At 54.6% G+C, this 68442-nt stretch overlaps 3 protein-coding genes, 2 long non-coding RNA genes and 2 other non-coding genes across 12 annotated transcripts in view; 3 read left to right on the plus strand and 4 right to left on the minus strand.

Moving 5' to 3' along the window:
• Positions 1-19106: 19106 nt before the first annotated feature.
• LOC125168215 (uncharacterized) lies at positions 19107-20186 on the minus strand. The gene is made up of 2 exons (XR_007153046.1): positions 19856-20186; positions 19107-19622 (listed from the first exon to the last, which is right to left on the minus strand). It is a non-coding gene; the product is annotated as an uncharacterized LOC125168215 (long non-coding RNA).
• A 261-nt stretch (positions 20187-20447) lies between these two features.
• On the minus strand, positions 20448-38256 carry LOC125168214 (uncharacterized). Of its 4 annotated transcripts, XM_047863147.1 has the most exons (13): positions 37070-38253; positions 35279-35588; positions 32600-33161; positions 31996-32116; positions 29725-29817; positions 28720-28820; positions 26945-27037; positions 26472-26604; positions 24832-24945; positions 24412-24567; positions 23854-23978; positions 23189-23283; positions 20448-21115 (listed from the first exon to the last, which is right to left on the minus strand). In XM_047863147.1, exons 2-12 carry the CDS (start codon positions 35505-35507, stop codon positions 23208-23210), a joined length of 1803 nt encoding a protein of 600 aa, XP_047719103.1. In that variant the 5' UTR covers positions 35508-35588; positions 37070-38253; the 3' UTR covers positions 20448-21115; positions 23189-23207. The 4 variants fall into 4 exon arrangements, 3 of the variants coding, with proteins under 3 accessions (XP_047719103.1, XP_047719104.1, XP_047719105.1); XR_007153045.1 differs by lacking the exon at positions 23854-23978 and having other exon boundaries at positions 37070-38254; XM_047863148.1 differs by lacking the exon at positions 29725-29817.
• On the minus strand, positions 36409-36513 carry LOC125169172 (U6 spliceosomal RNA). Its single transcript, XR_007153503.1, has one exon. It is a non-coding gene; the product is annotated as a U6 spliceosomal RNA (small nuclear RNA).
• A 15167-nt stretch (positions 38257-53423) lies between the features above and the next one.
• On the plus strand, positions 53424-53726 carry LOC125168998 (thioredoxin-like). 2 transcript variants are annotated; one of them, XM_047864563.1, is made up of 2 exons: positions 53424-53573; positions 53622-53726. In XM_047864563.1, the coding sequence occupies exons 1-2, from the start codon at positions 53424-53426 to the stop codon at positions 53724-53726; spliced, it is 255 nt and encodes an 84-aa protein (XP_047720519.1). The 2 variants fall into 2 exon arrangements, with proteins under 2 accessions (XP_047720519.1, XP_047720518.1); XM_047864562.1 differs by having other exon boundaries at positions 53424-53726.
• A 2958-nt stretch (positions 53727-56684) lies between these two features.
• On the minus strand, positions 56685-65091 carry LOC125167958 (uncharacterized). Its single transcript, XR_007153006.1, has 4 exons — positions 63998-65091; positions 59815-61424; positions 59002-59130; positions 56685-58705 (listed from the first exon to the last, which is right to left on the minus strand). It is a non-coding gene; the product is annotated as an uncharacterized LOC125167958 (long non-coding RNA).
• A 69-nt stretch (positions 65092-65160) lies between these two features.
• Positions 65161-68442, plus strand: part of EIF5 (eukaryotic translation initiation factor 5) — an 8182-nt gene continuing 4900 nt past the window's right edge. Inside the window, exons 1-6 of one of the 2 annotated variants that reach the window (XM_047862899.1) lie at positions 65161-65291; positions 65426-65636; positions 66520-66799; positions 66904-66985; positions 67258-67430; positions 67741-67852. In XM_047862899.1, coding sequence (XP_047718855.1) covers positions 66728-66799; positions 66904-66985; positions 67258-67430; positions 67741-67852 — 439 coding nt within the window. In that variant the 5' untranslated portion in view covers positions 65161-65291; positions 65426-65636; positions 66520-66727. Of the gene's footprint in view, positions 65292-65425; positions 65637-65986; positions 66132-66519; positions 66800-66903; positions 66986-67257; positions 67431-67740; positions 67853-68442 lie in introns of those variants that run through there. The other variant, XM_047862901.1, reaches the window with a different exon arrangement.
• Positions 68190-68313, plus strand: LOC125169335 (small nucleolar RNA SNORA28). The gene has a single exon (XR_007153643.1). It is a non-coding gene; the product is annotated as a small nucleolar RNA SNORA28 (small nucleolar RNA).

Here is a 68442-nt window from a genome sequence, read left to right on the forward strand (position 1 = left end):
TTCCGGGGCTGTCCGCAAAGTCCCTCCCTTTTCCAGGTTGCACATGTGCCAGCACCTGGGCTCCAGCAGCCCCTCGGACAGCCCCCAGGAGACGGCAGGGGGCGTGGCGGGCAGTGGAGGCCGGGGGCAGCCACGACGACGGCCAAAACGGTGGACTCCCAGCCTACGAGACCAGGGCGTAAAAGGTAGCTGACTCCATTCTAACAGTTTGAAAATGCCTCATTCCGGGGGGCCGGGGGGACATACTATCTGCAAACAGTGGTGAGTACACAGTCCGCTTCCTTTTCTTGTTGCTTTAGCCAGACTCCAAAATATCGATGTTGAACCACAGAGCTCCGACTGACAGAAATGCCTTTACGACATACCATTGAAGGATGTATCCTTGGGGCGCCTGGGTGGCTCAGTCGTGAGTTCGAGCCCCGCGTCGGGCTCTGTGCTGACAGCTCGGAGCCTGGAGCCTGCTTCGAATTCTGGGTCTCTCCCTCTCTCTGCCCCTCTCCGGCTCATGCTCTGTCTCTCTCTCTCTCTCTGTCAAAAATAAAGAAACATTAAAAAAAATATATGATGTATCCTTTTGTCCTGTAATGGGTATCCTTCATCATAAAAGGAAAGTTCAGTCTATTTATACCTTAGAACTTGTATTGAGATTTGTCATTGTTGTTGTTCCCTGATCAATGTATAGCTTTTTCTCCTTTAATTCTGTTAGTTTTATGACCCAGAGTTGACGGATTTCCCATCGCCGAATCGTTCTGCTTCTCGCTTCATCGCTCACCCCTCTTCTCCCTGCTTCCTCCAGACACAACAGCCTCCCTCCCACCACTCCTTCAGCGTGCCAGTCTGCGTTTCATCCCAGAATCTTATGTTTGCTGTTCCTTCCCCCCGGAATGCTGTTCCCTCAGATGTCTGCATGGCCCACTCCCTCATTTTACTTAGGTGTTTTGCTCAAATGTCACTTGCTTCTGGGAATACACAGAACGCACATTGGTACCAGTCATATTCATCGGTACCAGCCCTCCGTACCTCGGAGTGTGACCTCATTGGGAAACAGGGCCGTTGCAGGTGTGATCGGCTGAGGTCTCGCTGGACCACGGACAGCCCCTAATCCAATATAACCAGCGTCCTTCTGAAAGGGGCAACTTGGACACAGACGTGCACACAGGGAGATGCCACCGAAGATGAGGTGAGAGGTCGGGCTGGTGTTCTAGAAGCCAAAGAGGCTTGTAAATCATCGGAAGCTAAGGAAGAGGGGCCTGGAACAGATTCTCCACCCGCAGCCCACGGAAGGAACCACCCTGCCGACAGCTTGATCTGGGACTTCTGGCCTGGAGACTGGTGACACAGCAGGTTCCTGTCCAAAAGCCCTCAGGCAGTGCCACCTACCGCAGATCGTCACTTACTATCCTGCCGCCCCGGTCCACTTGGGCTGATAGAACGGTAGCAGATTGGGGGACGTAGCAAACATTTCTGACTCCGTTCTGAGGCTGGGAAGGCCAAGGCCAAGGCACTGGCAGATTCAGTGAGATTCCGTTTTCTGGTTCGCGGACAACTGTTATTTCACTGTGTCCTCACGGTGGGGGGCAAGGGAGCTTTCCGGGGTCTTTGTCACCTTATCATTCCCCGAAGGGCCCACCTAACGCCAGACTTTGGGGGTTAGTTTTCCACATACGAATGGAGGGGCCCCCATTACGCTCTTCGAATTCCTTCGCTTGTTGTGTCCCTCCCACGACCTAGCCCCCCGACACCGCTCACTGCTAGCCCCCTGGCACAGATATCAGTGCCTCCCATGTGGTTGGCACAATCCACGACTACGGTTCTGCTGTGACACAGGCTTTGGAAATGAGTTTTTCCAGCACGACTGAAGAATGCGGGAGCCAGGCCCGCATAGCGTGAATTTTGCATTTTGTGCGATTTTCTTTGCGAGGTAAACATGGAAAACGGCACCGGCTGGACAGAGGTATGTGGGAATACACAGAACACACGGACGCTCCCCTCACGCGTCCCCCAGATGCCTCGTGACTGCCGTGCCGTGAGCGCACCGCCCCCGCCGGGTGTTCCAGCTGTCCCGTCTCCCGGCCCGCAAGCTGCACCCTCCCCGTGTCCACTGCTCTTTGGGCCTTTGAGACAAAGGGCCATATTATTGTATTAATGTATTTAAAATAACAACTTAACGTATTCCACTGTGCTATCCTTTTTATTAGGTTCCTATCTGTTTGTTTGTTTCTTTTAACAATGTTTGGGGTTTTTTTAACGTTTATTTATTTTTGAGACAGAGAGAGAGACAGAGCATGAATGGGGGAGGGTCAGAGAGAGAGGGAGACACAGAATTCAAAACAGGCTCCAGGCTCTGAGCAGTCAGCACAGAGCCCGACTCGGGGCTCGAACTCACGGACCTCGAGATCATGACCTGAGCCGAAGTCGGACGCTTAACCGACTGAGCCACCCAGGCACCCCGGTTCCTATCTGTTTTTAATGTGTTGCTGATGAAATATTTTGAGTGTCCTGACCCGACTCTGCTTTCCCCTGGAGTGCGTGATTTTTACTGTGCGAGTTTGCATGGCACCCTGAATTTTATGAAACCATATGATGCATCCCAGCAAAACGGACCCCATTTGTTGAATAACTGAATAAATTCTTGCCTTTCTGAATTAGACCCTAATTATCCTGCTATATGACTTTTTCGCTACACAATTGCTCCTTGAGGCTGGCTGTGTCCAAAAGGCTGGGGAGCATGGCGGAGAATAATACGGGGCTTAATGTAGGGATGTGAAGGACCCCAGTCAATGACACTTTCATTATTCCTGCCCAAGACCCAGACACCTGAGAGAGAAGTCCAAGGGACTCAAGAAAACATAAATAAAATTATTACCTTATCACAGATGAGGTCTGAGTTGGAGCGGATGGCTTCGGAGGGCTGCGCTATGGACTGTCCTAATCCTACAGCCCACATTTGGACTCACCTGCCCAGTGGTAGGCAAACCAGTCAATCCATCATCTGTCTCCAGTGGGAGCCGAGGCCCCGACGTTTATGGGAGGGGCCTGCAGGAGCAAACTTCACACCATGTGCCCGTTGCGCCCCTTCCCCCGGTCTCCTGGCCTGTCTCCTGATCTCAGCCTATCATGCTAAGGAGTCTTAAACCCTCTGAGCCTTAGGCCCCGAGCCCACAGAGACTCTCTGACCTCCAGGTCTCTTCTCAGTTGGGAGGAACTGGGATCTTAGTACCTCCAGGCAGAGAGGAGAAACAGCATTCCTGGGGACAAAGCAGCGGCCGCGGCATCTGCAGAGAACAGCTGTGCAAACCTCCCCGGGTGGGGGACACACACGGAGCCCCCTGAGAGCTGCTGGATATATCGCAAACGCGCGTGGACAGCCTCCGCCAGCGAGTGCGAGAGCGTGGATGCACACGCATGTGCTCAGCCCGAAGCCCCGCGGTTCCTCCCTCTCTGCCCATAGAGTAGGGGAGATAACTGGGAACAACCTTCGAGACTAGAAATTCTGAATGAACTGTTACAAAACGCTTTCTTGCATAGCTGCGATGTTGGAAAAAGGGAAATGGCCCAAACAGAGAAGCCGCTGAAAACCAAAGTGGTAGCGGTAAGCAGCCGCCCTGGGGAATTCACAACCTCCGTCATCAAGGGTTTGGGGCGTCATGGAGACAGATGGCAAGATTTTCAGGCTATATAAGCTTCCCAGTTAGGAGCAGGACCCCCACACGAGCTGCACATCCTAGAAGGCCCATATCCTCAGTGAACGAGTGATTTTGAACGTTTTCCAACCATCCACAAAAGCAGAGGAGGAAAATTGTCCTGTCCGGTATTCTCTTTTTTCTTAATTTTTTAATGTTTTTCTTTATTTTCTTTATTTTTTTTTAATTTTTTTTTCAACGTTTATTTATTTTTGGGACAGAGAGAGACAGAGCATGAACGGGGGAGGGGCAGAGAGAGAGGGAGACACAGAATCGGAAACAGGCTCCAGGCTCTGAGCCATCAGCCCAGAGCCTGACGCGGGGCTCGAACTCACGGACCGCGAGATCGTGACCTGGCTGAAGTCGGAGGCTTAACCGACCGGGCCACCCAGGCGCCCCTGTTTTTCTTTATTTTTGAGAGAAAGAGAGACAGAGAGCTGGTAGGGGCAGGGCAGAGAGAGGGGGAGACCCAGAACCCGAAGCAGGCTCCAGCCTCTGAGCTGGCAGCACAGAGCCCCACACGGGGCTCCGACTCGTGACGTGAAAGATGATGACCCCAGCTGAAATCAGACGCTCAACAGACTGAGCCGCCCAGGCGCCTCTTCCCGTCCAGTATTCTTTCGAGGACAAAGTAAAAGATTTTCCCTAAGATTTGTAACAAGGGTCTGGTCCTCACAGAGGTTTGGGTTTAAACTGAACCTCCCTTAGAAGTCCTGGAAACAGCAAGCTGAACAATGAACATCAAGTGAGCCCAGGCGGGTAGGTCCTTAAGGACGCCAGCAGCAGTCAGTGCCGGCTTCTCTGGAGGGATGCTCCTTTACGGGGCTTCCTGTCATCCTCTCAGATGAGCCTCGTGGTCCAAAGAGGTGCTCAACAGACTAGGGCCAGGCCACCACAAGCAGAGCCACAGGCATTCTATTTCCAGGCAGTCGGATTAGTAGATGAAAGACATGAGAGAGGGGCACCTGGGTGGCTCAGTCGGTTGACCGGCCAACTTCGGCTCAGGTCACGATCTTGCAGTTCACGAGTTCGAGCCCCATATCGGGCTCTGTGCTGACCGCTTGGAGCCTGCTTGGGATTCTGTGTCTCCCTCTCTCTCTGCCCCTAACGCACTCGCATCCTGTCTCTGCCTCTCTCAAAAATAAATGAACGTTAAAGAAATTTTTTTAATAAAATAAAAAGACATAGAGAAATGACATTACACACAAAAGATGAAGGATGTGGAAAGCACACATGATACTAAATACAAATACTGGCTTTTGCAGAGTCCTGGAGTCACCAGGGTCAGGGCGACAGACTGGTGGGGATTTCAGTCTGTATTTAGATTTCGGTCTGTCCTGCTGGCCACGCAGGGGGTGAGGCCACTGGAGAAGGTCCCCCCCATGACAAGCTGCCCCACAGACATCAGGCACAGGACCACACCTGGACACTCCCCACACGTGTCCCCCAAGGCCATCTCCCTGACTTCCGCCTCTGTGACAAGAGGCCCAGAGAAGGGCTGTCCCTCCAGGGAGCCCCCTGGCACCAGGGGTGTTTCCTGTGGCATTTCTTCCTGATGCTGGGCTCTCCGTCCAGGGTCACTGCCTGGGAGCCGGGCATTGGTGACAAGGTCAGGTGGAGAAGCGGTCACCCTTGCTTCCTACCGGGAGCATCTCAAGGGGTCCAACACCCAGTGTCTGACCACGTGTGCGCTTCCGGAACGACCAGTGGGGGAGAAGCAAAGAGGCGGCCGGATGGCCCCGGGGCTCCTCTCCGCACACCCGCTGGGCGAAACGTCTCATTCGGTTCGGTTCGGTTCGCTTCGTGGCCGCGGTGACCCCCTCCGCCAGCTGCTCACCGAGGGGCAGGGGGCCTTCGCCGTGGAGCCCGTGGGCCCTGCTTCGAAAGGGGGGGAGCCTGCGAGGAGCGCCCCCTCGGGGCCAGGCCGCCCACGGGGCACTCGGCCCTCCGGCCGCTCCCGGACGTGCAGGCTGGAGTGGGGAGGGGACCAGAGTCGCGGCCCCCTCCCCGCCCCCGGACACCGTGCTCCCCAGGCCGACCCTCCGCCTCCCGGCTCCTCCTGCGCCGCCACGCTTCCCGCGCCCCAGCCGCGCAGGGCTGAGGACCCCGGGACGGATCGGCCTCGCCAGGCCCGGGGACCCAGGGCGGGGCGCAGCCGGGGCGGAGGCGGCCCCGGGTCTCCGGATCAGCGCCCCCGTCGTCCGGCCCGGTGGCGCGTGTCCCCGCCCGGCCCCGGAAGGGTGGCGCCGCCACGTCCCCCGCGGGTCCCGCCCCCGTCCCGGCGCGGCGGCCGGAGGTGGCGCGGCCGGCGGGTCGCTGAGCGCGCCCCTGCGCCCCCGGGGCCCCGGGTCCCCATGTCCCGGGTCCCCCGTGTTCCCGTGTCCCCGCGTCCCCGCGTCCCCGCATCCCCGCTGGGGCGTCCCGGGACCGGCCTCGATGGCCTCGGGGCAGAGCACCGCCAGCCCAGAGGCTTCCAGATCCGGGACCGCGAGCAGGGCGCCGGCCCAGGTGCCCCCTGCGCTGTCGCAGCTGCCCAAGCTCGCCAGGACGGCTGCGCGCAGGACCTTCTCCAGAACCGGGTCCTTACCTGTGTCCTGGCTTGTGTCGGTCACGCACGCTCAGCGTCCCCACTGCGCCCAAGGCCTTCACGGAAAGATTTCACGCAGAACACGTGGGGATCTGAAAGGAGGGTGCCTGTGAAGCCTATGGAGGGCGCCCCTGGGGCCCCCGACCTGACTTGTTATGGGAGGCGGGAGGCGGGGCTGAAGGACCACGATCACGTGTCCCCACGTTCCCCCAGGAGGGGACACCGCTGTTCCCTCACATGCGCGGTGCCATGGGCTTTGTCTGGAGGTTTGGGAATCTCAGATTGTAGGCACTTGGACCCAATAGTTGGGCCGCCGACCCCTTGAGTTGTGCCTGGAGCTCAACCTCCTTTACAGCGTAAATTCCGACCCGGAGACTTGACTTTCTGCGTTTGTACCCAGACGTTTGACCTGAGCCCAGCCCGGGCGAGGGAGTTGCGTGGTATTTCCGCACAGGAAAATGGAGGGCAAACGGTTTTCATTTTCTGTTCCGAATATTTGTCCTTGTGGGAATTATTCCAGCGCGTCTCCCCGTTTCCTCGCAACGCTGCCCTTGCCTCCTGGCTCTTTCCCGGGAAGCACATTCCCAGGGGACACAGAGTCAGGTGGGGGCAGTTTCTGCAACGCGCCCTTTGACGAGGGTTGGCTTTGTCTTCTCCAGGGGAGCATTTCTCTGGAAGGAAACCCTTCGCCGCTGTGATGCCGCCCAGGCGTGGAAACCAAATGAAACCATATAAAGAGCAGATCGGCCTACTGTCTGGTGGCGGGAGAGAATTTCTGGGAAAAACTTCCAATACATTGAAAGTCTTGCTGACTTTGGGTTGGGGTTTTCTTGGGCCTGTTTTACCCGCGGAAAGCCCTTCCCCGCAGGTCACTACTTACAGCGACTCGGGTGGCTGTCGCTCAAGGGCGGTCGTTGGAAAACGCCTCCGGTGCATAACCGAAACAACTCACCAGGGGAGAGTTGAACGTTCATCGCTACGTCACTTTGTTAAAGGCACATGCGAGTAACGGTTGTCAACGTGTGGCCGGTTCTGTCCTCATAGGACGGTCGCCCCCCTCCTAACGTGGAAACAAACTCAATCCCCACAGGTAAGCACATCAGGAACCTTGTTACTGACGCCCTAGGAGACCTCAGTTCCCAGCACAGGCGGGGGCTGGCCCTGGCCTTCAGGCCCTTCCCTCTCTCTTCACAGGACAGGGGACCAAGAGTCCCTCCCTGGCCCCCGATAAGCCCCGAACCTCCCATTTTCAGGGAGCTCCCTGGACAGTGTCACCCCCACCCTGAGGCAGATCCCATCCCCCTTACTGGAGAGAAAGTCTTAATCACCTGTAGGGGCACAGGCTGAGCTGACCATAGTTCTCCTGGTGGGCAGTGGGGCCTCGGTGGGGAATCTCCTTCTGGAAGCCTCGGTCCGCCCCGACAGCAGAGCCCAGCCTGTGTCTGCGGTGGGCAGGGCACAGCACAGGGCTAGGTCCCCAGGCACAGATGACAAACAGTCCTGGCCCCATCCGTGCCCGGGCCTCGGCCGAGGACACAGCTGGACTCTGAGCCGCATGGGAGGCCTCAGGCAGGACCCCTCCATGCCCCAGTGTGCCATTGGGCAGGTAAAACATGGGTCCCTCCCTGCCTGCAGGATGTGGGGCCAGAGCACGGGTACTGGGGAGTCTGCGGTCCTGGGGCCACGGTCAGAAAGGGTCCCTGCCCAGGCACCCCCTCCAGCTTGACCACCGGGTCCCGGTCCAGAATGGCTCCGGCCTAGGGACACAGGCCCTGCAGGGTCCTCTGCCCTTCTCTGCAGCCATGGGCTGGGGCCCTGGACACAGGACCAGGTCTCTCTGTCTCCACCTGCTGGGCTGCTACTGCCTCTGCCTTGCCTCCCCGTCAGCCTGGAGATCTTGGGGCAAGTCTCCTGTGAGCCAGCTCTTTGTCCCCAGGTGAGCACAGACCAGGCAAAGCTGGCTGGTGCTGGGGAGAGCCTCCCTCCCTGGCCTCTGCCCAAACCCCACCCCACCCCCACCCAGGGCCCCTCAGGCAGTCCTCAGCTTCCCCCACCTTCCAAGGGAGGCCCTTCTGTCTGTGGCACACAAGTGAGGGGGTGTCTTCAAGAAATGTCCCAGGAAATGCAGGGATTCCTTGGCCATTCCCGATCCACTCTGGTGCTGGAACCGGGCCGGCCTTGCTCAGGGTCAGGGCTGCCTGGGCAGTGCACTTGGAGCCTGCTCCCACTAGCCTCCTGGGGCCGGCGGGGGGCGGGGGGGGTGGAGACCCAAAATTCAAGGACAGATGAAGCGGGGAGCCTGCCAGGGAGCCTCAGACTGCGTCCCATGTCTCTCGTGCCCCCTCCTGTGCCTGGGACCCCTGCACCCCTGCCTCCGCTCCGAACCCCTCCAGACCCCTTTCCTCTTGGGAGGTTTTCCACCTGGGAATCATGACATATCACTACTCCCTTTGTCCTTTGATAAACTTTTGTCATCGGGACCTGAGGGAAGGCCCTTCTGTGTCCAACGCCCCTTCCCCTTTCTGCCCACGGCCCCTGCCAGGCACCACCCTCAGCAGCCCCACTCGGCCCAGCATCTGTCCCAGGAACCAACCCAGCCCCTGACACACCCCCTGGGGCCCTGGCCCCAGCCTCCCACAGGCCTGGGAGGGGCCCACTCCGTGGTCTTCAGGCCCTTGGCTCCTGGGTCTCCCAGACTCTGTTCAAGCCTCACGGAAGCCTCTACCCTCCCCTGCGCCTGAGCCCCTCCCCACGGCTGCTCACAGGGAAGTCAGAAACCAGCTCAAGCCCAGCGAAAAGGACAACGCAGCAGAGTGGGGTGTGAGGGGTGCGGGGAAAGCAGGGCCGAGGGGGTGCTGTGCGGTGAGCGCCGCGTGAAAACACGGGAGCCAGGCCGCCGGCGGACCTGACTTCAGGAGCGAGAAGTACAGCCCAGGTTCAGGGTCAGGAGAAGGGAGGAGGTCCACACGGAGGATGGAAAAATAGGGGAAAACCGGGACGTGGAACCTACAGTTGGCTCCTTGAAAGAGCAGCACACTTGACAGACGCTTGACTAGATGCACTCAGAAAAACGGACTCAAATTAGAAAAGGAGGCATGGGAGTGGGGGCATCAGCACCGACCCCACAGAAACAAGGGGCCGTGGGAGGTCCGGGAGGAGCACGCGTAGGCCGACGAGGACGACCCTCGCGGGAAGGACAGAAGGCGCAGCCGGTGCAGGAAGCCGTCCTGAGAGGTTTTCTTAGAGTTTCCACCAGTGGGAGCAGTTACACCACCGATGGGACGTGAAGGGAGAGAGAGGTGACAGGATGCTGGCAACTGGAGCCGGCACCCGGTCCCAGCGAGGTGACGGCCTGGGAGCCGCGCAGGGTGTCTCTGGACTAGACGGAGCACGTGTGTTCCTGACAGCGAGGCTCCCGAGCCACAGCAAGGCTCTCAGAGCAGGCAAGTGTCACGTGGACTCGGGGCCACGTGGAGGACCTCAGCCCCACTCCCCTCCCCCAGAAGGCAGGCCCTCAGGGCTGGGGTCTCTGTTCAGGAGGCCTCTGGGGAGGGTCTCGTCTGCCCCACCCCCCTACCCCGGCTTGGCCCAGCCAGCACTCCACAGCGGGCCCCTGGCGTCCATGCAGCCTGGAAGGGTGTACTCCAGGCGGGGTTCGGAAGGTGCTAAGAGCTGGGGGGGTGGGGGGGGGGGTGGGCCTGCTGCTGAGCCCCCGGGTGTCAGCACCACTGCCCACTGGGGTGTGCACTAGGGAAGTCTGGGACGAAGAGCCCCAACTGCTGCCACACCCCTGCCTGCCTTGATGTGGCTTCTGCAGGGAAGGGTGGGGCCGCCGGGGCCGCAGCCTCAGAGCCCTGCACGCAGGAAGGAGCAGCACCCAACCGGGGAGGGACCCAGAATGGCCCAGCGAGAGGCAGACGTGCTGAGCACCAGGAACAGGGGAGGCTGTGGGGGTGCTTGTTCAGCTGTAGAGAGGCCAGTGCGGGTGGGAGGGAGAGGCAAACCGAAGGCTTCCTGGAGGAAGTGGTGTCATCCCAGCCAGGCCTGAGGGGCCGAGGCAGCCAGAGTGGCAGGGACGCGTCCAAGAGGGAAGGAGCCACGGGCAGGTTCCGGGACCCACAGAGCTGCTTTGCTCTGAAGAGAGGGGCCACGGGCTGGCCAGGACACCAGGCCACGTGGGTGGGCAGTCAGGGAGAACCAGGAATGGACAGGCGAGAGGCGAGGCCTGAACTAGGGCAGGGCCCCAGAGGTGGTGGGGGAGAGGGGTTGGGGAGGGGGGAGCAAACAGCCCGGAGGTGGTGGTGGCCAGCTGGGACAGTGACCAGCACCCAGTCTCGGGAGCCACCTTCCCTCTGCAGGCCCCGGTCCCAGAGTCTGGCCAGGAGCCACCCCCACAGTATGTTTAGACCAAACTCCCAGCCCAACAGGGACTCCCCAGCACGAGAGTGAGAAGGGGGACAGGCCAGGTCACTTCCCGAGTCTCCCAGGCCAAGCCTGCCTGGGTCCAGGCAAGTGGCTTCTGTGCCCCCGGACCTAGGCAGTGGGCCAACAGGGAGGGGGGAGGCCGTCCAGTGTTGGCATAGCAGGTGTTCCTTCTGAGCCCTCCAAACACCCAAGAAAAGCAGGTCCAGGGTGGATGTGGTGGAGGTGGGGAACTGAGGTGGCAGCAATGTCCTAGGATGGGACGGACAGGACACCAGTGTCCCCATCTGGGCCTCAGTGTCCCCGTCTCGGGTCAGGAAGGGCCATGTGGCCCTTGGGTGGAGCCTGAGTGGACCTGCTGGGCGAGCTCTGTCACCAACCCATTCTCCTCCCTATGTGAAGGGAGTCCTCCCCTGGGGTGGTCCACAACCTCCGGGACCCATGTCTGAATGCCTCGTGGGGCCCCATAGCTCATCCGCCATGGTGGCTGGACCCCAGTCCTGCCTCCATGAAAGTACCTGGGCCCTCAGCGGGGCACAGCCCTGGTCTCTCACTCCTCCTCACAGGCCAGGCCTGGGCAAAGGTGTTCAAAGGCTGGACCCCAGGATACTCCCCAGAAGATTCTAGGTGGAACCCTAGTCTCCAAACTCTGGAGGGGTCACGGGCATCCCCACACCCTCCTGTCCCCAGCACCTGGCAGGAGATGCTAGATCAGGCCCCAAGGTCAGGTCTCAGTTGCCAGAGTCAGGGGTACCCCAGGGACTGAGCAAGTCACTGAGGTAGGGAAACCATACCACCTACCCCCAGGTCACCCCCACTATGCCTCACCACCCCACCAGTCAGAACCTACAACCCCTACCTCAGGCTCGCCTGAAGGATCCAGAAGCCCTGGAAGGAGGGTCTGGGGCCTCCAGGGAGGCAGGAGAGGCTCAGGTGAGTGCTTGGAGTAGCCATCAGAGGCCAAGTACCCAAAGTTTTGGGAGGAAGGGACAGGCTGGGCCTACAGGAAGGGAAGGCGAGGCTGGGACTTCTGCAGGACGCAGGGGTGGGGGACGGCTCGGCCCCACGGGCCCCTGGGACACAGGACCTAGGAGTGCTGCCTTCAGTGAACTACAGGCCGAGAGCCCAGGATGGTCCTGGCCCAGTAGGTGCTGCTTGTGTTTCTTCCTGGAGCAGTCAGGGTGGAGAGGGCTGGAGACCCTGCTCGGGGAGGGTGGAGGCCTCTTCAAGCTTGAGGGGAGTGTCGCAGAGTAAAACCCTACCCCGCAGAGAGGACATGGGACAGGTCATGGAGCAGGGGTGGGTGAGACAGGGGCACCAGGGCACAGGCAGGTCAGCAAGGGGAGGCAGAGCCTGGCCCTGGTCTGACCCCACTACGGGGTATCCTGCAGCTACTCCTGGGAGAGGAGAGCCCACCCTGTGACTTCACATGAGGAAACTGAGGCTCAGAGAGGGGCAGGTGGTTGCTGAGGGTCACAGACACGAGGAAGGGGCAGGAGCCACACAAGACATGGCAAGGAAGGGTGGGGAGACCTCATAGCTCAAAGGAGCCCCCCAAGAACCGCGCTGCCATTGCAGCTTGGAGCCCCCACCCTCAGAGCCCCCTGCCACCTGGGCCCGCCTAGTCACAGCCATCCTGTCCCCAGGACAGAGAGGTGCCCACAGCCAGCAGGGACCAGATTGGGGTGGGAGTAAGTGGGCAGGTGCTGGGCTGGGACTGCGGTCCACCAGGTGACTGGATTCATGAGACCCTCTTTAGAGTCCCCATAGGGTGAGACACCTTACAGGACTGGTCTCTGGAGGGTGCGTCCAGGATAGAAGCATCGAGGGTCCCAGGCATGGAGCACAGAGTCTCAGGGCAGACATCGGGGTGAGGAATCTTGAGGGGTGCCCCGGAGCAGAGCCCGGGAGGGGCGGGGAGCAGACAGGAGGAGGGTAGGGACAAGTGAGGACAGCATTCGGAGGCAGGACCAGCAGCGACCACACAGAGGCTGCAGACAAGAGCCCCTGAGACCAGTGGACATCCTTGCCAAAGTGCCAGAGACCGAGAGGCAGGAGGAATCCCCAGATGGGAGGGCACGGCTCCAGCCCAGCCAGTGACCAGCCTGGCCGTGATGACAGAGGCAGGACCCCTGCAGGGCCAAACCCCCGGCGAATGAACACAGCCCGTGTACAGGAACACACACTGTCCCAGACATTATAGCCGAACCCCAAAACACAGGGGTCAAGCAGGAAACGACCCAGTCCGAATGCCACCCGTTCAGGCTCAGGAAAGTAAGTGGAGAGAACCAGGCAGCTGTGGGTGTGACCCCGAATGGACTGTTGGCACCTTGGACCCGGGGGAAGGGGAAGAGGAGGAGCACACCCCCCCCCAGGAACAGCCCCCCAAGGACCCCCCACTGCCCACAGGAGTAAAGCAGGACTCCTGGGCCTGGACCCCTCGAGACCTTCATTGGAGGACCTGGAGTCCTCAACCACAGAAATCCCCAATTCATTGGCTCAGGCCAAAGCAGACAGAAGCTGTTCTTCCAGAGCTGCCCAGGTGATTGTAATGTGTGGCCAGCATGGGGGTCCGGAGGTCCGCAGGGTCCCAGCAGAAGGAAGGGCAAGCAGCGGTGGGGGGCGTGCCCCAGCACCAAGACCGGAAGTGCACCCCAGCAAGGGCACCTGCACGGTGACAGAAAGGACCGGCCCTGGAAAGTCGGCTCAACTCACCTGTTGAGCCGGTTGCAGAACACGGAGACACGAAATTCACAGTAGGTTCTAGGTCAAACCCACCAGGCCCTCCCCAGCCCCCACAGCAAGTGGGGGGCATCTAAGATGTCAGAGAGCCTGCCCCCCCGGGCCAGTGGGTACTTTCCCTCCTAGCCAGGGGCACATCCTGCCCTTAGGTCAGCCGCCTTCCCCTCCTGCCTGTGCTGCAGCGCGCCCAGCGCCAGGCCCTGCCCGATAGGGAGTCAGCTCCTGAGCTCGCTCAGTACCCTGCTCTGCCCTCCGGCCGGGCCTGGTCCACGCGCCTGGGGTGGGGGGCCCAGGGACGGGAGAGAGTAGGGCCAGGCTCAGGGGACTTCCCACCCGAGCTGCATCGTGGCTTTTCTCCAGGACAAGGACGGAGACCCATGGGACGCACAGGGAGAGTCAGAAATGGAGCTGGCCCACCAGGTCTCCGGGTGGGGATGGGGCCCCAGACACCATGCTCTGGAAGCTGAAGCCCAGGCTTCTAGAAATGGAAGTGAAGACACCACAGGAGGAGACTCCTGGGGCAGACCAGAGCTGGGCCCACCGGGTCGGGGAGCCCTGAGCCCCCACACTGAGCTCCTTACCTCTCCCTCCCCGGGCCAGGATTGGGCCCCGACGGGGATGGGGCTCACCACCAGTGAGGGAGTGCAGCTGTGAGGCCCATGGAAGCCGGCCTGGGGGAGGTGGCTGGACTTGGACACCAGGGCCCTCTGTGTCAGGCCCGGTGCAAGGAGCAGGTGGCCCCCACCCACCTTCACAGGTGCCACAGGTACCATCCTGGGACAGGCCGGCAGCAGGTGCCTCCCTCCAGCCCCCTGCCAGCCTGACCAGGACCTCGGTGGCTTTGTGCCAGGGGCCCTGCTGACCAGCTGTCTGCCTGCAGCTACCTCCCTCCCCTCTCCCAGACTCAGACTGGGTGAGGGGCTCTCTCTGACCTGCCCTCCAGCTCCTGCCCCTTCCTGCCTCTGTGGACCTTAAGGTCCTTCCAGGGAGGGCTCTGTCCTTGCCCTCCAAGTGTTCCGTGCTCTCCAGCGGGACCCATGTGGTGCCTCGTGTACAAGCCCCCGGTGATGCGGACGCCCATGGCTCTGGGTCACAGCCTGAGGGTCGTTGAGGCTCCACACCCTCAGGGTGAGGCTTGTGACACAGGCTCTGTCGTGCCAAATCCTTCTCGATCATGCAGTCCAGTAGAGATGTCTCAGATGAACCGCCGGAATCCCTCCTTCCTCTCGAGACAGCAGATCCTTAACCCCAGGCCTCCCTCGCTCCTATTCGTGTCTCTGCGTCCAGGTGTGTTTGAGAAATGAAGTGACATTCGTGAGCGACATGGTGTTCGGCATGGCGGCAGATCGTTCCCCCTCAGAAACCTCTTCCAGCTTTGGGCGTGACTGGAGCTTCGAGGCTTCCGAATTGCCTGGAGACCCTGTCGCCCCACCCACGTGCCCTCCCAGACAGGGGACCAGCTCCGAGTCGGATGGGGAGTCCCCCTACGTTGTTTAACAAATTCTACATCTAGTGGTTTCCAATGAGTTTTTTGCTTTTTAGCAGTTTGAAATCACCATTTTGTGTCCCCCCCGCCCCCCCCCCCCCGGTCCCCGAGCCTCCTGCTACTAATTACTTCCCTCACCAAGTTCCTGGCTGGAGTCACCCTGCTTTCCGTAGATGGTCACATGGGCCCCAGAAAGGTGGCTCTGATGGGTCCTTCGCAGCTGCCCGTTGCTGTAACTCTGACGGGCCGTCCCTGATCTTTGTCTCCTAAATGCTGAGAGGACGCCCCATGTCTCTCTGTTCTTTTGCTCGTTGGCTGTCCCAGGAAGAGACAAACAGGTGTCGTGAAAGAGAATTGCTAAGCGACAACTCGCAGTGTAGACCCAGGATGATGGCCACCTTGTCTGCCAGAGCTTTGCTCAGGAAGCCGTGCCGAGTAGGTTGTTAGGTGCTGAGGGGGCAGCTGACCCCAGGGAGGGAAAGCGGGGGCCGGGGCGGCGTTTAGAAAGAGAAGCCGGTGCCAGCCTGGCTTGGCTGTTACTTCCCCCGATGGCAGCCACGAGCACATCTCGTGAGTGCATCTCACCGTCAGGGCCTCACTCCCTCTCAGCTGTGCCATAGGTCACAAGATCAAAGCTGGATGGCGTGGCTGTGGTCTAGGCCCTGACAACATCCGGGGACAGCATCTGGGGATGGGGCAATTTCTACATGGAGCCGTTCCATAAAACTGTGTGAGTCAAATTTTGAAAGTGAAGTGTAACGTAGTTGAAGAAATATGTACAGACTGTAAGTGCACAGAGCGAGCACTTATGTGTCAGCCCCCCGAGAAGCCCACTGGGTAATCCCTCTCCTGTCCTCCCCATGGGTAAGCTCCGTGATGTCCTCTAACACCACAATGAGTGTCACCTGTCTCGGCCATCATCCGCAGGGATGTGCACGAATTTTTTGTGTCTGGCATCTTTCAGAATTCAGCTGGTGGGATTCCACAGGGGGCTGTGCACAGCTGTCGTCCATCCATTCCCTTTGCTGAACCATATGCCTTTGTTTGGGTCTAGCAGACTTCTTGTCCAATCTACTGATGATGGCCGTGAGGTTGAGGGTGCTGCTGGGGACGTCCCTGGCCCCGGCTTTGGTGAACAGGTGCACACATTCTGTTTCCCTGACTCGGCGTAGATGCACAGGGGCGGGGAAGACTCACCCTGGACTAAATGCTGCTTGGGTCCTTAACTTAAACACACGTCCCCAACTGATCTCATTGTTTCCAGGTAAGTTAACTGCCTCCCAGAATAACAATCAAGAAAATTTACAGAATATAAAAATAACCAGCACCAAAAAGATAAGCTTCCTGTCATCTGATTTCCCAGTATCAGGCATTCAACAAATAGGAAAAAAGAACCCATAAGAATAAGAGGAAGCAACCAGTTAAAACAGACCAATAATGACACAGATGAAAGAGGCGATAAGGACATGATCACAGAAACACAAATGGTCTAAACTCCCTGGTGAAATGGCAGAAATCGTCAGATTTGGTTAAAAAAACAACTCTATGCTATCTATAAGAAGCCCACTTTATTTTTTTTTTTTTTTAAATTTTTTTTCAACGTTTATTTATTTTTGGGACAGAGAGAGACAGAGCATGAACGGGGGAGGGGCAGAGAGAGAGGGAGACACAGAATCGGAAACAGGCTCCAGGTTCTGAGCCATCGGCCCAGAGCCCGACGCGGGGCTCGAACCCACGGACCGCGAGATCGTGACCTGGCTGAAGTCGGACGCCCAACCGACTGCGCCACCCAGGCGCCCCAAGAAGCCCACTTTAAATATGAAGATAATATAGCGAAAGCAATAGGATGGAAAACGATACGCCATGTCAAACCAAAGGAAAGCCATATGGCTCTTAAAACATCAGATAAAATAGATGTCAGAAAAAGGACTATTATCAGAGATAAAAAGAGCAGAGGTCTATTAATCAAGAGAACATAACATAACAGATGCGGTTTATGCATCTGTAAGAGCTTCAACATACTTGAAGGAAAACTGAGCCACAAGGACAAATAGACAAATCCCCTCTCACTCATTTCTACCTGGCTCACGGCAGTCCCCACCTCACGCTGCCCTGGTGGTTTCAAGCTGCGTCCGCAGGCCCCTTCTGCAGTCAGCCAGCGGCTTGGCTTTCAACCGGGTGCCTCAACCCTTTGGCAAGGAAGCAGTTCCCAGCCCCCCAGCCCAGAGCAGGGACTGCATTTCCTGCTGGGCTCTATTCAATCCTGTTTATCAGCTGGGACGTAACAAGGCAGGGCCTCAACGGACCTAGAGACCCAGCGACGCCTTGCAAGTTACCAGCCTCAGGTGAAGGCTCCGTAGACTGTCCGGGACAGGGGTGGCCCCCTCGATTCTGCGGCAGGCTCACAGGAATCCGGGGTTGATGATTCTCAGGCCCATCCTTCCAAACATCTCCATCTGTGCCTACAGGTCATTCTGTTCCTGTCAGAGCCCCATCCTTGGTGTAAGAGACCTGTCGCATTTTCAGCTCTGCCACCCTTAAAATCAGATCCTAGGCTGACCTCCAGCATCCGTTCAAAGTATACCGGTGAGTGGGTTCCCACTCATTGGCAATTAGGGCTCATCCCATTGGGAACCCTGGGAAGTACCATGTGGAATGTTCCAGAGAAACTAGGCTGCTCGCCACCAGACTCTCCTTGCCTATTTGTTGAGGGAAGCCTTGGGAGTGACTGTAAAAGCTTGGGCACTTCCAGGGTGCCGTGGCCGTGGAGCAAGCACGTTCCGTGGCACCTGAGAAGGTCCTCAGGTGGTGAAGCAGAGACCGGCCAGCTGAGTCTCAAGCTGCCGCGATGCAGGGGTGATGCCCCCACAGCTGGGGGTGGACTCGGCTGGCCCGAGGGGAACGTCCGCGAAGGGGGTGAACACAGACGTGGCGCTGGAGGTCTTAACATCTTGGTGGCAGCATTGCCTTAAACATTTCTTCCCTCTGGCCGCAGCGGACTGGGCGGAGAGCCCCGGGCCGTGTGTTCTGCCACGGAACCACGAGGAAGATGCGTTGTCTTCACGTCCACGTCGGGGCCCACATCGGGGCACCTGGGGTCTGGCACAGGGATGTCTGGGGGGTGGCTCTGAGAACTTGAACCCTGCCACTGGCAGATACGAGCCCCTGCCTCCGGCAGCGGTCTCAGAAGATCATACCCATTCTCTCCAACCCTCATGTCTTCAGACTAACAACCAGGGTCGGGACAAAGCGGGATCGTTGGTCTTGACTCGAGGGGACTAGCTTATCCGAGGAAGGAATTGCAGTGTCTGGCAAACGTGTGTCCGCAGGGACTGGGCAAAGTCAGGTAGGACTGGACCCGCACGCTGGGACCAAGGGCTGGGGCAAAGCGTAAAGTGGGTATGGGGCCTCCGCTGACATGGGAGCATCCCCTTGTGACCGTGTGACCAGTGTCCTGGCAAGGGCACCTGAGACTGGTCCTAATGCATTTCTGGAGGCTGCATCAGGGTCCTGCTGTACATGAGGCAGACAGCTATGAACTTCCTCTGCAACATGCGGAAGGCTCAGGAAAGGGGAAATGTTAGGACAGGGTTTTCTCGTGACACCGGTGACTCTGCTCCCCAAGAGGTCCCAAAGGAGCCTCCCTAAGGCCACAAGGAATCCCCAGTGAGGGGGAGTCAGCATCTGCCCTATAGATATTTCCAAGCTTGTATTTATTTCTTCCGGCACGATTAGTCTGCGCTCCACAGTCCGTGCCTGATACACGGGGTGGCCGAGAGCCAGGTCTTTGCCAGCCCGCCCGCTGTCCACTGTTCCTGCTGGGTCTCACCATGTGCTTGCTGATTTTTGCATGGAGTTCATTGTCCTCCCAAAACTCCTTGTAGGGGCCCCTGGGGGAGCTCAGTCGGTTAAGGGTTCGACTCTTGATTTCGGCTCAGGTCATGAACCCCTGGGTCGTGGGTTCTAGCCCCACATCAGGCTCTGCTCTGAGTGTGGAGCCTGCTTAAGATTCTCTCTCTCTCTCTCTCTCTCTCTCTCTCTCTCTCTCCCCCCCCCCCCCATCTGCCTCTCCCCACCTCTGTCGGAGTACTTTGACACCCAGCCAGAATGAAGACACTGTTCTTAGGAGACGATCAGTGTTTGCTGCTACCCAGCACCAGTCTGGGCCGGTTTCAAATAACACGTATGGCTTCAACTTTTTATTCTGTTTTGTTCTTAGACTTCTTACTTACGTAATGTGATTGGCACAGTGCCCAGCACCCTCTCCCCGTGGTCCAGCCCTGGGTCCAAAGGGGTGGAAAGTGTGGCTGGTCCGTTGGCTGTCCCCGGGGCTCTGCTTCCTAGACCAAGCACGTCAGGGCTTCCCGATCCTTCCCAGCCATGGTCCTGCCCTGCCCGCTCAGAAACAACCCCAGGGACACAGTCCTGGGCCCGAGTCAGAGAAAAGAGGGCTCTCCGGGTGGAGAGAGGAGGAGGAGGGGCCGAGACCCACAGCGGTGGAAGATCAGGAAGGAGGCGGCCTGGCCGTTGTCTTCAGCAGGTGGCAGCACTGGGCAGGAGGGCCAGAGGACAGAGAGGACCAGGGACGAACAAGCCAGTTCTTTCTTCAGACACAAGGAACGTGAGGTCCTCCTCCTTTTGGACTCCAGGCCGAAAACTGTGCACAGTTTTGGACTCTGCACAACCACAAAATCCTGCTGGTCTAGAGACCAGGAGACAAAAGAAAGGAAGAAAGACTTCCCACCCCAGCTCATGAAGGGACAGCCCCCTTCCCCAGGCTCACCTTGACCTGCGGGACCTGAGCGGGGGGCGCTGAGAACTCAAAGGACTCGGGATGGGCCAGGGTTGGAAAAAAGGCAGTGGGAGGTGGCTATGTTCCTGATTGTTTGGGCCTCCCCACCAAGCTGAGGGTCCTCCCGGGGCAAGGACACTGACCTGAGCAGCGTCCCAGGGAGGGGCCAGGCTGTGGCCTGTGGACAAGGCCTGCTGGGGTCGAGGACGGGGATGATCAGGGATACAGGCTGAATAAGTCCCAAGAAATAGAAATCATATAGGCAGCATTCTACGGTATCATGCAACGAAACCAGGTCTTAAAAATGAAAAGACCCTTCCACCGGGAAATTTTAATTGAAAACTCTTCAACATCTCTAGAGACAAAAAGGAGATACAGACCCAGGGGTGCCTGGGTGGCTCGGTCGCTTAAGCATCTGACTCTTGGTTTCACCACAGATCATGATCTCAGGGTTCATGGGTTTGAGCCCCACATCGGGCTCCCTGCTGACAGCATGGAGCCTGCTTGGGATTCTCTCTCTCCCTCTCTCTCTCTCTCTGCCCCTCCCCTGCTTGTGCGTGCTCTCTCTCTCTCAAAATAAATAAATAAAATTTAAAACAAGGAACTACAGACCCAAATTGCACAGTTCTTTTACAATATATATAAAAATACTACCTATCTGAGCCCAGGGGATCCGCTAAACACGGTGTTTAAATTCCTATGCAAGGTCGAGGTCACAGACCACAAACACAGATGTACAGGAGCTACTCTTTAATTTTCCAGAAAGGAGAATGAGGACAAGGCGGACAAAAAAAAGGAAAAATAGAAATGACCGCTTCCAACTCTACAGTTAACCAGAGGCCTGTCGGCTGCGATTTATTCACGTAGCCCAGAGGCAGCGGTACCTGAACGTCCACCCAAGACATTTCCTGCGACTGCTCTTCTGACACCAGGTGTGGGGGTCTCCACACCAGGCAAGTGTCCAGGTGTGCAGACACAAGTTAATTCTGATAATACATCAGACGGCAGCTGGGGCTGCAGGAATCTTGAAGCTCTCCTCACTCGAACATCTGGGGTTCATGTCCATAGCCCTGGCTGGGTCCTCAGTAGAGTCGCTGGCTGGGACACCTGCACGTGGCCTCCCACAAGGCCTGGCCTACCTTATAGCTTGGTGGCTGGGTTCCAGGGTAAATGCCCCAGGCATTCCTTCTGATAGAAGAGTCCAGACTTCGGAAGGATTGGCTTCCTCCTGAATATCAGGCTGTCATTTATGAAGTGGCCACTGGGTGGGCACTGGGATCAGGGGCACCCAGATCCTTTGCCTTAGGTAGCTGCTGGAGTCACACAACTTCCACAGCCCGAGGTTCCCTGAAGCTACTGCTCACCTCCACCTCTGTTCAGGGCAGTCAGGGTTCTGCCAGACCCTGGGGGGACAAAGACAAATGTGGTTGGTCCTCTGCCATCAAGCCACTTGCCAATGAACAGACAAGACAGCTCTTGGCCAGAGGAAGACTGTGATGTGCATCTTGGGAAAGAAAATGAGCAACAGACTTGGCGGCCTGAAAGGAGAAGAATTTCGACAGATGGGAAGGACACTCCAGGTAGGTGGAACAGAACATACAAAGATGTAGAGACAATCTGACCAAATATCAACAATTTCATGTGAGTCAACCAACAGCAGGCACATGGGCAGGAGAAGAGCCCAGTGCAGCTAGATCAGTGGTTCTCAAAATATATTCAGTGGAATCCCAGGGACCTGAGATCCTTCAGGTGACCTGTGAGGTCAAAACTTTTCATATGCCCCTTTCGCTGAGTGGACATTTACACCAATGGCCCAAAAGCCATGGCGGATAAAGTTGCTAGAACCTTGGCCCACACCAAAGCAGTGGCACCAAATTCTACTAGTGTCCTTCACCATCATGTACCCACAGGAAAAAAAAAAATCCAGTTTCACTTTAAAAAGTGCTGATAAAAGAGTAAAAATACTTACTCTTGTTAAATCTCAATTTGTGATTTACACAAAATTTGTGATGCATAAATTTTTAAGATCCCACATGAAGAAATACACAGTTCATACCCGGCCCTTGTATTGCACAGTGAAAGACAATGGCCGCCCTGAGGAAAAGCACTTGTGCAATTGACATTTGAGTTACAAGCTGAACTAGCTACTTGTTTCATGGAACACCACTTTTACTTGAAAGAATGACCCATGGACAGACTGTTCAGTTGTTGATGGCATGTTCTTGGAAATGAATAATGTGAGCTGGCCACTTCAAGGTAGACAACTGATGGTGTTTGTTGCCAATGATAAAATTTTGAGCTCTCGAGCAAAAATTGGGATTTTGGAAAACTTGTGTCTTCCACTGTGAGCCTGGGATTCCCAACAGCTATAGACTTTCCTGATGAAACTGATAGCTATGTTAACAAAGGTGCTTTATAGACAAGGTCTGATAAAACATGCTGACATCTAGATCCACATCACTGTGTGAACCTGTGTTTGCCAGGTGACAAACACTCTATGCTACAAAATCACATATGGGTAGAAGAGCCATTTCAAAGCGCAAAGTAGACCGAGGGGTTTTACTACAACAGAGCATGCAAATTTCATAAAATTCATCAAGCTGGTTTCAGAATCTACGTCCTAATCTTTAATAAACTACCACCTGTCCAGGAAAGGTGTGATATCAAAGCAGACTGGCCATAATTTCCTAAAAGAGGCATTAAAATACCCTCTCTTTCCCCAATAGTAACTGGTCTATGAGAGGCTGGACCTTCCTTATATACTCCAGCCAAAACATGTCACAACACATTGAACACAGCAGCCAATAAATGAGGATCTACCTGTCTCCTAGTAAGCCAGACAAAGATTTTGCAAAAATATAAAACAATGACACCCATGTTGTTAAGTTTGTTGTTATTATTGCAGAAAATACTTAATTTCTCCATTTAAAAATCTTTATTTGCCATAATGTTAACATGTTATGGGTTTATTTTTTTAAATAAATTCATATACCTAAATTAGTGTTATTCTATATAAATGTTAATTTATTTTCAAATCTATATATTCACATATAAATAATATATTGTCATTTACTTTGTTTCTAGTGATTTAATAAATACTAATTTTCCATTTTGGTGAATTACTATTTTAACCAATATTGTAGATGAATTACTAAATATTTTATTGGCTTTAATTTCTAATATGGTAACTCTTAGATTTTACCACGTAAGCTACAGCACTTAAGTTCAGTGACTGTTCAGAGTAAAGGGGTCCTGAGATCAAGACGTTTGAGAACTGTGCTCGAGAGCACAAGGTGCGGGACCCAGGCTGGCCATGCCACGTCTGCTACGGCAACTGGACCTTGATCCGGCTGTGCCCTTTGACCTGGTTCCCTCCACATCTCCAGAGCCACGGCCCTGGCCACCCTGCCCAGGGCTGGACCCTGCCCTATTGCCTCCCCTGGAGGGATGCTCTGGAGACTTGCACCCTCAGTCACCTGGTGCAGAGCTGGGGGATCAGCAGCAGCAGCAGCAGGATCTTCCCTTGACCTCAACCTCCGAGTCCACAAAGCTGCATGGCTGGTCCTGCATGCTAGGGAGTGAGGAGAGAGCTTCTGTGCACCTGTGAGCCTCTGGGTCTGTGCACCTGTGACCATGGGGTCCGCGTACCCAGGAGTGCCCACCAATGAAGTCTAGAGCAGTATCTTCCAGGGCGGCTGGGACACTAGCACATTCCCCAAGTCTCCACCCGCCCTTCCCTCCGGGGACCCCTAGGCGACCTACCAGGGAGCCCTGGGAACTCTAGGAAGGGGTCAGGATGGGAGCACTCTGAGGGTGGCAGGGAGACCAGCCTCCCTTAAGACCCCAGGTGAGTGATGGTCCTGCACTGCCTGCCGTGTTTTGCTGGGGACTCTGGGCAAGTCCTTGCCCAGACCCTTGCTCTCAGGCCTCAGTTTCCCTATCTGGGAATAGGGGTCAATGAGCTGTGAGACTCCAGCTTAGGGTTCTCAGTCTCTGGCAGCTACTGACCCTCCATACCCAGGGGCCCATGCTTTGGTGCGGCCTTGCCCCCACTGGGGCCCCTGGCAGCACCCCACCTCCGCAGGCTCACCCGTCCCCCTCTCTACCAACCCCCTCCCCAGCCCCTTATTCTCCTTCGTACCTCAGATAACCTGGGAATCTGTCCCTGAAGGAGGCCAGCCAATCATCCACAGTCTCCCTGCCCTTGTTCTCACTGAGCTGGAAGATCCCCAGGATGGGTTCCTCTGGGATGGCCAAGCCGGGACCCTGCCGGGAGCAGCTGGTACGTGAGCATGGGCCCTGTGTTCCCGGCTTCCTGTCTCTCCGGAGGACCCATTCCCCTTACCCACCTGCAGGCCCAGAGCCCAGGTCTATCCCTCAGGCCCCAGGGTGGGCGCTGCTGGTCAGAGCTGCCTGGTCCCGCCAAAGTTACCTCCTGAGCTCCCCACACCTGTCCTGGGAGGGCTTGCCTCCCCCCAGCTTGCGACATCCCAACCCTATCTCACAGTGTCGCCGTGGAAGCAGGTGGCCCCAGCCTTGTGTGTGGGATTTGAGGCCCAGTGCCAGCAGGTCTGAGTGTGGTTTGGGCGAGGACAGCACACCCGGCCCAGGCAGGGGGCCGGGAGAGACGAGAACCGGAAAGGGAGGACAAAGCGACTCCCTCCCAGCACCTGGCCTACCCGAGGGGTCCACGGCTCACCCCGTGCTTCCTGAAGATGTTGTCCAACTTCCAGATGTCCATCTCCACCTGAATCCTCAGGCTCCCCCACTTCCTAGGCGCCAGCATCCTGAGGTGGGTGGCCAGGGCCTGGACGTACTCCCCAAAGACCACCATGTGCAAACTTTGCATGATGCTCTGCTCTCCACAAGACAAGATGGAGAGGCCCGAGTGAAAGCTGTCCCAGGACACTGTCTGGCTGGCCTTAGCGGTACACCCTCGGGGATGGGGGGGGGCGGGCAGGGAGGCGGATGCTACTCAAACTCCTCCAGCACGGGTCTGTGGAGGGCCTGTCCCCACCACCAACCACATCGAACCCCTAACCACCGGGTTCCAGGGGTGCCTGCTTCAGCTCCTCAGGGTGACCGCCAGCAAGTCAGTCCCCCCGAATCGGCTGCCTACCTCATACACTGGAGTGGAGTGCAGGCTGGGACAGCCCTCCAGGGCCTGCCACAGGGACTGCAGAGCATTGACCAGATCCTTCTCCTTCCTCCCGAAGTGGCCCCTCAGCAGATTCTGAGGACAGGAGGGTCGGATGTCACGGGGGCCCGCGGTGCCCAGGCCGGCCGTGCTCCCTCCCGCCCTTGCCGGTCTCCTCCAGCCTCTGGGCCCCCGCCTCGCCCCACTGAGGGCACAGTCCTGGGCCAGAAGCTCACCCACTGTCTGTCCCAAAGTTCTGTCTACCCTCCTCCTGCCGATCTCTGAGAGCACCCCAGATTCAGACTGCAGCCCCTGACCCGAGCTCTTCCCTGGAGCCCTCCTGAGTCCCCCCGCATCTCTCCCCTTTGTCCCCACAGGACTGGCCTGGCACCAGACCTCGATGATGCTTTCCCTCCAGATCAGACTCCCAAGACACGGGACTGGGGCCTGCTCAGTTCTCAGTGGACACCACAGAGGATGGGCAGAGGGACAAAGCCAGCCTCCTCGGTGTTACCAGGGTACCTGAGCAAGTCCCGTCCCCGCTACACCCCAGCCCTCCAGCGCCCCGTCTGCAGACGCAGCCTCATCGGCACCATCTGTAAAAGACGGTGCCAACGTCCAATCCATGAGGTCCGCCTGCCTGGAGCTCTGTGTGGAGAAAGACCCCGGGGCTCCAATCGGGCCAGAGCAGAACGGAATGCTGGGATTGAAGCCATGTCTGCCACAGCCCAGGGAGAGGCAAGGACAGGCTGCTGGTCACCCTGGGAGGACCAGACCTCCCCAGGGCTTGCCAGGTGCTCAACTCTGCAGAAAACCCAATGGCCGTTGTCTCAGGAGCCGGTCCCCAGGGGGAAAATGAACCACTGGCTAGAACTGCAGGAGTGGAGACCGACCACCAGTACCTCCCATCTTCCACCCAGGAGGCCCCCATGAGGACAGGGCCCTGAACCCCTAATCTGAATGGAAAATTCCCTCCTATGGTTTCCACATCCTAGGAGGCCACCTCGCCCTCTCAGGGCTTCGGCTCCAGGGTCAGCCTCTGGGCATCCTCAGGGACCTCATCCTCTGGTGTGGCAGCCACAGCTCAGGGGGAGACAAAGTTGTCACAGAGGCAGGCACAGCGGCTCTGGGACACAGTGAAGGGACTTCACCTGCCTGGGAATGCAGCCCGGTCAGAGCCGGGGTAGGGAGAGGGGAGCCAATGTCAGGCCTCAACTGGCCTGGCAGGAGAGCAATCACACAGGTGGAGAGAGGAAGAGGCAGGTCTAGCCAGAGGGGACAGAGGGAGGTACCCTCCATGAGGAGGGGGCCAGGCCTCATAAAGTGGCAGGGAGGCTAAGCTAAGCCCACTCATCGGACAGGACCCCTACCTCAGGTCAGACAGGAAGCTGGCCCTGCCCCTCTGCTGCAGACAGAGAAGGCAAGCTGGGGAAGGCGCGGGGGGGGGGGGGGGGGCTGACCAGGAACATCTCTAGCCCATTCTGTCATCGCTGCCATGTCCCTCCCCAGCAAAGACTCTGCTGGGCTGGGCAGAAGTCCAGGGAGACACGGGCAGGCACCTTCTGCCTAGGTTTTCTAGGAGAAGAGACCCCACGCCAGTGCTGGGGCGGGGATGGCATCACCTGGCACAGGGCTCTGACTCTAAGCAGGAGGTGGTCCCGGCTGTGGCCTTCAATGGCGTGGATGGCACCCTGTACCGCGGTCACCAGGTCTGCAGGTGGAAAGCATGCCTGACTCAGCTCCTGCCACGTTTTCCTGTTGGGGTAACCAAAGGGGGTCCGTGGGGCCTGGCCCAGAGCCCTGCCACAGCCCCAAAGCTGCAGCACACCGGCCACACCCCTGCGCCTCTGTGCACCCTGGGACAGATGGGAGGCTGACGCTCCCTCATTTCTGCTGCCGTTGCTGTCTATCCCATCCCACTGTTTTTTCTCTGTACTTATAGACTGTTGTATCCACGTGCCTTAAAATGCAAAAGGTACAGTGGAAAACTCCTCTCCCCACTTTTTTCACAAAGGACAGCAAATCCGGATCGTCCACTGCCTAGCCTGCCGGGGCCCACCGGCCCCGCCCACACCCGGGTCACGCCCCCACGGACCTGAGGATGCAGCAGTTTCCCAGCACGTGCACCTCGGGGAAGGCCTCCGCAGTGGCGTTCTGCTGCAGGAAGTGGACAGCCTTGTCCTGGTACCTGCGGGGTGAGGCGGGAGATGCAGTCCCTCCCACCAGCCGCAGGCCCCGCCCACCAGCCCCAGCCCCACAGGCCGGGTCCCTTCTCTGCTTTAACGGCCGCCTCGTTCACAGAACCACAAACATGGGTTGCAGGGACCGAGATGTTGACAAGGCAGCCGGGGTTTACTTGGGCTGGCTCCGTGCCAGACCCGGCAGCCAGATGCTTCCTAAAGACATTTTCACCGAATGCCCTGGAGGACCGCTGGTGGCAGATGCTTGAGAACAGGATGGGGGTGGCTTTTCCCGTGGACTTGGAGCTGCGTCAGTGCTGTATCTGAGAAGCCCTCCCTCCCCGGCGGGTGAAGGGGAAGGCCGGCAGACGAGGCCGTGCCCTCCAAGCCCTGGGAGCGTCGGCTGAGGCCTGGGCGTGCTCTCAAGAAGGGGAGGCCGGCACCCCACGCCCGGGCTGGGCCACTGAAGCTGCTCCAAAGCAGAGAGTAGGGGGAGGCTCTGGGACAGCACACACCCCTGCTCCCCAACAGCAGGACAGAAGGGGCGCCCTCACGAGTCTGAGTCCCTAGACCACAGATCAAACTGGCGGCCCAGCAACATTTTCTTAAACATTTAAAACCTGGCTGATTTCACCTAACAATCCATATCCCTGGCCTCTCTTAAGTAACCTGCCTCACAGCCGCCTTTTATGGAGCCTGGCCCAGGTGAACACAGCCACTTCTGAAGTCTCCGGAGAAAGGGGCCTCGTGATGTGCTCTACACCGCGCTGTGCCCAAGGCATGCTTCTTAATCACAGGGGCCCAAGGACCCTGCCACACTGAGCCCAGCCCCAGCCCGTCGGGAAAGAGGCAGAGTCCCCACCCGAATCCTTAGCCTGGGACAGAGCTGGGTGTGCGGCTCAGGACTCTGACAGTGAAAAGCAGAGGAAATGGGGACACGGGCAGTCTTCCAGGTCCCTGGCCAAGGTTAGTAACCAAGATCATTTGTTATTGGTTATTTATTGGGGGGGAGGGGCAGAGAGAGAGAGAGGGAAGGAGAGAGAGAGAATCCCAAGCAGGCTCCAGGCTCAGTGCGGAGCCCAACATGGGGCTCGATCCCACGAAATATGAGATCATGACCTGAGCCAAGATCAAGAGTGAGACACTCAACCGACTGAGCCACCCAGGTGCCCCAAGATAATATTTTGATGAAACATTTTAAAAACTCAAAACCGATCCAAAACATCCAGAATGAGCAAAACATGAAGTTTTAGATAAAGACAGAATTCCACTTTGCATGCTCATGACTGCCCTGCCGGGCTCTCCCTTCCTCCCAGTCCTGCTGTCCAGTATGGGAGCCCCAGCCCCAGGTGGTGTTTAAAGGTCAATTAACTAAAATTAAGTAAAAGTTAACTGCAGTCCCTCCATGGAACTAGCTTGACAGCCACGGGAGGCTGGAGACGCCATGTCGGAAGGTGCCACCATGGGACGTCTCCACAGTCACCCAGGGGCTGCCTCCAGAGCCAGGCGGGAGGTGGAGCAGGCCAGACTGGGGACACCCAAAGCCAGTGCCCACCCCTTGCCCTGCTTCGGGAACTGGCCAAGCACCCGGTGGCCCGTGGGTGGAGGCTCGGCCAACACTCTAACTGGGCTTCTGTAGACCCAGACACCCGTACCTCCTTCTCTAGGCAACGACCACCTTTTCACTTACCTGTTCAGAAACTTTGAAAATATTTCCAGAACCATGGCTTGAACTTGGCTAGTGACCGATGGTCCAGTGGGTCTTGCTGCAATTATGGCTTCTTCCAGCAGCTGCCAGTCAAAGCATGTGGCCTCTCAGGGGGGAACCCAGGGACCAATGACACAGCCGGCGGACCCTGGGAGACCGTGTCCCCCCCAACTCTGTTATAGGAAGGGCTGACGCGCGGGAGCTGCACCCACACCCCTCCGCCGCTCTCCCTGCCGCCGGTGGCACAGAGCAGACGCCTCCCGCCAGGCCCTCACTACCCCTCCCGGCCCCACCTGTGTTGCAGGCCTCTCTCCCTCGAACCCTCCAGTCAGCCTGCAATCAGACAGCCTGAACGACCTCCTCATCCCCACGCATGGCTAGGCTTTTCCTGTCTGGCCCAGAGGCTGCCGCCACCCCCCACCCCCCCCCCCCCCACGAAGCTGCCAGCTCCCCACCTGACACTCTGAACAGGGCTTCTTGGCATAAAGGCCTTGAGGATGCATAAAATGTTTTCTCCCTCCAACTCTGAGCAGTCAAGAGAAGCAACAGAAACTCCCAGCACAGATCCTCTTTAAAAAAACAAAACAAAAAAAACCCTCCCCCTCCCCACACACGGGGTGGCCTCTCCTCCAAGGCCAAACATCCCACGCCCCCATGGCTGCTTGACCCTCTCGTCGAGGCATCCCCAGACACTGGTCTCTCTGCAGATCCTACCTGAGGCCCCGGGCAGTCTCGTGAGCTGAGACATTCCAGGAGGAGGCCCGTCTCCTGAAGATGCGCCCTGCAGCCCAGCACTGGGACCCCATCTGTTGTGCCTGCCGCCCTCAGTCACTGACACCGTCCTTGCTGCACATGCGCACGGCCACCCCTCAGTCATCCCCCCCCCAGCACCCCATCCTTCCAGGCACCCCCCCACACACCAGGCGGGGCGCTCAGGAAGGGGCCAGGGACCCACGTGGTGGGCTGGAAAGACTGACTGGCGAATACCTGGAAGATTTCAAGGAACGTTGGGTGGGAGAACGGGGCCCACTTTTTCTGATCGCAGATCAGGACATTTTCTAGAGTCTCCTCCAGCCTTTCCTGCCCAGAAAACAGTAAAAGCAACTTTGATCCCCAGGCTTCTCTCCGGGGCTCCGCCCCAACTGAGGACAGGAGAGCGAGTAAGAACCAGAGCCCGCCCAGGAACTCCCCCCTTGACCAGCAGCCTGAAATCCGCCCACCGCCGAGGGACCCAGTTCCGAGTAAACCCTCCCCTTCACAGCCCCCGGCCCTCTGTGCATCAGCGTCTAGATACACCCTCCTCCTCGTTCCTGGCCAGGCCATCGCTCCCATCCCCGTCTGCTCATCTGCCTGGGGGTGATGGGCAGCTCCCACTCGCGGACAGCAGAGCCCATCAGCGGGCGTGGGCTGAGAGCTGAGAGGGCCGCCAGGGTCCAGAGACACACAGTCTGGGGACACAGGGACCACGGACCACTGGGGACCAGGTTGCACCAGGGAGACCCAGGGCCCTGGAGACCAGCTCCTGGCCAGAAGAAACCTGAGTGTGACCTCTCAGGCCCGACCCCAGGCAGTGACAGAGGCTGTCCCTAGCAGGTCCCCCCAGGGGAAGCTGTCCTCCTCACCCGGCTGGCCACACGGCCAACACAGTGTGGCCGGGGGAGGGGGGCGTCCTCAGGTTGGCTGCCCAGACTCCCACTTGGGTCTCCTTCCTAGCCCAGGTACCTCCATCTGAAGGCCCCTGGCGGGCCGTGGCCTTCCTATCTGCGGAAAGGGGCAGCCTGGAAGCTGATTGTCTCCACCAGCTCAGCCCTCGGTACTTTTTCCCTCCTAGCCCTGCCAGAAGCTGATGTCTGGCTGCCTGCCCGACGCCACTGACGGCGGCTGCTAGCCCTCACCCGACACGGGTGCCCGGCATCGCGCCTCTCGCGGGCATCGCCGCGCCACCACCCGGAAGGCGGCACCGTTGCTTGCGCTCTGGCTGCCTGTCTGAATTGCCCACCGGACACTGCAGCGCAGCCCTTGACGGCTGGAGCGTGGAACATCGAGGAGTGAGAAGCCCCGTCTTCCCTGATCCGGCCCAAACTGCAACGCCACGGTTTTGGGGAGAGCCGTGAAGGACAAAGGGCCTCAAAACTCAGAGCCCTGGGGCGCCTGGGTGGCGCAGTCGGTTAAGCGTCCGACTTCAGCCAGGTCATGATCTCATTGTCCGTGAGTTCGAGCCCCACGTCGGGCTCTGGGCTGATGGCTCAGAGCCTGGAGCCTGTTTCCGGTTCTGTGTCTCCCTCTCTCTCTGCCCCTCCCCTGTTCATGCTCTGTCTCTCTCTGTCCCAAAAATAAATAAAAAACATTGAAAAAAAAAAACACAAAGGTTAAAAACTCAGAGCCCTGAGTTTGCCGGCGAGGAAAAGGCTGGGCACTTACGCACCAGCTACTGGAAAATTCCCGTTAAGCCGATACCGATTCTCTACCTCACGGTCGTAAAGCTTAGTTTCTCGGTCTGTTAGCTGAGATAGGCAGAAAGCTTCCCTGCATCCCAAAACATCTCTTCCGCCAGTTCCCGTGACACTAGACGTGTCTGTGCCACGGCCAGGGATGCCGTTATGGGAGGTCACGTCTGTTAAAAGCGATCATAGGGGCGCCTGGGCGGCTCAGTTGGTTGCACGTCTGACTTCAGCTCAGGTCATGCTCTCAAGGTTTGTGAGTTCGAGCCCCGCATCAGGCTCTCTGCTGTTAGCACAGAGCCCTCTTAGATCCTCTGTCTCCTTCTTTCTCTGCACCTCCCCCACCTACACTCTCTCTCACAAATGGATAAACATTAAAACCAAAAAAAAGACCATAGTAGGAAATTGCGACGTCCCCTTAAGTCCTCTCCGTCTGCCAAGGATTAACCGTATGCACCCACCTTGGGGCAGCTGGCTTTCCACCCGAGCCTCGCCGGCCCTGCTCTGTAGCCACCGGTGTGGAAGTGGCCAGACTGCGCTCACTGGTCAGGACAGCGACCTCTGGTCTGGTGCGCTCTCTCTGGGCCCGCGATACGCCTCACACCTCAGACCCACGGCACGTGGTTACTTCCCACGTGACAGTGCTCAAGGGCCAGAATGGGCATGGCATCACCCCTGCAGCCCTAGGAGTGGACGGGGGCTCTGGCTCCAGCCCACCATCCGGGGCCCGCCCTGGCCCATCCCCTTCCCTGTTGTCCCCCAGCCAGATGTGGGACAAGGAGACCTCTGGGTGGTGGAGACTCCTGGACCCATTTACCTGGATCAGCGCCACCAGCTTCTTCTGCACTTGGGACATCCAGGTCACAAACATCATGGAGTCCAAGAGGTACCCGGCCGTGGGCTTCTGGGAGGTGGCAGGCGCATTCAGAAGCGTCTCCCTGCCGGGTTGGAAGGAACCACGAGGGGCACAGAGCTGAGCTGGGGTTGGGGGAGGGACTGGGCTGCGGAGGACAGCTCAGCGCTAAGGGCAGTGGACTCCAGGCCGGGCCTCGCCCCCTCCCCAGCCTGTGCTGCCTGCCCCTCGCCCCTGCACCAGGCCCAGTGACTAGAGAGGGCAGCTGGGGTTGAGAAACCAGAGCCAGAGGCTCTGTTGGCGTAGACCAGTCTCTGGTCACACACAAATGTGGACCGTGAGCCCCCCCCCCCACACACACACACAAAAACACACCCTAACATACTAACGCACCGGCACATATACACGACAAGCACACTGACACGCATGTGTCCCCGAGGCTGGGGCTGCATCTGCCTTCTCCGGCCACCAGCCCAGCCCAGGTGGCCCCTCGAAAGGCTCTGTGTCAACCGCAGCCCTGGCCTGGGGGCCCTCACCCAGGACCCCAAGCTCCTCCAGGAGGACTCACCCCAGCTGCCCAAACAAGGTCGTCCTGCCCCAGGCATACAGCACGCAGCAGCTGTTCCAGCTGGTGCCGCAGGAGTCCTTGAGCTCCAAGAGGCGGCTGAGGAGGACCTCCTGGAAGCAGGTGCTGTAGATCGTCCAGAGGCGGGCCCCCAGCTGGCTCGCCCTCAGCGACCCCAGGCCCTGTCTCACAGCCTCCTCTAGCTTCTCCAGGAAAGGGTCCAGCTTGTCCCTGGGGTCCCAGGTGGGCACTCGGGCCTCAGCGTCATTTCTCAGCAGCCTCTCCAGCTGACTGCCCCAGGTGGCGACTGTGCCATCCTCGAGGGTACCGGCCTCCGGGCTCGGGGGCTTGTCCTGTGTGTACTCCACAGTGTCCAGCACCGCCTGGAGCTTCAGCTCCAGCTCCTGGCCGAGCCTGACGCCCTCCAGAGCCTGCTGGACCACCTGCCACATGCTCTGGGCCAGAGCCTGGTACTGGGGGCCGCAGTCCTGCCCTTCCCATGCTGACGCGGAGACGCTCAGGTAGGCTTCCAGAAACTTCCCCTCCTGCACCAACTGTTGGAAGCCTGGAAGAAAAGAACCCAAAAGGATGGCTCAGCGGAGGGACTCGGAAGAATGGGGGAAACCGGGGAGGGGGAGGGGCGCCCGCCCAGGATTCTTCCCCAGAGCAGGGTGGGTGTGGGCTGAGCTGGTGTCAGGGGAACCACGCACAAAGATGAGGCAGTGGCTTGAAGAGCCTTTGGGGACGGGGCTCCTTGCGGCCAGTCAGGATCAGCAGGGCACGAGTTTGTACGAGGGTCACAGAAGACTGGTACGCTTTCCACCGTGTCCCCCTTGCAGCAGGAAAGCTTAACACGAGCGGTTCCTTCCCATGAGCCTCTAAGCGCCCAGGGCGATGCACGGTCTGCGCTTTCATCAGCGGCGCATTGTCAACCCGACATCGAGGCAGCAAAGGCGCTTTCCCGACCAGAGGCACGGACAGGGGGGTCCAACAGAGGTAGTAGGAAATAGTGTCAAAAGGAATGCCCATCAGGACCACGTGGAGGGCTCACTGAAGCCCAGGTTGGAATGTGCATCTGGGACAGGTTCCCAGGGGGTGCCAACAGTGCTGGTCCTCTGCCAGGAGGGAGGGATGCGAAGGGAAGAATTCTGCCTCGGGTCCCAGAGGAGCCTCAGCAAGACACTGCAGCCTGTAGCTGCAGGAGGCGGGCTCTGATGAGACTCAGATGGGAGAGAGGAATTGGGAGACAGGGCTGTCCAAAGCACTTGAACACTTGGACACTGATTCTTATGGACTTCAACTTGGAGGGGCAGTTTTGAACTTTAAATCCTCCCTGGAAACTTCAGAACGAGAAGGCAGGTATATTTCAAGTTGGGGCGCAGAATGCCTTCCTGTCGTCAAGGGCGAACGCATGCCCCTCCCCCCATTTCCTATTCTTCCTTTCTCGTAGCAAGAATGAACGTGTGATGCCAGGAGCTGGGCAGCTGTCTTGGGCCACGAGACAGGAACCCCATGGGGAGGATAGTGGAGGGGTCCGATGGAGGGGTCTGGGTCCCTGATCGCGGAGGAGCCCTGGACCACCTACCCAAATCTTCCATGAGAGAAGCACGTTTTATCTTGTTTTATCTTAAGCCACAGTTTGTTGGGCGTCTCAGTGAAAGCAGCTGAACTTATAACAATACGAAGGGTTGAGGAGGAGTGGAATGTGGGATGGAAATTATTTTGCCCCAAGCAAGACAGCCTTTGACAGCCTTAAACTATTCTGAAGGTGGAGATTCCCTGTCTACTTCTCATAGATGGCTCCCTGTGGACAGGCATTAATTAGATTAGATGTGGAAATAGGAACCGTGACCCCTGGAATCTCTGTGCTGTCACCAGGTGCAGGGGCTACCTGGACATCATTCCCCTTCCTTCCAGAGCTGTGCCGTCCAGCACGGCAGCCCCGAGCCACCCGTGGTTACTGAGCACTGAAAACGTCAAACCTGAGCTGTGCTGTCGGCATAAAACACACATCAGACTTCCAAGACTTAGCAGGGGGGAAGAAAAAGAATGTAGCATACCTTAATTTTAATACCGATTGAACGTTGAAACATGTTGAAATACTACCTCAGCTCTATTGGGCTGAAGAAAAGATATTACTGAAGTTCATTTCACCCGTTTCTTTTTCAATGCTTCCTGTGACTCCTGAGAACTTGAAATCACCGCCCGGCTCACACTCCATCTCCTCAGACAGCACTAGCCTAGAATATACTTGCCCCTCTCCCTCCAACATGGGATTCCGGTTTATCCCACACCAACCCGGCTCTTTTCTGGGCAGGGGGCCACGATCCGCCCCCCCCACCCCCCCTCCCAAAACAGAAGACCTGCCCTTACAACGTCCTGAGGTCTCGACCGCGTTGCTATTTCTTAGCAAGAATATTGGTGGGGTCGGGCCGGGCCGGTTCGCTCTGTTCTGGGGCCTTCTCTCACTCCCCAGCACGCGTCAGAGCCCCCCCTGCGCTTAGCAGCCCGGCCCCGTGACGGCTGTCGTGTGGCGGGGGGTGATGGTGAGCAAGCCGGCCCCCCTCCCCTCGTGGGGCCCTCCAGGCCCTCCGAGTGACACCCGCACGTATTGAAAGAAAGGCCGAGTGAGCAAGCAAAAGATGGGGAAAAGGTACAAAGATGCGAAGACGACGCCCATACCTTGGGAGGTTTCGTCCAGAGGAATGACACTCTGGGGCCCTTTGTTTGCGTGCAGTCCTTTCAGAAACCCGGTAATCCTCCTTAGGTTCAAAGGATGGCCTCTGGGCTGTTGTCTCGGGTGCCCCTGAGGCTCAGCGAGCAGGATTTGTCCATACTCGCTCCCAGCTTCTTCCCCTCCGAGCCTGGATTTCCTCCTGCCCCAGAAGACCTTCCTGTGGACTAGATTCATCCCACTGCTCTTGTCCCTGGCAGCGGCTCGGCCCCACCGACACCTGGCACAGCCTCTGAGTCACGGGGCGTGTTTCTCTCTCTGCAAAACGAAAGAAATAGGAGGAAGTGGGTGACTGCCAGAGAAATTTCCTCTTGTGTTTAAAAAGATGGCTGTTAATGCTTTTGAGAAGTCCCCAAATCTCACTGCCCAGGGAAAAGAGGTGGTAGTCTCACTGTTTAGTGCAGGAATGTTTCCCTGGCATCTTGAGCCAACCCCAGGTCGGAGCAAAGGCCGGGAAGTTGGGGCAGAGCACGTGAAGCCTGTGGTCACAGTGGACCCCCATCACCACCACCACCACACTCCCACCCCACCGTTGCTGTCGAAAAGTGCGAACGAACTCTTGTTTGGATTTTTGAATGTTTATTTATTTTGAGAGAGAGCGCGCGAGCAAGTGGGGGAGAGGCAGAGAGAGAGGGAGACAGAGAATCCCCAGCAAGCTCCATGCTGTCGGCCTGACGTGGGGCTCGAACCCACAAACTGTGAGATCGTGACCTGAGCCGAGATCAAGAGTCGGATGCTTAACTGACTGAGCCGCCCAGGCGCCCACTTGTTCAGATTTTTTAAAAGTCTGTCATTTGGGGCGCCTGGGTGGCTCAGTCAGCTGAACATCGGACTCTTGGTTTCGGCTCAGGTCATGATTTCACTGTGAGTTCAAGCCCCGCTTCAGGGTCTGTGCTGACAGTGTGAGCCTGCTTGGGATTCTCTCTCTCCCTCTCTCTCTCTGTGCCCCTCCCCCACTTGTGTTCTCTCTCTCTCTCTCTCTCTCTCTCTCTCTCTCTCAAAATAAATAAACTTGAAAAAAAAGTCTGTCATTAACAAAGAAATTACTCATAGCTATTTTTTTTTTAAAACAGGCTTTAAAAATACGGAACACTTCCCAAATTTGTGTCATCCCTGCACAGGGGCCCTGCTCATCTTCTCGGTGTCATTCCAATTTTAACGCATGTACAGCTGAAGTGAGAGCTCTTTCTCTCATTATTATTACAGCAAAGCACAGACAACATAAACTTTACCATTCGAACCATCTGTAAGTGTACAAGTCAGGGGTATTGAGCAACACCCTTCCAGTAAGGTCTGCAAACATCACCACCATCCATCCCCAGGACTTTTTTTGTCATTCCAAATGAAAACTGCCCCCGTTAAATGTGAACTTCTGTTCCCCCTGCCCCGGGTCCCGGAGACCACCCTACCTGCTGTGTCTGTGATTCTGACCACTCTAGGGACCTCACATAGGTGGAACCATGCAGTGTTTATCCCTCTGTGACTAGCCTAATGTCCTCAAGTTTCATCCTTGATGCAGCAGGTGTCAGAATAATGCTCCATCGTATGGATAGACCCGCTTTGTTTGTCCACATATCTGTCCGTGGACCCTTGGGTGGCTTTTGGCTACTGTGAATGATGGTGTTCTGGACACATGTGTGCACGTGTCTGTTCAAGTCCCTGCTCTCAGTTTGTAGCTCTGGTTTCTTTTTCACCGACAGAGGAAGTATCACAGCTGTGGTTCCGAAAGCCTCACGTACCTTGGACGTGCTCACTGCCCGAGTAGGTGAGTGGCATCCTCGAGAAGCCACCGCTCGCCTCCCAGGAGGCTTCACGGGGACACTGCCGCCAGCAGCATCGCCCAAACCCTGGAGCGGCTTCTGTCCAGTGTGGTGTGAGGTAGGGATCCGGTGCCGTCTTTCTCCGTGGGGAGAACCTGCTTTCCAGTGGTGGTTACCAAACAGTGTCCCCTCCCCCGTGCCCTGATTTGACAGGCCAGCTCTGTCTCCTGCATCCAACATGGAAACTTGGATCTGCAGCAACCCAGATGGCAGCTTTAACCACTAGCCAGAGAGCTCTGAGGATACATTCAGAGTCCCCGACCTGGACCCCATGTATCCCATGGGAGTTTCCTGTTGCTACGGTAACAAATTACCACCAGCTTAGCGACCTAAACCATGCAAGTTGCAAGTTTTCTTTGCTGCTGTTCCAGAGGTCAGAGACCCGGCTGGGCGTCTCTGGAGTGTGTTCCTTCCTCCCGCAGCCCTGGGAGGGAAACTATTTCCTGCTTTACCACCCTCCTGATGCTGCCCGTGCTCTTAGGCTCACAGGCCTTTCCTCCAGTCTGCAGATGCAGCAGTGGCTGGCTCGATTCTGGTCTCAGCTCTGCCTCACTTTCCCCCTGGTAGGGACCCTGGGATGACATCAGGCCACGAGACAGGCCAGGGTGGGCTCCTCTGTGAGGTCAGCTCATCAGCAACCTTATTTCTGTCGCATCCTCCGCTCCCCCTTTGCGGTGGAAGGGGGAGCCGTCAGGCGGGCATCGCTGGGGGGCGCTATTCTGCCTACAGCACACCCCCTTGGGAACAGCCTCCCCTCTCTCCTCAGCTTCACGGGGTGACTTCCCAAAGCACTCAGCATCTCCACGTTCTAGTGGCCAAGGGCAGGCCGCCAAAATGGCGTGTTGATTATTTTACATTGAAGCTGCTTGGGAAGCTTCCGGTATAAGGTCACTGAGACCCTCCCCTGTCCCCAGAAAGCAGGATGTAAACCTCCCACATGAAACGTGTCTCGTCGGTACTGAGAAGCAAAACAACACCCTTATCACCAGAGACAGAAAATCTAGAGCCAAGAAGGCCGTAGCGACAACCATGTTATGTTCCGCTGATCTCGTACCTCGGTCCAAATTCCACTTAGAATTCTTTACTAGTCAAAGCTCCCAGACACTGAAAGAGGGACCCTCTCACACCACTGGTGAGAATGCAAACTGGGGCAGCCACACTGGAAAACAGAGCGGAGGTTCCTCAAAAAAATTACAAATAGATCTACCCTACGACCCAGCAATTGCACTACTAGGTATTTATCCACGGGATGCAGGTGTGCTGTTTCGAAGGGACACAGGCACCCCCATGTTTATAGCAGCCCTGTCGACAATAGCCAAAGTCTGGAAAGAGCCCACATGTCCATCAATAGATGGATAAAGAAGATATGGTATATATACACAATGGAGTATTATTCGGCAATCAAAAAGAATGAAATCTTGCCATTTGTAACTATGTGGATGGAACTAGAGGGTATGATGCTAAGCGAAATTAATCAGAGAAAGACAAATATCATATGAGTTCACTCATATGAGGACTTTAAGACACAGAACAGATGAACATAAGGGAAGGGAAGCAAAAATAATATAAAAACAGGGAGGGGGACAAAACAGAAGAGACTCTTTTTTTTTTTTTTTTTTTTTTTTTTTTTCAACGTTTATTTATTTTTGGGACAGAGAGAGACAGAGCATGAACGGGGGAGGGGCAGAGAAAGAGGGAGACACAGAATCGGAAGCAGGCTCCAGGCTCTGAGCCATCAGCCCAGAGCCCGACGCGGGGCTCGAACTCACGGACCGCGAGATCGTGACCTGGCTGAAGTCGGACGCTTAACCGACTGCGCCACCCAGGCGCCCCGAGACTCTTAAATATAGAGAACTGAGGGTTGCTGGAGGGGAGGTAGGTGGGGGCATGGGCTAAATGGACAAGGGGCAATGAGGAGAACACTTGTGGGGTTGAGCACGGGGTGTTATATGTAGGGGTTGGATCACTGGAATCTACTCCTGAAGTCATTGTTACACTAGATGCTAACTAACTTGGATGGATGTAAATTTAAACAAACAAACAAATAAACAAATCTCCCGAACACCTGTTTTCTTTATCCTGCCAATTTCTCAAAATTTAGTGCTTCTCTGTCTCAAAGTACAGAAAGTCTAAAAGAGACCCGTCTGGGTCTCCTCCTTAGGTCTCAGTTTTATATTAGGCCCCCGTGCACACAGAACACAACTTTGGGTTTTTTGTCCCGTTGACCCATCTCGCGTTAGCTTAGTCTTGAGTCCAGCTGGAAGATCCCCGAGGTAGAGAAGACTTCTTTCTTCCCTGCGACACGATCGCCCTCGCCCCTTCAGATCCCCTCCCCCACCCAGTCGGACGGGTCCCCTGTTTCTCTGAACCCGGTTCCACAGCACCCACGAGCCTCGTCCTTAGGGACTCAATTCAACACTCTAGAACAGTCCTCCATTTCTAGGACAGCGCCTTGGTTTCCGAGGACCATCTGGCTCATTTGCCATTCCCTGTGTTCCTACTTCCCGCTCACAGAGACGGAAACACACGCATATCCACACTGAACTAAGGGACACAGAGCTCACAGAACACAGCGAGCGTGCGGAGATGTTGGCATTGCCCTAAACACACACCACAACATCCCCCTCCCCACGTGTTGCAAAACAGGGCCCCTGTCCGGTGCCATGAGGCAGGTGCTACTTTATAGAGATGCAGTGAGACAGGGAGATGGCCTGAGGCCCTGCAGCTGGAAGAATCCCAAAGTTTCACTTTCTGTTTTGCTTTTCCTGTTTTTCTGGAGTTTCTCAGAAACCATTTGGAAGTTCCCTTCGTCTCCCCCACCCCCTCAAATCACATCCTGGTAGATGAGTTCATGCGAGGCAACAAACGCCCTCTTCATGGGGTTTCCAGCCTCTTACGAGACTACCCAGGGTCCCAGCACAGCTGCCCACCCGAGTGGAATGTCCCCTCCCTCTTCTCTAGTTCAAGGGGCGCCTGGCAGGTTACACAGGCCCCTGCTGGACTCCAGCTCACACTGGCCCCCCCCCCGGGAGGGAGAGGCAGGCTTTCTCTAAATGTCCCCTCGCCTCCGCGCTGCTGGGCACCACCCCGAAGGGGTCCCAGGAAAGCCCCAGCCTGAGCCAGCTGCTCAGAACCCCACCGGCGTGGCCACAGCTCAGGGGAGCTCAGGACAGAGTGCGGCAGCCGCTGCAAAAACTCCAGCTGGGCGCCGTCCCCACGAGCCTGACGGCTTCCCCCTAACCCTCCGGGGCCTGTTCTCTCCCTTTACCAACTAGCTTCACCGGACAGATCGGAGCGATGCGCCCCTCCTTTTCTAGAACCAGATGGTGGAGCTTAGAACCCCGCCGTCCACGCGTGCTTCCCATGCAGGGGGGCGAGGGGGATGTGCCAGACCCATGAAGGTGTTAAATGCACGCACCCTCAGCCCTGGCAATTCCACTACGAAAACTTCAATGTCCTGACAGATCCAGACTCCCCCCACAATCCGGACCTCAGCGCCTTTATAAAAGCTGAAGCCACGTACAGGCTGGAACGCACCTGGAAGGAACCAGCCTAATAAACTGTCTACAGCAGTCAGGCCAGTTGGAACTCCCACAGCCACTGACGGCGGTGAGGCTCACCTCGAGACGCACAACTCAAGGAAAAGAGCCGAGGGCAGCGCACACACAGCTTTTAGAGGTCACCTTGGCGGCCTGCTCGCGGCCCACCTTCCTCTGTCTTCAAGGCCGGAAGGATCGCATCCCTAACCTGTCATCACCTCTCTCCCTCCGACCACAGGTGGGGAAGGCTGTCCACCTTGAAGGACTCATGATGCCACTGGACACCCTTAACCACCCCTGCACCGTCCCTTTCTCCATGTCGCGCATTCACGTCCCAAGAATTAGGGCGAGAATATCTTTACGCCTTGACTGTTATTACTCTGCCAACCAAAACAGTGCATCCTAAAGGCTGCTTGTGGTCATCTACAGGGACAGTCCCCATTCCTTTTCGTGGGTGCATCCTCTTTAGCCCTCCAAGGACGGACCACAGCCTACTCAACCGCTCCCTTCTGTGAGGAAATAAATGGAATTTTCTCTTCAATCCACTTTACAATAAGCCCAGTGGAATCCCAAACACACCCTTGAACATTTACCAGCTACTGATTATACAGCTGAAACAAATATTTTTAGTAAGCAGCAAATTCTACACTGGCTCCCTGACCCACAGGATAAAGGTTTCCGGATAGAAAAGACTTCACTAGAGGACGAAACAAGTGCTGAAGGGAATCCTAGAGATGAGGGTGTCGTCAAAGACAGAAACACAGTCCCATCTGACTCTGGACAGAGATATCCTGCCGGCCAGCCCCCAGTGCTGCTAATCACACCCCTTGATACAAAATCCTCTCTCCCGGGGCACCTGGGTGGCTCAGTCGGTTAGGCATCCGACTCTTGATTTCTGCTCAGGTCTTGATCTAATGGTTGATGAGTTCAAGTCCTGCCTCAGGCTCCAAGCTGTCAGTGCAGAGTCTGCTTGAGATTCTCTCTCTCTCTCTCTCTCTCTCTCTCTCTCTCTCTCTCTGCCCCTCCCCGGCTCATTCTCTCCCTCCCCCCCCCAACCCATCTCTCAAAATAAATAAATACAACTTAAAAAAATCCTCCCTCCCAAAGCGTATGAAATCTGCTTGCTTGCCTCTGTTCCTGCCACTGCCCCATCCAAGCATCCTAACTGCAGATCCGTGACAGCAGGCAGGCTCTCTCCTGCTCCCTTCCAGGGCTGGTCTTGGTGTTCAAATGCAGATCTGGTCAACTCACCCCTACTCAGCCAGCTTCCTGTCGCCCAAGGACTCAGTCACATTTATTAGAGGACTGAAGTCTTGAAGACCTTTTGGCCCATCCCACCTCCCTGCCTACCTGCCCCCCCTCGGCGCTGCAGCCACACAGCTCCTGCCCACCCCCTTCCCTCACTCTCCCCCTCCTCCTCCAGGAGGCCCCCAAGACAAGAGCGCAAGAGCCAGATGTGTGCCTCGTGGCCCCTGACCTCTACCTCTACCCGTTCAGCGTCCCTCTTCCCAAAGACTCGTCAGCTGCGTGAGATCGGGCCTGGGTTGGCCCCTGAGTCCTGGTGCCCGGCAGGGCCTCGTGCATTCAGGGTTCAGCAGAGACTGGCTGAATGAATGAATGAATGAACATGTGGATCAAAGAGTCTCCGAGGCCCCTCTTAAGGTGTGTGCCTTCCCACAGCACCTCTCCTGCTGGAGTGGGGGCCGGGCCGGGGCCCCTCAAGCCCTTCTGCCTCTGGGGCTGGGCGACTCCCCAGGCTTAGCCCCCTCTCTGGAGCAGTGGGCCTGACCAGCGGTGTCCGCCTCTGCCCCGTGAGCAATCATAGTTCCACGAGAAAAAACAAAAAACGAAGCTTCGTGGTGGGTCGCTCCCACAGGTGTTGCCTAAGCGGGGCTGGGGCCAGGAGAGAAGGGTCTTCCCTCCCTCAGGTGCCCCTCGGAGCCCCACTGTCTGCAGAAGCAGAATGACGCTGGGATAATCTCTCCCACATCCTAAATTCCCAGGAAGCCGGCAAAATCGTGCAACGCGTCCCCTTTGTAACATCCTCCTATTCATCGAGATGCCCGCTTGCCCTTTCAGAACCTGCCCCTGTGTCTGTCCCCCCTCCCTCCCCTCCAGGGGTCTGCTGACTGAGGTGGGCCGGCCACTTGCCACGCGAGGGGGCCACGCGTGAGCAGCTGGCTGGGGGGAGAGGAGGCCATGTGCATGTGGGAACACAGGAAGTAACCCCACAGAGCCCAGGATCAGTCTGTCCAACCTGGAGTAAGAAAGCTCTCCCTCGACCGTTCTGACTCCGACGGATCCGGCTCAGGCCCTGCGGCCGGAGGCTACGGCAACGCCTGGTCTCTCTCCTAGAACCCTAAAGAAACAGAGCGTGGGGCCCAGAGGATGGGGACAGACGCTGCGGTCCTCACCCACCCTCCTTCCCGGAGGAAGAGCTCGCTGTGCGTGCTGTGGAGCCCCCAAGAGGGCCGGTGTGGGCGCAGGCTGTGGCCTCCCCGGGGCGCAGTGTCCACCCCCGGTCCCCAGCAGCCTCGAAGTGCACCCGCACAGACCCACCCCGGAAGCCCCCCACCTCCTCTTCCTCCACTGGGAGACAGTCCAACAGCTTTGACACTCGTCACCAGGGCAGGAGAGAGGACGTGAGGGTGGGGGAGAAGGGGGGGGCGGGGAGGCTGGGACCCCATACTCAGGAGACGCGGAAGGGGCGATGGCCTCTTCCCCGGGGCAAAAAGCACAACGTTACGTCGAGACGGACCCCCTTCGGCAGTGTCGAGGAGTCTACCCATTTGGGGGCCACTAACCGTGTGAAGAGTTGAAGTTCAAAAGTGAGGTCAAGGGAAAGGGGCGGCGGGTGGGGAGGAAGCTGCGAACCCTCGGAGGCGGGTTCGGAACGAGGCCGAGGGCGCAGCGCGGGGAGGCCCTCCGGGCCTGGGCACCGCGGGGCGCCACCTGTCGCGGGACGCAGCCGCCGGGCTCGGGCTGGCGAGTGCGGCGCCGCTGGCTTCCCCGGGAGCGGCGGCCGCGCGGCCGCACCTGCGGGACTGGCGCCCCCCACCGCGCTTCCCTCCCGGGCTCGGGAACACGTCGGGGCCGCTGCACGGCCGGCTGCAGAATCCGGATGAGAAAAGGCCTCGGCCCCGGGCCGCCGCGAGTAATACCGGAGACACGAGCGGGAAGCGAAGTCTGCGGACACCCGATCTCCGCCGAGACGGCGGCCGCGTGCCGCCACCTGGTGGCCAGGGCTGGGAGCGTCCGCTGGCGTTTGGCGCTTTGCCCACCTGGTGGCCACTCGGCCCAGGTGAGACCCGGAGAGCGGGACTGAGATCTTCCCCTCAGAAGACAGGTGAGAGCCTGATCAACGGGGGACATTTTCTGAGTAATGTTTCCATAAACATTTGAAGGCTCTGAGTTCTTTCAAGAAAAATCCTTTCCAAAAAAAAAAAAGAGAGGCAGAGCACAGAATGACAGTGGTCATTACAGCAGCCCAGGTGCCCCCTCTTACACAGCAGGCCCTGCTAAACGCCATTGCGGTTGTCCCGCAGGTAACACGCACAAGTGCCAGGACAGGGCTTTCCCACCGCAGGCTCCAGCTCACAGGAAGAACTACATTCCAACGTGTCCCAATACTTGCCTATATATATGTATATGGCCCCTTTTGGTATTTTCTACTCTATGCTACTTAGGGTTGCCAGATTTAGTAATTTAAAAAAAAAAAAAAACAGGACTCCTGGGCTGCCTGGGTGGCCTCAGTTGAGCATCCAACTCTTGATTTCAGCTCAGGCCATGATCTACCACTTCATGAGATCGAGCCCCGTGTCCAGCTCTGCATGGACAGCATGTACCCTGCTTGGGATTCTCTCTCTCTGCCCCTCCCCCCCACACACACTCTCTCTTCCTCTCTCAAAATAAACAAACAAACATTTAAAAATACAGGATCCCGAGGGGCACCTGGATGGCTCAGTCGGTTAAGCATCTGACTTCAGATCAAGTCATGATCTCGTGGTTCACAGATTCCAGCCCCGCATCAGGCTCTTGGCTGACAGCTCAGAGCCTGGAACCTGTCGGATTCTGTGTCTCCCTCTCTCTCTGCCCCTCCCCCGCTCCACTCTGTCTCTCTCAAGAATAAATAAACACTTTTAAAATTTTTAAATAAATGAAAAAGATCTTTGGCCCATTAAAAAAAATACAGGACCGGGGTGCCTGGATGGCTCAGTCAGTTAAGCGGCCGACTTTGCCTCAGGTCATGATCTCGCGGTCCGTGGGTTCGAGCCCGTGTCGGGCTCTGTGCTGACAGCTCGGAGCCTGGAGCCTGTTTCAGATTCTGTGTCTCCCTCTCTCTGACCCTCCCCCGTTCATGCTCTGTCCCTCTCTGTCTCAAAAATAAATAAACTTTAAAAAAAATTAAAAAAAAAATACAGGACCTCAGTTATATTTGAATTTCAGATAAATAAATAACTGACTTTTTTTTTTTAGTATGTGTACATCCCACACAATATTTAGGGTATATTTACAGTAAAAAAATTATTTGTTTTGCAACTGAAATTGAAATTTAACTGGGTGTGCTGTATTTTGCTTGGAAACCTTAATTCTACTCCATTTGTTTAATGCTGGTTACAATACAGCAACCCAATATTACAGCCTGCTAATGAGTCAGAGGCCCCAGTTTGAAGACATTGCCTTAGGTGACAGGGCCAGAAGCATTTCCTTCTGCAGGGAAACCAAAGTCAGTGGAAGAATTTGTACCCAAATTGGACAGCCACCATCCCTCCCCTGCCAAGACCCACCCCCTCTTAGCTGCAGTGAGCCACTTCCCCCACCAATGGCCTGGGCACAGCATCGAAAAAGGTTTGGGAGTTTTTAAAGATGACTGTGGTGCACACACATGACTAGGCACTGTTACTCTGCTTTTTAAACAAATATTCAATGTGCTAAAATACTACATTTTAAAACCTGGTTTTTGAGTATAAACAGTTTAAAAATCCAGTCAGTTTTTAGGGGCGCTTGGGTGGCTCAGTTGGTTGAGTGACCGACTTCGGCTCAGGTCATAATCTCACAGTCTGTAAGTTCAAGCCCCGCGTCAGGCTCTGCGCTGACTGCTCAGAGCCTGGAGCCTGCTTCGGATTCTGTCTCTCCCCCTCTCTCTGCCCCTCCCCTGCTCATGCTCTGTGTGTCTGTCTCTCTCTCAATAATAAATAAACATTAAAAAAATTAAAATAAATTAAATAAATCCAGTCAATTTTCACAATCACAAGGGGTCTTTGGTATTTAGTCTCATTTACAAGGGAGGTCAAGTAAAAACTCTTAAACCTTTAAAACTATACATTTTGGCACAAAAACAGACACATAGACCAATGGAATAGAATAGAAACCCCAGAACTAGACCCACAAACGTATGGCCAACTCATCTTTGACAAAGCAGGAAAGAACATCCAATGGAAAAAAGACAGCCTCTTTAACAAATGGTGCTGGGAGAACTGGACAGCAACATGCAGAAGGTTGAAACTAGACCACTTTCTCACACCATTCACAAAAATAAACTCAAAATGGATAAAGGACCTAAATGTGAGACAGGAAACCGTCAAAACCTTAGAGGAGAAAGCAGGAAAAGACCTCTCTAACCTCAGCCATAGCAATCTCTTACTCAACACATCCCCAAAGGCAAGGGAATTAAAAGCAAAACTGAATTACTGGGACCTTATGAAGATAAAAAGCTTCTGCACAGCAAAGGAAACAACCAACAAAACTAAAAGGCAACCAACGGAATGGGAAAAGATATTCGCAAATGACATATCAGACAAAGGGCTAGTATCCAAAATCTATAAAGAGCTCACCAAACTCCACACCCAAAAAACGAATAACCCAGTGAAGAAATGGGCAGAAAACATGAATAGACACTTCTCTAAAGAAGACATCCGGATGGCCAACAGGCACATGAAAAGATGTTCAGCGTCACTCCTTATCAGGGAAATACAAATCAAAACCACACTCAGGTATCACCTCACGCCAGTCAGAGTGGCCAAAATGAACAAATCAGGAGACTATAGATGCTGGAGAGGATGTGGAGAAACGGGAACCCTCTTGCACTGTTGGTGGGAATGCAAATTGGTGCAGCTGCTCTGGAAAGCAGTATGGAGGTTCCTCAAGAAATTAAAAATAGACCTACCCTATGACCCAGCAATAGCACTGCTAGGAATTTACCCAAGGGATACAGGAGTACTGATGCATAGGGCCACTTGTACCCCAATGTTCATAGCAGCACTCTCAACAATAGCCAAATTATGGAAAGAGCCTAAATGTCCATCAACTGATGAATGGATAAAGAAATTGTGGTTTATATACACAATGGAATACTACGTGGCAATGAGAAAAAATGAAATATGGCCTTTTGTAGCAACGTGGATGGAACTGGAGAGTGTGATGCTAAGTGAAATAAGCCATACAGAGAAAGACAGATACCATATGGTTTCACTCTTATGTGGATCCTGAGAAACTTAACGGGAACCCGTGGGGGAGGGGAAGGAAAAAAAAAAAAAAGAGGTTAGAATGGGAGAGAGCCAAAGCATAAGAGACTGTTAAAAACTGAGAACAAACTGAGGGTTGATGGGGGGTGGGAGGGAGGAGAGGGTGGGTGGTGGGTATTGAGGAGGGCACCTTTTGGGATGAGCACTGGGTGTTGTATGGAAACCAATTTGTCAATAAATTTCATAAAAAAAATAAATAAATAAATAAATTGACATGATGGAAAATGTAAAAAAAAAAACAAAAAACTATACATTTAATTACTGTAAATACTTCCATTGCATAATTACAAGCAAAACATTCCCAAGTAGATGTAAACTGGTACAGCCACTGGGGAAAACAGTATGGAGGTTCCTCAAAAAATTAAAATAGAAATACCGTATGATCCAATAATCCCACAACTGTATATTTACCCAAAGAAAATGAAAACACTAACTCAAAATGCCTATGCACTCCTATATTGATTTACAATAGCCAAGATATGAAAACAACCTAAGAATTCATCAATAGATGAATGGATAAGGAAGATGTGTGGTGTGCGTGCATGTACACACACACACACACACACACACACACACACACACTATTATTCAGCCATAAAAAGGGATGACATCATGCCATTTGAAACAACATGGAATGATCTATCAGGTATAATGCTAAGTGAAGTAAGTCATGCTGAGAAAGACAAATACCATATGATTTCACTCACATGTGGAATCTAAAAACAAATGAATAAACAAACAAAAAGCAGAATCAGACCTGCAAATACTGAGAACAAACTGATGGTGGCCAGGAAGAGGAGGGTGGGAGATGGACTAAATGGGTGAAAGGGAGAGGGAGACATAGGCTCCCAGTCACAAAATGAGTAAGTCATGGGAATAAAAGGCACAGCATAGGGAATGTAGTCAGTGGTGTTGTAATAGCACTGCACGGTGACAGGTGGCCTCACTGGTGGCCAAGCATAGCATAATGTATAGTTGTCCAGTCACGACATGCACACCTGAAACTAATGTAACATTGTGTCAACTACACTCAAATTAAAAAATTAATTTAGGGACGCCTGGGTGGCACAGTCGGTTGAGCGTCCGACTTCGGCTCAGGTCATGATCTCACGGTTCGTGGGTTCGGGCCCCGCGTCGGGCTCTGTGCTGACGGCTGGGAGCCTGGAGCCTGCTTCAGATTCTGTGTCTCCTTCTCTCTCTGCCCCTCCCCCACTTATGCTCTGTCTCTATCAAAAATAAAATATTTTTTAAAAAATTAATTAAAAAAGGGGCACCTGGGTGGCGCAGTCGGTTAAGCGTCCGACTTCAGCCAGGTCACGATCTCGCGGTCCGTGAGTTTGAGCCCTGCGTCGGGCTCTGGGCTGATGGCTCGGAGCCTGGAGCCTGTTTCCGATTCTGTGTCTCCCTCTTTCTCTGCCCCTCCCCCGTTCATGCTCTGTCTCTCTCTGTCCCAAAAATAAATAAAAAAAAAAAAGTTGGAAAAAATTAATTTTAAAAAGCCTTAATAGGGGTGCCTGGGTGGCTCAGTTGGTTGGGAGTCTGACTTAGGCTCAGGTCATGATCTCACAGTTTGTGGGTTCGAGGCCCGTGTCAGGCTCTGTGCTGACAGCTCAGAGCCCGGAGCCTGCTTCAGATCCTGTGTCTCCCTCTCTCTCTGCCCCTCCCCCATTCACACTCTGTATGTGTGTGTGTGTGTGTGTGTGTGTGTGTGTGTCTTAAAAAATAAATAAAAATTTTTTAAAAACCCCCAGTAATATGGTAACTCTTCAGTCCTGGCACACAGAAGAAGTGCTTTCTTTCCAAGCACTAGCAGACGGTGAGGACACCTGTCATGGAGAGTGAGGACAGCATTATTTCACGCATGCACATCCGCTCTCCCCCCCACCCCCCCACAACGTGGACCAGAACTTCTACTGGAGGGAGATGTGGAAAGCAAGGATTCAGGTCGACCTCCTTCCCTTGCCCAGGAAGAAAGAAACCTGGGGAGAAGCTTCTGCCTAGGAGGGGGTCCCCGCGGACGTGAGCTCTGCTGTGAATGTCAAGTTTGACGTTAGACGAGTGACTTCTCCCCAGGGCCTCCTCTACAGAGTGACACCCAGCATTCAGCAGTTTTACTCAAGATCACTTCCACCTTCGCTCATTCCACGGATGCTCATTAAGTTACCCAAGACACGGGGGCTACGTTCGTTTCCCAGGACTGACCTAAGGCACCACGGACCAGGCAGCTTACACAACAGGAGTTCGTATGCTAGTGGTTCTGGACGCCAAAAATCCACTCGGGGCCTCAGCAGGGTGGCTTTGCTCCTGACACCTCTCTCCCTGGCACGTTGATGGCCATCTTCTCCCCATGTCCTCACGTGGTCTCTGTACATGTCTGTGTCCTGATCTCTGCATCCTGATCTCTGCTTCTTATAAGGATACCGGTCCTGGGGCACCTGGGTGGCTCAGTGGGTTAAGCGTCTGACTTTGGCTCAGGTCATGATCTCGTGGTTAATGAATTTGAGCCCTGCATCAGGCTGTGTGCTGACAGCTCAGGGCCTGGAGCCTGCTTCAGATTCTGTCTCCTCTCTCTGCCCCTCCCCTGCTCGTGCTCTCTCTCTCAAAAATAAGCACTAAAAAAAATAAACAAGTAAGGACACCGGCCCTATTGGATCAGGACTCACCCTAATGACCCCTTCTTAACTTGACCACACCTGTGTGGACCCCATCTCCAAATACAGTCACGTTCTGAGGTGCTGGGGGTTAGGATTTCAACCTGTGCATCTGGGGAGGGAGGTAATTCAGCCCATAACATAGATGCTGGTGCTTAAAAAACAGAAAGAAGACACAGTCCCAGGACGTGAGGTGTCCCAAAGCCTGGTAGATGTGAACACAGCCCAGCCCACAGCAGAGCCCAAACCCAGGCCGAGCCGTGGCTGTGGCCCGGAGCAGGGCCTCCCAGAGCCGCTGCGGAGAACACAGGCCCAGCTCAGACAAATCGTCCCTGTGCGTTTGTGTGTTTTGGGTGGGGCAGAGGTTGGCCACAAGTGCTGCAGGTGACAGCTAACTCACCCATGCGAGTGGGTTCCTGTCATTGCCATGCTGCCCTGTCCACGGGGAAGCCTTTCCGGGAGCAGAGCTGGGCTGCCCCTCTGTGCGGTGCGGGGAGGCTTCCACAGCGCCAGAGAGCAAAAATTATGGCACGGCACAGAGCAGGTGGTCGAAAGTATGAGCTCGTGGCCAGATCCCTTCCCTCCCACCCCCTCCTGCCCTCCAAGAAGTCACCCCCTGTCTGCCCTGCTGGCTTCACTCAGCAAATACTGTTCTTATAAACAGCTGGCCCAGATTCCCAGCTTGAGTTAGGACGCTCCCCAGGCAGTCAAGGGTGTTCAGTGATGAATTTCAACTCAGCTTAAAAGCATGAAAACTTGCAAGCAACCTTGGGCTGCTCCCTCCAGTGGGGACAACGCTGCCGGCACCCGCCGGAGGCCCTGGCCCCACGAGAGACCCCATCAGCCTTCAGGTGCCTGTGGCACTTCCCCCAGACTCGATGCTGACTCATGGAGCCACTGCAGAAACGTCTCTGCTTTAAACTTTAATTGACCTACATTCTTTCCTAGATCTCATGACCTGATTTTCCATTTTCTCTCTGCTGGGACCCACACGGCAGCAAAAGAACCACCTTCTCTTTAGCCCCAACACCCGTCAAACAGGGGCTTGACCTCCAAAGCAGAGGACACAGGCACAGAGGCAGGCGGGGGCTTGTGACAAACGCATCAGTCAGGGGCACTGTTCCCCTTCATCTTTGCATCTGTAATCACGGAGGTGGGGCGAGGGGACGGGTCCAGGCCGGTCATGCCCAGAAGAATGTGGTGGCCGTAAGGACGCAGACCCTGAGATCCAGGGAAGGTGACTGGTCCAGGGCCCAGCTGCCGAGCTCTGAGATCCAAGCTTCCCATGGCTGCCACCAGCCGTGACCGAGCGCAGCAGGGATGTGCGGGCAGGCCCGCTCCTAGGACACAAGGCCTCCTCTGATGGCCGCGCCAGACCTTGCTGAGGCAGCAGGCCCTCCAAGTCACCAGCCTTCCCTCCTTACCCCGGAGTCCAATGTGCATGGCTGTCCCCGCTCTTCCCGCCCTCGGCACCTGCACCCCTATTTTCTCCCCCACGGACATCTCCCTCGTGCAAACCTTTAGTCCCCGCTGCTTCTCAGAGGAGCCCCAACATCACCCCTCCATAGTGACATGGGAAACAAAGGCCAGAAGGAAACGGCAGATAAAATTAAATTTCCTCATAACCTGCAGCCCATTGACAGATACTTCAGACCAAGACAGAGTAGAACATTTCTCCAGGCACCTGTGAACATCCTGATGCTACCGCCTTACTAGAGGGAAAACCACCTTGGCTGGACAACAGCAAGGCCTCGGGCATCTTAGGAGTCTTCCTTAGCACATCACAGATCCTGTCCCCATGTTTTAATAAAATCACCTTTTTTGCACCAAAGATGTCTTCAAGAATTCTATGTCGTCAGCTCTGAACCCCCCACCATCACCCCAAAACCTCATCAACACTCATCACTCAACAAAGCACCAACGTGGGCAGGAAACGGAGTTGGGTGCCGCAGCATTGGGTCACAAAGAGCCAACAGTCTGGCTGCAGGGCACGCAAGCAGGGCAGAGCAACCTGTTAAAGATGCAGAAGGTCCTTCCTTTCCTTTGTTACCCTATTTGCCCTTGGGAGGACAAAGCACGACAAATAGGCTTTTTTGTTTTCAAAGGTATGCGTCTCTCGAAGCAGTAAATTCTAGTGTTCAGGCTGGGAGGGTAATCAGCAATTGTGTTTCCCAAAGGAACAGCAGGAAACCACCAGGCAGGTGTGGGGCTCCCCAAAGACAGTCCATAAACAGGCACAAAAAGAAGGCTCATTGGAGGGGAGGGGATGGGGTGTAGGCATTTTCTAGGAGGGACATGGCCAGAGCAGGAAGGGACAGCAGGCCAGAGAGAAAGCATACAACGTCATCGGAAGAATGCACGGCATCCAGGCCGGACCAGGGGGCAGCAGAGATCCTGTATTCAGGAGGGCGGCAGCCCCATCCAAGGCAACCAAGCTCAACCAGCCAAAATGATGTCACCTGGTCACTTTGTGTTCCGTGGGTTTAAAAGAAAAAGTGGCTGGGGCACCTGGATGGCTCAGTTGGTTGAGTGTCCGACTTCAACTTAGGTCTGTCTCATGGTTTGTGAGTTCAAGCCCTGGATCTGGCTCTCTCTCAAAATAAATAAACTTAAAAAAAAAAAAAAAAAAAAAAACAGAGAGAGAGAAAAAATGGCCAAGGGCAGAGCCTGACTCCTGAAGGCATCCTGACACCGTGCTGGGACCACCTTGGGCAATTTCCACTGGGCAAGAGAGAGAAAGAGCCAAGTGTCCCTTAGCAGAAGGCCCAGGGCCTCCCGCCATATTCCTGACTCTCCATTCAATCTCGGATTTCCTTACAACCCCACAAAGCCCTTGGGTTCTCTCCAAACTGACACGCAACGTGTCCCTTCAACACCCAAGCAGAGCCTCGTGACCACTCGTCACCCCAGGCCAATTAGGGAAGCGCTCTCCGTGACAGCCAGTACGTGCACACGTGCAGCTCACAGAATGGGACTGTGGTCACTCTGCTCCTTCTGCTGCGTCTCACTTTTTAAAAATGCTCTTCTGGGGGCGCCTGGGTGGCGCAGTCGGTTGAGCGTCCGACTTCAGCCAGGTCACGATCTCGCGGTCCGTGAGTTCGAGCCCCGCGTCGGGCTCTGGGCTGATGGCTTGGAGCCTGGAGCCTGTTTCCGATTCTGTGTCTCCCTCTCTCTCTGCCCCTCGCCCGTTCATGCTCTGTCTCTCTCTGTCCCAAAAATAAATAAACGTTGAAAAAAAAAAATTAAAAATGCTCTTCTGTGTAGGATGTGCCCCAAGAGTGAACTTCAAAGCGAACTACGGCCTACGTGGGTAATGACCACACGTCGATGTGGGCTCATCAATTGTAACAAATGTCCCACCTGGTGGGATGTCCACACTGGGAGAGGCGTGCCTGTGTGTGGACAGCGGGCATGATGGAAATCTCTAATTTCCGCTCAGTTTCACTGTGAGTCTAAAGCTGCTCCCGAAAGGTAAAACGTGGAGCGCCTGGAGCTCTGGCCGCATTTAGGATCCACTTCATTGGTCCTCACGGTCGCTTGTCAGACCCCAGCCGCCAAAATGGTGAAGCAGATCGAGAGCGAATATGCTTTTCAGGAAGCCTTGAACAGTGAGGGGAACACTTTAGTAGTTGACTTCTCTGCCACAGGGTGTGGGCCTTGCACAATGGTCAAGTCCATCTCTCATCCCCTCTCTGAGAAGGATCCCAACGTGGTGTGCCTTGAAGTAGACGTGGGTGACTGTCAGAGGTTGCTTCAGAGTGTGAAGTCAACCCTCCCGTTTTTAAAAAAGGAACAGAAGGTGGGTGAATTTTCTGGAGCTGATAAGGAGAAACTTGAAGCTACCATTAATGAATTCATCTAATTATGTTTTCTGAAAACATAACCAGTCATTGGATGTTGACAGCTTGGGATATTTTTTTATTTACAAAAAGGAAAGATCAAGTATGAAGACTATATACCCAACTGCCATCTGATTATAAGTGACAATAAAATATTAATTCTAAAAAAAAAAAAAGAAATGGGGCACCTGGTTGGCTCAGTCTGCTAAGCATCCAACCCTTGATTTCTGCTCAGGTCATGATCCCACGGTTCGTGGATCGAGCCCCGCGTCAGGCTCTGTGCTGACAGCACTGAACCTGCTTGGGATTCTCTCTCTCCCTCTCTCTCTCTCTGCCCCTCCCTCATGTGTGTGCTCTCTCGCTCTCTAAATAAACATTTTTTAATCTTAAAAAAAGAGAGAGATAAAAAGTAAAATTTAAGCAAATGCTCTCTGGCTGCTGCCTGGAGGGTGGACAGCACTTCCCAGAACTTGATCTCAATAGTCCTTTTGGCCCACATTTTTCCCCATCCCACTTTATATTATACCAAGTAATTTAGGTAAAACGCGTGCCCCTCCCCAGGGTGACAAACTGTTCCAGTTTGCCTGCGACTGAGAGGTTTCCCAGGATAAGGGATTTTCACTGCTAAAATCAGGGAGGTTCTGAGCAAACTGGGCCGAGGGGGTCACCCGAACTCCCCCTCAGAGCCAGCGCTTGTTAGTAACATGGCCTCTGACCTCCTACCCGTGAGAACTTTGCTCAGAACCTACTGCCTGGCAGATGCTGGACAAATAGACTATGGTGTCCTTATCATCACTTTCAGTGATGACCCCTGCAGGGCCAGTGGGGGTGTCTCCACGTATGCTTACTGGGCTGGACTGGTATGGTTGTGAATTCCATTTCTAGATGTATGGGGGTCTCCTCTGCCATTCATCAGGGCTCGCCCCTTCCACAAGGACATGGCTTCCCAATGTTCTGGGCTGAAGGGCCACAAGACACTCCTGCACGTGGCCAGATGCAGGGCAGCTAAACAGGCCTGTCCCCTGTCCAAAGGGAAGAGTCTGCTGACTGCACACGTGGCTAACCCGGCAAGGTCAGGCAACACTCTTTTTATTTTTATTTTTTTAATGTTTATTTATTTTTGAGAGAGAGAGAGAGAGAGAATGAGAGGGGGAGAGGCAGAGAGAGAGAGAGGGAGGGAGACACAGACTCCGAAGCAGGCTCCAGGCTCTGAGCTGTCAACACAGAGCCCGACGCAGAGCTTGAACCCACGAACTGTGAGATCATGACCTGAGCCGAAGTCGGACACTTAACCAACTGAGTCACTCCGGTGCCCCATACACTCAACTTCTGAACACGTGTCCCGGAGAACCTCATTTTGATAGCACTGCACTGTGGTCTCCCTCAAATAAGATGGACCACTACCTCACATGTCTTCAATGGCCAGGAAGGGGCTGTATGTTCCTCAAAGAGGAAGATGTCATTACTTGGGGGAGCTTCCAGAGCACATGATGACCTAAAGCCATTTCATCCCCCTCCTCCCAAAACAATGATGATCAAAGCATAACACATCTACAGGGGCCGTATTCATCCTAGGTCTGCGAGTTCATGGCCCTGGTGTAGAGCTCTCCTAACGTAATCCAAATTCTCACAACGGATGTTAACAAGAGAGCCAAAGAAAAATCTACCTTCTCAAAACTTGTTATATATCTTAGAAGGTCAGCAGTATCAGATATATGAAAACGTCCACTGATAACTTCCTTTGGCATTTTTATCCAAAGGCCCACACGCAAATAACTGCAATTTTGAAAAGGCTGGGAGACACGTAGTATGCATATCAAAATTTCTGCTGGCCATTAAGTGCTGGAGTTTGTTGGAAAGTGGCAGCTATCACTCAAACAGAAAAATACTAGGCACTGAACTTCATTTGTGCAGTAAGATGAAATTAAATCAATTTATCTATGTTTAAGGAAAAGATTCAAATTCAAACTTGGAATGATATACTATCTGGGGGGGAAAATGGGGTGCCTGGGTGGCTCAGTCAGTTAGGCATCTGACTCTTGATTTCAGCTCAGGTCATGATTTCACTGTTCATGTGTTCGAGCCCCCATTGGGCTCTGTGCTGACAGTGCAGAGCCTGCTTGGGATTCTCTCTTCTTCCCTTTCTCTGTTCTTCTCTGACTCACATGCACATCCTCTCTCTCTCTCTCTCTCTCCCTCAAAAATAAAAATTTGAAATAAAGAAATGAGAAAAAAAATTTCTAGCCAGCATTGAGGAAGAAGAGAGCCCTAAAACTGTTGTCTAAGATGTAGCTAATTCTAGGCCAGTTCTTTCTAAAGCAATGCATAACTTCATCACGGTTTCTTCTTTGGAAAAGCAGGGGTGAGGACAAAAAGTCCTCCAGTGTCCCTCCCAGATCCAAGAGTCTCTCACTCTGAAGCAGAAATTGCAAACTGGTGGCCCACAGGCCAGACACAATCCCTTTGAGTTTTGTTTGGCCTGCATGGAGTTTAGTTTTGTTTTGTTTCCTTAGTTGAATGTGGATGCCTTTATATTTCTATTCCCAGAGTCCCTGTGGTTCCTCAGTGCCTCTCACAGCCCTGCAGCCCTGCTGTGATCACCTGAGGGGGGAGGGGGGTGGCTGGAGGGCCCTGGGAGGATGTGGGTGTAGGATTCTTGTCCTGGGAGGATTTGGGCTGACAACTCTTGCCCTGGGAGGCTGAGGAGTTGACGGTGTTGCACTTGATTCTGTTACCACTTGAATCTTACTGAGGGGTGACTTCCATTTACTTTGGTTTCTACTGTTCCGCAGAGTAAATTTCTTGTCTTTAACCACCCCCCCACCTGTTTTACAGGAGAATAGCAGTTCAAAATGCTAAGACGGGTTCAGTGTCACAGAGTTAGCTAAAATTTATATCTTCTGGGGAACATTTAAATTGAAAAATAAAGAAAAGCACAAAACAGAAAAGAAACTTCATATAAATATGCATGATTGTCAGTATTTACGATACGCATCATATTTAATCGCAGGCATGTGAGGTTTCTATCAATTGTATCACTTGTACCCATTTACATAGAGTTGCTTAGGTTATTATAGGATGTTTTTTTGTTTTGTAAAATATACACAACATAAAATTTACCGTTTTAGCCATTTTTATGTATACGGTTCAGTGGCACTGAGTATAGTCACATTGTTAGAAAACCACCATCCATCTCCAGAATGTTTCCACCTTCCCGACCTGAAACTCTTTCCCTGTGAAACGCTAACTCCCTATTACCCCCTCCCCCAGCCCCTGGCATCCACCCTGTTACTTTCTGCTTCCATGAATCTGCCTACCCTAGGAACCTCATCTAAGTGGACTTATACAGCATTTGTCCTTTTGTGACTGGCTTCTTTCACTTAGCACAATGGGTGAACCTTGCAGACATTATGCCAAGTGAGAGAAGCCAGTCATGGCTTTAAATGCTGACTGTGGTTTTAAGGCAGCAGAGGTGTGTGTTAAAAATAGCCGTGAACTTTGTAAATATCTAACCGAGAATGACCTAGCCCGAAAGACTTCTTTCTGCATGAAATACCCAAACATGTGAGCAGCCTTTATGAGCGCAACTAAAAAGGGAACTCTGAGCACAGGCTCCTGGCACATAAACCTCAGAATAGCTAAGCTTTACTTACCAAGTATAACAGTACAAAATGTCACGCTGGGAATGTTGAACGTGGGGGTTGATAGCCCAAGAAAAAAATTGCTCACCTAATTTAAGGAAACTCAAAACGAATCCTTTCTTGCCTTCAGAACTCTAGATTGCAAAAGTCCCATCTGGTACTAACTATATTTACTCGGATGGATCAGTACCACAAAATAAACGTTATTTAGAGCATATTGTTATGGGTTCTGGATGGCTCTTCCATCTGCCAGTAGATGCAGGAAACTGACCCTAAATATGGGACTAAATCTTGTGCAAGTGGGAGTTTAGGGATCAAGAAAGTAATCAGACCTTTTCTACATCATGCCCAAAGCCCCCTGCGATCGCCCTGGGAAGTCACAGAGCAGCACACGCCCCAGGGGGATGATAAAGGAGGTAAGCACTGGGTTTTGTGATGGCAGCTGAGACAAAGGTTAGCCTCACCTGTCCCTATCACAAGGGCCAAGGGTCTGAAGAGAACGGGAAACAACCTGCTGGCACTCGCTGTCATTCACACACACACACACACACACACACACACACACACACACCCAGCTCTGCTCCCCAGGGACTTTGGCAAAGCTGTATGACCTCTCTGCACCTCAGTTTCCTCATCTGCAAAGTCCACTGGCAACAGAATCTCCCTGGGAGGGCTGTGTTAGGGATTAAGTGGTCGGTGTGCATGAAGCACTGAGGCCAACTGTTCGTGCTCCAGGAAGGCAGACGGCCACCGGATCCTTGCTGACACTTCGGGAGTCTTGTCTCCCAAACATGAGTGACGAGCCAGGGCCAAGTTTTACATTTGGAGTTGTTTGGGGTCCTTCTTTAAATGTCAGCCGCAAGTTCAACTCTATCTCCCCAAAGGATACGTGGAAGTCCGGATCCTGAATGAGGGGAATGAGTCCTTATTTGGAAACAGGGTCTCTGCGAATGAAATCAAGTTAAGAGGAGGTCATACTGGGCCAGGGTGTAGGGCGGGCCCTACGTCCAACATGTCTGGCATCCTTCTGAGAAGACACAGAGACAGGCACACGCAGAGAGACCGCCCTGCGACGACGCAGAGGGAAGAGGGTCACCTGCCAGAGACAGCGCTTGCGTCCAACCAACAGCAAGCAGAAGAGCATCCAGGACGGCCGGCCATCGCCAGGCACAGAGAGAGGGCACAGCCCTGCAGGAACCTTGATTTCAGACTTCTGGCCTCCAGAACCAGGGGAGAAGAAATCTGTTGTCTCACACCGGGTCTGTGCTACTTGGTTCCAGCGGCCCTAGAACACTAGGGCAAGGTCTCAAACGTCTAACTTCCCTCGAGCTGGCACACAGATGGCATCTGATGCACATTCGCTGGAGGAAGAAAGAAACGAGCAGAGGCGTGAACGCCAGCGCGGAGGTGAGGCAGGCAACGGGAGTGAAGGGGACAGGTATGGGCCACGTGCACGCCTGCACAGAGACACGGTGGCTGCCGTCTGCGAGCACTCATGCCCCACCTTCAGCTCTGAACGACAGAGGCGTGGCCACATACGGGTATATCCCAGCATTGCCAGGGCTTCCTATTTCCTGCAGAATCAGAAATCTAGACTTTCAGGTGACATCTCCCCAGCGCCCACAAACAACCATACGCGTACAAGTGGGTACAACACCTGCAGGGGTCCCCTGCGTCTCTAATGTCCTGCTCGGCCACAGGCGCGATACACAGTGGTTGCTTGAAGCAGGTCAGCGTCGTGAGGAGATACACCCTCAGCCCTTGGGTCCCGCCTCCTCTCGTGTGTCTAAAAAGGAGCATTGGAGCAATTAAAATCCAGCCAAAGGAAGGGGAGCAAACTCTAGAACTGGGATATGCCAAACAGGAGAATGAGGTCCTAGACAGTGGGAAAAACCCAACAGCTGGACGTCAGCACCCCAGCCCCAGCCTTGAGACAAATCCTCCCTCTAAGCCTTGGTTTCCCCAACTGCAAGAGGAGGGGACAGCATGAGGTGTTGGCACGCCAGTGAGAGAACATGGGTGGCCGCATTGTGACAGCGGCACAGTGTCACTGGGACAACTGCTGTGAGGCCCCTGGCCGTGGTGCATACAACACAAAGTCTCCGACAGCCGGCCCCGAAACTTCTCCAAGCGGCCTGGGCACCACAACTGCAACACAGTCACTGGGACACCGATTTCGTTCTTCTTGACTTTGATTCCCAAGACAGACTGTCTGAATGAGGGCTCGGGGGATTACTCGAAAGAAAGCTGCTGAATCCATGGTGAAGGAAAAGAGGTACCTGAGCTCCAAAGTCATGTGGTCCCCTGGCCTTAGGGCTGTGTGTGGTCCGGGGACCAGCAGCACCTGCGGAACCAGGGGATCTGGTTCCAAATCTAAATTCTGGGCCCCACCCAGACCTACTCTCTCACACTCTGGGGAGGGCCCAGAAATCTGTGTTTCAATAAGCCCTCCAGAGATTCTGATGCTTACCTCTATTTGAGAACCACGGGCTTCGGGAAACCAAGTCCTGCATAGATAAGCAAGAGAGACATCCTTTAAGAAATACAGAGTCCAGGGGGCACCTGGGTGGCTCAATGGGTTAAGTGTCCGACTTCAGCTCAGGTCATGATCTCGCGGTTTGTGAGTTCGAGCCCCACATCGGGCTCTGTGCTAACAGCTCAGAGCCTGGAGCCTGCTTCGGATTCTGTCTCCCTCCCTCTCTGCCCCTCCCATGCTCATGCTCTGTCTCTCTCTGTCTCAAAAATAAATAAACGTTTTTAAAAATTAAAAAAAAAATGTGTCAGATTCACAACTAAAGAGAACAGTGTGTGGCAGAGGTGGGAACACGCAAAGATGCCCCCTCACAAAGGCTTGCAAACGGCTGTCAGGAGTCAGCGGGAATCGCAGGGTCTCCGGGGGGACAACTGGCCGCAGGACGCCCCTCGGCCTCCCCCAGGCCCTTTGTTGTGGTGCCCTCCCACAGCGGGGCCCGAAGTCTGAGCAAAGGCCTTTCCTGCAGCCACCAGACTTGAGCAGGTGAGGGTGCAGCTAGGTAGCCAAACACTTTGTTTCCCCGAAGACAGGACCTGAGGCAAGCCAGACGAGACCAGCATAGCTGCCGCCCTGTACTGTGCGTGGCTCCCCGGCGACCAAGACTCAAGCAACCCAAGAGCAGAGCCTGTTCTCCAAGTCATCCACATTTCTCCGCCATCTACTGAATCAGTACAATCGTGTACTTTTTTCTCTTTTTCCAGGAACGACAGAAGACAGGCTCCGCTTGGAGTCAGATGCTCGGGAGCAAGACGACATCATGTCCGTCTCCAGTGACACCTCACTTCATCTCTTCCTCGTAGACACCTCTGCCTCCTGCCTCTGTCCCCTTTGTAGCCGACTCCGTGCGCTCCTCAAGGACAGGTCCCCTGACCACAAGCTGTTCAGCCTAATGAGGGAGGCAGACCAGTAAACAGGCAGATGCAACAAAGTGCCATCTGAAAGCCAGAGGTGCGGTGGAAGTATCGGGTGGGAGGGGCCTGTCACAAAGGCAGGGAGACATCCTGCCCAGAGGGTCAGAGATTTCAGGAGTGGACGAGCTTCAGTGGGAGTCAGAGAGCTGCTATTTGTTTACAGAAGGCCCCTGGGCAGGGCCTGTGATGTGGGCGGGGCCTGTAGCCCAGCAACTCAGAAATGTTTATTAACCTGGGCGCCTTAGATTACCCTGGTTTGGGACACTAGCTTTCAACATAGTCAACGCCTTTACCACCTCTGTACTCATCAGATAACCTTCAGTTCCCTCCTAGCAGCTTTGAATGTCTGCTCTTCGCACACCCCTGTGACAGGCTATTGCCAGAAGAAAAACAATGCATAATCCCCTATAGCTCCTACTCCAGCAGGGGAGACAGGAACTTGCCTAACTAAGCTCTGCTCCAACGGTGCGATGGAGGCTAGAGATAGCTGAGAGTAGGATGTCATAGAGGCCCGCTGTCCAACCAGATGGCTCATCACAGAGGGCAATGTCCTGGGCCCCTCAGTGGCCCACAGCTCAGAAACACCAAGGTTCTTGGTCCGTGCAGACTTGATCTTGCTCGAGGGGCAAATTCACGCTAAACAAAACAGACACCCATATCTGAACAACCAGAAGGCCAATTTACCAATTTACCTTCTCAGCAGCTATTCATGTCTGCCCTTCACGGCAAGTGCTGGAAGGCATCATTCAGGCGCTCATTGGACAAAGATTTCATAGGCACCGGCTGCCCATTACTTAGCAAACTGCGAGCACCTGGTTGGGGTAAATACAGCCAGATGAGGCAGAGAGCCAGAAGTAGGAAGCGGAATTGTGCAATGAGCTTGGCGTCAAGCTAGAGTTCAAACGCCGTCCACCATTTATGAGGCAGGTGACTTGGAGAAAATTAACCTTCCTGACTCTGTTTCCTCATCTGTAAAATGGGAATAACAACACTACTTCACATGATTGTCAAAGGATTAAATGGGACTTCACATGTAAATTGCCTAGTTTTGTGTATGTTTGTATTTACCTGGGAAGGCTGGGTCATGTAATGGTTAAGGGAACAGACTCTGGGGTCAGACAGATCTCAGTTTAATTTCCAGCTCTGCCACTTACTAGTATATGATCTTGGGCAAATTTTTTCCTCTGAGCCTCAGTTTGCTCTGCACTGAATGGGAGGAACCTGCTTCAGATTCTCTCCTCCCCCCCACCCCCGTCCTTCCCCTGTGTGCATGTGCACTCTCGCTCCCTCTCAAAATAAATAAACTTAAAAAAAATTTTAGGAAAGGAATCTTGTATCGAGTACAAAACCAAAAACTCTTTAAAAAAGGACAAAAATTCTTCATAGGGACTAAGAAGTAAATAAGATAGTGTATCCAAAGCACTTAGCAAATTCTTAGGCTCTAAGAAGCATTCAAAGGTATGGTTAAGAATAATTTTATAATTTTTTTTTTTTTTAAGAGAGCTAGTGAGTGGGGGAGGGGCAGAGGGAGAGGGAGAGGGAGAGAGAGAGAGAGAGAGAGAAAGAGGGTGAGAGAGAGAATCTCAAGCAGGCTCCACGCTGAGCTTGGAGTTTGATCATGCAACCCTGGGATCATGACCTGAGCCTAAATCAAGAGTTGGACACTCAACCAAGCCACTCAGGCACCCCAAGAATAATTTTAAAAAGTTATCCCCAGTTCAAGCCCCATGTTGGGCATGTAGCCTACTTTTAAAAAAGTAAATTAAAAAATAAACTAAAATTCTGGGGTGCCCAGTTGGCTTGGTCAGTAGAGCACGTGACTCTTGATCTTTGGGTCATAAGTTCAAGCTCCACAATGGGTGTGGAACCTACTGAGAAAATAAAAATACAGGGGGCACCTGGGTGGCTCAGTTGGTTAAGTGTCCGACTTCAGCTCAGGTTATGACCTCACAGTTCATGAGTTCGAGCCCCGCCATTGGGCTCTCTGCTGTCAGCACAGAACCTGCTTTGGATCCTCTTTCTCCCTCTCTCTCTGCCCCTTCCCCGCTTGTTCTCTCTCTCAAAAAAAAAAAAAAAAATAGAACTGTCCCTGATTAGATACAAATGAGTGGTACACCTGCTAAAAATTAAAGTTAAAATTAGTACAAACTTTTTTCAATGAAATTAAATATGAAACCATCAAACATGGCAAAAAAGAAAATCACTTTGTATTTAGCTTTATTAAAAAATACTTCTGGGGGCGCCTGGGTGGCGCAGTCGGTTAAGCGTCCGACTTCAGCCAGGTCACAATCTCGCAGTCCGTGAGTTCGAGCCCCGCATCGGGCTCTGGGCTGATGGCTCGGAGCCTGGAGCCTGTTTCCGATTCTGTGTCTCCCTCTCTCTCTGCCCCTCCCCCGTTCATGCTCTGTCTCTCTCTGTCCCAAAAATAAATAAAAAAACGAGAAAAAAAAATTTTTTTTTAAATAAAATAAAAAAAAATACTTCTGAGGGTCAGCTAAGCTCATAATCTCACCGAGTTGGAGCCTCACATCCCGGCTCCCTGCTGTCAGCACGGAGCCCACTTGATCCTCTGTCCCCTCCCCCGCTCATGTCACACGCTCTCTTTCAAAACTAAATATAAAAAAATAAAAACTTAAAAAAAATACTTCTGAGAAGGCAGGCCTCTTAACTCAGACTAGTTTCACGCCCATCTTTTCCAACAGTTTCTAAAATAATGTCATTCGCGTGCAGCTATGCAAAAACCCCAATGTTTCAATGCTGCTAAGGCATATTTCATGTTGAACCAGAAGCAGCTTGTTTGGGATCTACCTTTTCCATTTACCTGATGGGAAACCTGGTACCCATAAAGCATTACGCATTTCTTTTAACAATCATACCCCCATGTATATACACTGGGTGGTTATAACAGAAGCTCTGGCACCAAGGACACAGGTCACTTCTCTCAACTCTGGATCTTCCCTTTGATTTATTAACCTCCTCACCCACATTGTCAATTTTAAAGCCTCAGTCAGTTAAGCGTCTGCCTTCGGCTCAGGTCACGATCTCACGGTTGGTGAGTTCCATCCCCACACTGGGCTCTCTACTGTCAGTGCAGAGCCCGCTTCGGATCCTCTCTCTCCCTCTCTCAAAATTAAATACATGTTAAAAAAATTTTGTAATGGTTTATTAAGCTTGTAAATCATGATTTACTTTAATAAAAGTCAACATACCTTTCAGTGCCAACCTTCTTGCATATTTGACAGATCTGTAACAAAGGGCAGACTCTTATCCACCTCACCATGTCCTCAACAACATTGCTACTTTATTCAGATGGGGGAGACCACAGAAAGCAGATTAGAGCCCGTGGCTCCATTATTTGGCTCTTGGCTAACAACAACTATGTTTGCAAATTTCAGGATGGACTCGATCGCTTTTACAGTAGCAACTGAAACTTTTAAGCACAATTTAAGTTTTTGAGAGAATGGGAGAGTTTCTGTAATCACTTCAAAAGAAGGAAAACATGAGAGGCTCTAAATAGCCATTCCAGAGGGACCGCTCTGGAACCTCATTAGGAACACCTGCTTTGGGCTATGCTTTGCCTAGCAAGGAAGTCACAATTTATAAACTGTGGAGTGGATTCCGGGAGTGGTAACCCAATGTGATACTCGTTTTGAGCAAAGTTATAGTGGAGCACGAGAACACGGAGACCTCTCCGAGACGCACTTTCCGGAGGGTCTCGGAGTCACGAACTAATTTGGTGTTTCCCTCTTTAGAAAACGGGTGTGCGGGTGTGCCTAGCCCCAGCAGGCTTGGTGCCGGGGAGGGGAGCCGTGGAGTGAGCGAGAAAGGCGGGCTACGGGCCGCACGACCCTGTAATGGTGTCTTGGCGAGTCACCGTCGCCGCGGGTACATGGACCCCGGCATCGGACCTTAAAAGACAGCACTTGGGATGAAAGAGCCAGGCCCCCCCAATCATCACCGTCTGCCCAGGCCGAAAGGAGCAGGGAGGAGGAACAACTTCCGCCTCGAGGACCGACGACGGGCGTCCCCAGGGGACCGAAAGGGCAGCTAGGAACCCACTGGGGAGGCCGCGCGCCCGCCGCGAGGGGAACTCGGTGGGAACGCCGCGAAGCCAGGGCGGCGGGGGAAGGGAGTCAACCGCCATCGTCCCCCTCCCCGTCGCTCAAACCGACAAAGCGCGGCCCCGCGGCCAGCCCCCAGCCGCGGCCAGCCTGATCTCGCGAGACCGCGAAGACCTCTGGGAAAGGCGGGGGGAGGGGAGGGCAGAGGAAGGAACGCCGGACCCGGGAGATGGGGGCGGGCTGAGGCGGCGAGCGGAGCCTCAGGAAGCAGGAGGGGCGGAGAAAGACGCGATTGACGCGGCACGTGGGCCAATGACGAGCGAGCTCGGGCGCACCTCGGGCCAATGAGCCGTGCGGCCTGGCGCGGGGGGCGGGCGCAGGGGCCGAGGGTAGCTTGAGCGCGGCGGCGGCGTTGTTCAGTCAGAGCGAGAACATTCCAGAGGTGAGTCCGGTGGAGGGGCGGCGGCCCCGCGCCCCCTCCCCAGTCCTCCCCGCCCCTTCGACCCCCGCGGGCCGCTGGCTGGCGGGGAAGGCGCCCCGACGCCCGCGGCTCACGGCGCCGTCTCTCCGCGCCAGGTCGCCAGGCCCCGGGCGCTGAAGGGTGTGGACCCCGGACGTCGCTGGGACAGCCCCTCCCCGCTGCTCGGCGGCGCCTGGCCCGGCCGCTGCTCGCTGCGCTGCTCCGCCGCCTCCGCCGCCCCTCCTCGGACTCGGGTTCACGCGCGCCTCACTTCATCCCAGTCCCGGGCGAGCAGCGTTGGGTTTATGTCTTTATTTGACGAAAACGGTGAGTCCGCCGGCGGGCCGGCGGGGAGATGGCGGCCGCACAAGATGGCGGCGCGCCGCGTGACCCGCGCGCGTGTGGCGCAGTTCGGGCGGGCCCCCGCGGCCCCCGCGCCCCCGCGCCCTGCCCTCCGCCCCGGCCCCCGCCCCCCTTCCTCCCTCGCTTCCCTCCCCCCTTCCTCGCTCCCGCCCCCCACTCCGCCCCGCGGGAGCGCGCCGCGCGGGCTGAGTCAGGCCTAATTGCTGCATTCATGAGTCATCGCTCGCTCGGGGGCGGGGGCGGCCCGGGCCGGCGCCCCTCGGCCGGTTTCGTTTCCCCCGCCGCGCCGAGGCCGGGCGGCGCACATGGCAGGGCGGCGGCGCGGCCGGCGGGGCCCGGAGCGGAGCCGGGGAGGAGAGGTCGAGGTCGCGCTCGGTCGCCGCCTCGCAGTCCGCGCGCACGGCCGCGAGCGCGCGCTTCCCGGTGGGGGTGGAGCGAGCGCCCGGTGCCGGAGGACGAGTCCGTAGTTTTCCATCTCGGCGTGGGGGGTGGGGGAGGGAACCTGAGAAGTTTCTTCGCGAGACGGGCTAGGTTTGCAGAGCGCAGGCCCCGGTTCGGTCTCCCGGCAGCTGTTGAGATATGGCCGCTGCACGGAAGCGGACCTCCGACGGGCCGTGTGTTCGGCGTGGTGCGAGCCCGCGGCCGCTGGAGCAGCGCGGCGTCTCCCACCCTAGTCCAGGTGGAGGCCTGCTATGCCGCCACAGGTGTTCTGTGTTAGATGGGGTGCTGGCCGCTTCCCACGTGAGCTGGGTGCGCTCATGTAGCAGAATTAGGCGAAGGGAGGTGTCCTCGCGCGGGAATCCCGTTAAACGTCGGGGGGGGGTTGTGTGTTCTCTTTCTCTTTCAGAGCTGTTGCGCAGCCATTGGTACCTGTATTGGGGAAACATAGCATACAAACAAGAAGCTTACAGCCTCAGTGGCGAAAATTTTTTCATGTCAGAGACCGAGAACTCTTGCAGTCGTTTATGTCATCCCTTCTTCTCCAGACAGAAGATACCAAAAAGTTGCAATCAAAGATCTCTTCATCTTATTGATAAAGCCACTAATAAGCCAAAATGTCTGTCAATGTCAACCGCAGTGTGTCAGACCAGTTCTATCGCTACAAGATGCCCCGTCTGATTGCCAAGGTAATCCCGATCTTCGTAATGAGGCCTGAGCTCTTTTTGTAGATTTTAAAAGATTGCAGCTTCTGGGGCAGATAATGCAAAATTAAAGGTCTTTTTTTCTTTAGGTTGAGGGCAAAGGAAATGGTATCAAGACAGTTATAGTCAACATGGTTGACGTTGCAAAGGCGCTTAATCGGCCTCCAACGTGTAAGTAATGCCTCTTAGGAGGAGTCTGAAAAAAACATCAACGTAGAAATGACGAACTTTGTGGGTGTCTTGTTTCAGTTCTATGTTAATTAGTTTCGGGGTTAAGTGGAATCCTGGGGGTGAAAAACAACTGATGTACTAGTTGCTGTTAGGAGATAAAATTACCCAAGCAACACATTTTAACTCCACATAAAAATGTAAAGAGTGACATTTGTATAAGGAGGAATGAGTAGCCAAAGATTTAGTTAACAGAACTTTTTCTCCCCCCATAGATCCCACCAAATATTTTGGTTGTGAGCTGGGAGCACAGACCCAGTTTGATGTTAAGAATGACCGTTACATTGTCAATGGATCTCATGAGGCGAATAAGCTGCAAGACATGTTGGATGGATTCATTAAAAAATTTGTTCTCTGTCCTGAGTGTGAGAATCCTGAAACAGATCTGGTGAGTGTTCTTGAGGGTTTTGTCACTAAGAGAAAAAGTCACCTATCTGCTTTTCTGATCAGTTCTGTGATTCCACCAAGTTCTGTTCCCGAGAAGGCAAAACAACTTCATTGGAAGTAAAAACCAGAAGCAACACATTTTTTTAAAATACTTTCATACTCTTCTATGTAGATTATTTTTGTAAAAGATACCGTTTTTATGTTAAACTGGAGTTACCATCAGATACTTCAACACCTTGCTACTTGAAGAATTTTTGCTTTTTTATCATAGATGACATACTTGTTTTTAATCTTTGTTTCCTTTCTGGCAGCATGTCAATCCAAAGAAGCAAACAATAGGTAATTCTTGTAAAGCCTGTGGCTATCGAGGCATGCTTGACACACATCATAAACTCTGCACGTTCATTCTCAAAAACCCACCTGGTAAGTGTTCATGATGAACTTCTAAGATTTTAGCTTAAAAGCAACTGATGTTGGAAACAAAACTGAAGCTTTCTTGCTGTTACAAAATTAAAATATAAGGGATTTCTAATCTTTGCACCGTGTTACGTGGAATCTATGAGTTTGAAAGACTGCCAGTTAAACTCTTTGTTCGGTTTGTTGTTGTTGTTGTCAGTTTTTAAGATCTGTTCTTTTGGAACGGGAGAAGTAGATACTATAAAACAAACTGTTGGGATCCCAGCAAAAGATCTACTTCTGGAATACTGTTTTGTGAACTGGGGTCTTCGCTTTTTAAGCTTGAGTGGCTTTAGAACATTGCAAGCAACACTCTGTGTCAGATGATCGAAGTTGTCTGATGCAATTTGAGCTTGCTATAGCAAGAAAGTCTAACCTATTCCAGTGGTCTCTTCCATGAGACCGACTGTTATATAGACTTAAACAGCGTTCTAACTAAAGTGCGGTTGAGATAAGCCTTTGTTCAGGTTCATGGAGGGAGAGAGGGTCAGGAGTGCCAACTTTCACTTAATTACCTGTTCTTTCTGAGGCACTACATCTTAATCTTTTCTAGTATT

This window comes from Prionailurus viverrinus, chromosome B3, assembly GCF_022837055.1.
Source record: "Prionailurus viverrinus isolate Anna chromosome B3, UM_Priviv_1.0, whole genome shotgun sequence".
NCBI lineage: Eukaryota > Metazoa > Chordata > Mammalia > Carnivora > Felidae > Prionailurus > Prionailurus viverrinus.

Bases quoted from the DNA above. Each gene is read 5' to 3' on its own strand.
- LOC125168214 (XM_047863147.1), bottom strand. From the start codon at position 35,507: ATGAATCTAGTCCACAGGAAGGTCTTCTGGGGCAGGAGGAAATCCAGG. The intron at 23,979-24,411 runs GTGAGCCGTGGA...TGCTCCCGGCAG, and splicing joins ACATCTTCAGGAAGCACGGG to GGTCCCGGCTTGGCCATCCC. The intron at 23,284-23,853 runs GTACGAAGGAGA...CTCACTCCCTAG, and splicing joins AGATTCCCAGGTTATCTGAG to CATGCAGGACCAGCCATGCA.
- LOC125168998 (XM_047864562.1), top strand. From the start codon at position 53,424: ATGGTGAAGCAGATCGAGAGCGAATATGCTTTTCAGGAAGCCTTGAAC.